Source organism: Hemiscyllium ocellatum, chromosome 35 (genome assembly GCF_020745735.1).
Source record: "Hemiscyllium ocellatum isolate sHemOce1 chromosome 35, sHemOce1.pat.X.cur, whole genome shotgun sequence".
Lineage (NCBI taxonomy): Eukaryota > Metazoa > Chordata > Chondrichthyes > Orectolobiformes > Hemiscylliidae > Hemiscyllium > Hemiscyllium ocellatum.
The window spans coordinates 26731921-26804009 of NC_083435.1; the positions used below are offsets into that span (position 1 = coordinate 26731921).

The 72089-nt window shown below is 41.8% G+C and overlaps 2 protein-coding genes across 4 annotated transcripts; both read right to left on the bottom strand.

The window, feature by feature from the left end:
• Positions 1-8265: 8265 nt before the first annotated feature.
• On the bottom strand, positions 8266-20142 carry LOC132832461 (H-2 class I histocompatibility antigen, Q9 alpha chain-like). 2 transcript variants are annotated; one of them, XM_060850485.1, is made up of 7 exons: positions 19976-20142; positions 14954-15172; positions 13710-13982; positions 13329-13592; positions 11461-11565; positions 10855-10887; positions 8266-10517 (listed from the first exon to the last, which is right to left on the bottom strand). In XM_060850485.1, the coding sequence occupies exons 1-7, from the start codon at positions 20022-20024 to the stop codon at positions 10477-10479; spliced, it is 984 nt and encodes a 327-aa protein (XP_060706468.1). In that variant the 5' UTR covers positions 20025-20142; the 3' UTR covers positions 8266-10476. The 2 variants fall into 2 exon arrangements, with proteins under 2 accessions (XP_060706468.1, XP_060706467.1); XM_060850484.1 differs by having other exon boundaries at positions 14954-15214.
• An 18773-nt stretch (positions 20143-38915) lies between these two features.
• On the bottom strand, positions 38916-50165 carry LOC132832511 (class I histocompatibility antigen, F10 alpha chain-like). Of its 2 annotated transcripts, XM_060850582.1 has the most exons (7): positions 49978-50165; positions 48479-48583; positions 46579-46839; positions 46094-46366; positions 45700-45963; positions 41986-42090; positions 38916-40507 (listed from the first exon to the last, which is right to left on the bottom strand). In XM_060850582.1, the coding sequence occupies exons 3-7, from the start codon at positions 46694-46696 to the stop codon at positions 40464-40466; spliced, it is 804 nt and encodes a 267-aa protein (XP_060706565.1). In that variant the 5' UTR covers positions 46697-46839; positions 48479-48583; positions 49978-50165; the 3' UTR covers positions 38916-40463. The 2 variants fall into 2 exon arrangements, with proteins under 2 accessions (XP_060706565.1, XP_060706564.1); XM_060850581.1 differs by lacking the exon at positions 48479-48583.
• Between the last annotated feature and the right edge of the window lie 21924 nt (positions 50166-72089).

Here is a 72089-nt window from a genome sequence, read left to right on the forward strand (position 1 = left end):
TCAGCATTTAATGCTCATTCCTAATTGTTAGTTAAATTGTATGTTGGCCATTCCTCCAGGTAAGAGTCAACCACATTGCTGTGCATCAGGAGTCGCATGCAGGTCACACAAGATAAGTATGACAGTTTCCTTCCCTAAAGGACATTAGTGAACCAAATGTGTTTTCCCAACAATTGACAATGGAATGATTCATGGTCCTCATTAGATTTTTAATTCTGGATTTTTTAAAAATCTAATTCAAATTCCACCATTTGCCATAGCAGGTTTTGAATTCAGGTGGCCAGAACATTCACATGTTTGGATTAACAGTTGAACGATAATATCACTAAGCTGTTACCTCCCTTTCTTGAAGTCTTATCTTCCCATTAAGAATACCCACCACTGTTGTGTGGCACTCCCATTTTATTGAAAAGGTTAGATTTCAAACAGGTGGAGAAAAATGAAATAGCCACTACTGAGGCTCTCTTTGCCATCAGTGGTAGAATGGTGTTCCAGAGAGGGTCTTGGGTCCACTGTTGTTTGTCATTTTTATAGATATATATGATTTGGATGAGAATAAAGGAAATATGGTTAGTAAGTTTGCGGATGTTACCAAAGTTGGTGTTATAATGGACAGTGAAGGTTATCTAAGAATACAATGGTATCCAAATCAGTTGGGCCAATGAGTGGCAGATGGAGTTTAAATCAATACAATATGAGGTTTTGCTTTTTGATGCGACAAACAAGGGCAGGATTTACCCATGGTTAATGATAATACCCTGCAGAATGCTGTAATACAGAGAGAAAAAGGGGTTTAGGTACATAGTTCCTTGAAAATGGTGTCACAGGTAGACAAAGTGGTGAAAAGGGAGTTTAGCATGCATACTTCATTGGTCAAAGCATTGAGTGTAGGAGTTGAGACCTCATGTTATAGCTGCACAGGACAATGATGAGGCTTCTTTTGGATTTCCGTGCACAGTTCTGGTTGCCTTGCTCGAGGAAGGCAATTATTAAATTGAAGAGGGTGTAGAAAAGATTTACAAGATTGTTACGAGGACTGGAGGGTTTGAGTTATGAGGAGCAGCAGGATAGAGTCAGAGATGCACAGCAATATGCTGGAATGTTTTTGGTTGGAGCCTAGGAGGCTGAGAAGTAACCTTATAAAGGTTTATAAAATCATGAGGGGCATAGATAAAGTGAATAGCAAAAGGTCTTTTCCCTCAGGTAGGGGAGTTTAAAATTCGAGGACATAATTTTACAGTGAGAAGGGAAAAATTTAAAAGGGATCTAAGGGGCACTATTTCACACAGGGAGTAGTTTGCATGTGGAATGAACTGTCAGAAGAAGTAGTAAAAGCAGGTACAGTTACAACATTTAAGACACATTTGGCAGGTACACTGATTAGAGGAATATGGTTTATAGAGATATGGGCCAAACATAAGCAAATGGGATTAGTTTAGTTTGAGAAACCTGGTTGGCATTTGAGTTGAACCGAACTGTCTGTTTCCATACTGAATCTCCTATATTTAATTACCTTTTTTTAAAAAAAAAGATTTTATGTAATAAAGATCTGTTCTGATCAATAAAATCTGCAGTCTCAAGTAAATAGGTAACAATTACAACACTTAAAATGCATCTGGATGGGTATATGTATAGGAAGGGTTTAGAGGGATATGTACCATGTGGTGGCAAATGGGACCAGATTAGGTTAGGATATCTAGTTAGCATGGACGAGTTGAACTGAAGTGTTTGTTTCCGTGCTGTACATCTCATAACTCTTATGCAGGAACTGTGGAGCATAATTTGGGAACAGAAATGTGGAGGTTGTTTTGGGAGCACTTGCTGGATAGGCTTGTCTCGCTGAGACAACGGATGGATGGTGGAGAAAAGGAACCTTGAATGACAAAATGCGGAACATCTAGTCAACAGGAAGAAGGAAGCTTACTTAAGGTTGAGGTAGCAAGGATCAGACAAAGCCCTACAGGGTTACAAGGTAGCCAGGAAGAACCTGAAGAATGGACTTAGAGCTAGAAGGGAGCATGAAAACACTTGGCGGGTAGGTTTAAGGAAAACCCCAAGGTGTTCCACACATATGAGGAACAACAGGCTAGGGCCAATCATGAAAAGCGGAGGGAACCTATGCCTGGAGTCAGAGGAGATAGGGGAAGTCCTTAACGAATACTTTGCTTCAGTATTCCTTATGAGAGAGACCTTGTCGTTTGAGAGGACAGTGTGAAGCAGGCTGATATGCTCAAACAGGTTGATGTTCAGGAGGAAGATGTGCTGGAAATTTGGAAACACATGAGTTTAGTTAAGTGCCCTGGACCAGATGAGAGATAGGAGAAAGTGAGGACTGCAGATGCTGGAAAAATGTGGTGCTGGAAAAACACAACAGGCCAGGCAGCATTCGAGGAGCAGGAGAATCGACATTTCGGGCATAAGCCCTTTTTCAGGAACCTCTTCCCACACCTCCGCCCTTGAACTCCACCCCTCCAATCGCCACGAGGACAGAACCCCACTGGTCCTCACCTTCCATCCCACCAACCTCCAGATACATCGTATCATCCTCCATCATTTCTGCCACCTCCAGACAGACCCCACCACCAGGGATATATTTCCCTCTCCACCCCTATCAGCATTCAGGAAAGACCACTCTCTCCGCGACTCCCTCGTTACTTCCTGAAAAAGGGCTTATGCCCGAAACATCGATTCTCCTGCTCCTCGGATGTTGCCTGGCCTGCTGTGTTTTTCCAGCACATTTTTCAATGCAGATGGGAGATACCCAAGGTTACTATGGGAAACAATTGCTGTGCCTTTGGCGATGATCATTGCGTCCCCACTGTTCATTGGAGTAGTACCAGATGATTGGAGGATGGGAAAGTAAATAGGCATAACCCTGGGAATTACAACCCAGTCAGTCTTATGCTGATGGTGGGCAAACTATTGGAGAATATTGAGAGGCAGGATTTATGACGATTTGAAAAGCATAGTTTGATTAGAGATAGTCAGCATAGCGTTGTGAGAGGCAGGCCATGTCTCACAAGCCTTATTGAATTCTTTGAGGATGTGACAAAACACAATGATGAAGGTGGAGCAATAGATGGATTTTAGCAAGACTCTTGATAAGGTTCCTCATGGTAGGCTCATTCAGAAAGCAAGGAGGCATGGGAAATCTGGCTGTCTGGATACAGAATTGGCAGGCCCGCGGAAGATAGAAGGTTGTAGTAGATGCAAAGTATTCAGCCTGGAGCTCAGTGACCAGTGGTGTTCTGCAGGGATCTGTTCTAGGACCTCTGTTCCTTGCGACTTTTTATAAATAACTTAGGTGAGGAAGTTAGGGGTGGCACGGTAGCTCAGTGGTTAGCACTACTGCCTCACAGTGCCAGTGATCCGGGTTCAATTCCAGCCTTGGGCGACTGTCTGTCTGTGTGGAGTTTACACGTTCTCCTGGTGTCTGTGGGGGTTTCCTCCGGGTGCTCCGGTTTCCTCCCACAATCCAAAGATGTGCAGATCAGATGAATTGGCCATACTAAATTACCCATAGTGTTAGGTGAATTAGTCAGGGGTAAATGTGGTGAATGGGTCTGGGTGAGTTACTCTTCGGAGGGTTGGTGTGGACTTGTTGGGCTAAGAGGTCTGCATCTGTACTGTAGGGAATCTAATCTAATCTAAGCAGAAGGTTGGTTTAGTAAGTTTGCCAATAACTGGAAGGTTGATGGAGTTGTGGTAAGTGTGGAGAGCTGCTGTAGGTTGCAACAGGACATTGACAGGACGCAGAGCTGGGCTGAGAACTGGCAGATGGAGTTCAATTTGAAAAGTGTGACGTGATTCATTTTGAAGGTGGAATTTTAATGCAGGTTAGAGTTCAAGACAGGATTCTTGGCAATGTTGGGGTCCACATCCATAGATCCCTCAAAGTTGCCATCCAATTTGCTAGCGAAAATAGGTGAACTGTCTTCTGGAAAACATCTGTCTGCATTGTCGGGACTCTATCATTCTATGAAACATAATTTCTGAAACATTTCCTGTGTTAGTTGCAAACTGTTTTCAATTTACCATGTTCAGTTATGAAAGGAACCAGACTGTGGAAATGGTTGCATGGGACTTTGAGGTATTACTATCAGCAATCCTGGCACTACCGGAATGAATTCCTAGTACAAGATGACATATTGTTCAAAGGAAATAGAAGCATTATCCCCAAGGAGTTGAGGAGAAATTCTGAAGCACATTAATGCAAGCCATTATGATATTACTCTATATCTGAGCAGAATTGAAAGTCCAAAGGGAAAGATGAGAGAGCGAAGACAGATAAGAAAAGTGAGTTGGTTATGAAATTGAAAAGACAGGAAATGAGACCTAGTATTAGAAGTGTAAGAGAAAGATAAAAAGGAGACATATAAGTTGAAAATGTACAGTTGAAGCAGGGATCTGTTATACTGATGCAGGCCCTGGTGAGAAGAATTCAACATAAATGTGACTTTGATGACAAGACTTGCACCTCTCACCTGACCGCTGGACTTCAGCTCTTTTTGTCTATGTCACTGGCAGAGTACTCAGAGGATGCTCTGATGTTCTGACAGATGTTCTCCCAGACATCTTCAACATCTCCCTGAGCTGCATCATAGTTCCAACACACTTTCAGGGCGATACCATTGTCCCTGTGCTGAAGACACCTTCAGCTTCCTGTCTCAACAACTCCCACCTTGTTGCGCTTTACACCCACCACCAGGAGACATTTTCAGATGTATCTTTCAGATAAGGGAAGATGGCTATATAGTGGTGATGTCACTGGGTTTTTAGTCACAACCTAATGATCTGGGGACATAGAATCACAACCCTCATGACAGATAGAGAAGTTCAAATTCAACAAAAATCTGGAACTAAAAGCCAGTTTAATAGGGTCATTCTCAATTGTTGAAGAAAAACAACTCATTATTGTCCTTTCAAGGGATGAAACCTACAACCTTTCCTGGTCTGGGTGTACATGTAACTCCAGACCCACAGCAGTGGGCCCAAAGGACAATTATTGCCAGCCTAATTCACAATGTCTGCATTACTTTATTTTTTTTAAAAATGGTGTGGAAAAATGCTCCTAAACTCTGCCAAATATTTGGCAACAGCTGAAACCACAAAATACACAGCAAAGGTTCTCCTAACATACTCACAGAATTGTTGAAGACGTTTTTGCTTCAAAACTTGTCATGTCCCTAATCAAACTGTACGAGTACAGCTATCTCAGCCATAAACAGCACTGCAGGAATGCCTCAGGGTACTGTCCCAGGTCCAAACATGTAACCTGCTTCATCAATAACCTTCCCTCCATCATAAAGTCAGACGAAGGGATGTTCATCGATGATTGCACATTTTTCAGTACCATTTGTGTCACCTCAGACACTGAAACAGTCCATGTATTTACATAGCAAGACACGGGTACAACAGAAAGCCTGTGTTGGCAGGTGGGAAGTTAGATTTGTGCAAAACAAGTACCAGGCCATGGCAACCTTCAACAAGACAGAATCACAAGGTCTTCCATTCGTGTCTCCATTTCGAAATTCAAAGGCAATACTATCACTGAATCTCCCACCATCAATACTGAAATGAATTCCACTGCCCAGAAATGTGTCATTGCAGGGCTTTACAACTAAGTCAGAGGGTAGGGATTCTGTGGCGAGTACCTCATCTCCTGGCTTGTTCACCATCAACGTGTTGTACGATGGAATCTTGCCACTGCTCACAATGTTGTGTGTGCTTAATTGACTCTTGGTCACTAGAATCAGAATTTGCTGCCTCCTTTCTTCTTTTCAATTGGGATTCACCAATCTACTTTGTCATAGTGGTGACCATGAACCATCTCACCCAATATCTTATCATTACATCATATTGGGTGAAGATTAATTTATTATTCTACATGAACCTTTTCTGAGAATCAAACATCTTCGACTTCATAATGCACAGGAATGTACTATCGTGCACTCCATTATCTGGAATACAGGTGCAGGTCTGATAAGACTTTGCCACAGAACGAGTGGAGGTCTCTTGGATGTGACAGTCTTAAAAGTGGTGACAAGGGAGGAGATATCGGAGATCCTGGCAAATCCTCTCTGGCTACAGGTGAGATGCTAAGGGCTGCTAATGTTGACTCATGATTAAAAGAGGGAGGAGGGATTGACCAGGAATTGACAGGTGAGTCAGCCCAACCTCAGTGGTAGAGGAACTATTAGAGGGAATATAATGGCACGTGGAGAGAAATGGATTAATCAATGTTAATCAGCATGGGTTTATTAACGGGAAGGTTGTGTTTGACAAATTTGATCAAATTGTTTCAGGAGGAACTAGGATTATGGATATGGGTAATGCATTTGATGTGATCTGTACGGATTTTCGAAAAGCCTTTGATCACTTTTTCATGCGACCGATGACAAAAGAAAAGAGCCCACGGGTTCCAAGGCAAAAAAAAAAGAGCTGGAAGGTAATATGCAGGCAGTGATGGTAGAGGGCTGTTTCTGTGACTAGAAGCCTGTTTACTGTGGGCTTCTTTAGGGCCCAGTGCTACAGTAATAATTTGAACTTTAATGTAAGGAGTATGATCATGAAGTTTGTAGGTGACACAAGCATTGTCAATAGTGAGTATGATAGTCATAAACTGTAGAGGATAATAATAGTCTGGTCAGCTGGTAAGACCATAAGACATAGGAGTGGAGGTAAGGCCATTTGGCCCATCGAGTCCACTCTGCCATTCAATCATGGCTGATGGGCATTTCAACTCCACTTACCCATATTCTCCCCGGAGCCCTTATTTCCTTGTGACATCAAGAATTTATCAATCTCTGGCTTGAAGACATTTAGCGTTCCAGCCTCCACTGCACTCCACGGCAATGAATTCCACAGGCCCACCACACTCTGGCTGAAGAAATGTCTCTGCACTTCTGTTCTGAGTTTACCTCCTCTAATTCTAAGGCTGTGTCTACGGGTCCTAGTCTCCTCGCCTAATGGAAACAATTTCCTAGCGTCCACCCTTTCCAAGCCATGTATTATCTTGTAAGTTTCTATTAGATCTCCCCTTAATCTTCTAAACTCCAATTAATACAATCCCAGGATCCTCAGCCGTTCCTCGTATATTAGACCTACCATTCCAGGGATCATCCCTGTGAATCTCCGCTGGACACGCTCCAGTGCCAGTATGTCCTTCCTGAGGTGTGGGGACCAAAACTGGACACACCAGTCCAAATGGGGCCTAACCAGAGGCTTCATAAAGTCTCAGTAGCACAACAGTGCTTTTATATTCCAACCCTCGAGATAAATGACAACATTGCATTTGCTTTCTTAAATCACGGACTCAACCTGCATGTTTACCTTTAGAGAATCCTCGACTAGCACTCCCAGATCCCTTTGTACTTTGGCTTTATGAATTTTCTCACCGCTTAAAAAGTAGTCCATGCTTGTATTCTTTTTTCCAAAGTGCAAGACCTCACATTTGCTCACATTGAATTCCATCAGCCATTTCCTGGACCACTCTCCCAAATTGTCTAGATCCTTCTACAGCTTCCCCACTTCCTCAGTACTACCTGCCAGTCCACGTAACTTCGTATCATCGGCAAACTTTGGGAGAATGCCCCCAGTCCCTTCATCCTTCTAAACTTAGAAAAAAGTGTGAGCTAATGCATTTGGAAGGTTAACAAAGCTAGCTATTTCAGTAGCAAGGGAGGTCTAGGATTTCAACCCAGCATCAGTTTCGTCCACAAATATTGAAAACGTCACAAGCCTCAAAAGAGAGATCATTAACAAAGATCAGGAAACACAAGGGTATTAATGTCAAATCTTGGGGAACTCCTCTACCGACTTTCCTCCAGCTCAAAAATATCTATTGAATATTACTCTTTGCCCTAATGTTCAGACCACTTTGTTTCCACATTGATACTGCCTGACTGACTCATCTCTCTCACTTTTCTTTGCGAAGGAAGCATTCCTGTTAATTTCTCAGAACTACTTTCACAATAACTCTGTTTAGTTACAAAGTACAAGTCATTTCCCCAATTTTTTAATCTTACATTAAACACACAGCAGAATTATCTGATCATTTTGACTTGCTTAAGCACTTCCTCTCTACAGATCACCTTTTCTTAAAATAATGCTTCTTCTTTTGATGGAGTGCTGTTTATTGACAGCCTAGAAATTAAGAAAGAAGTTTAATTAAAGCAAAATATTCAGGAGCTGTGGTGAGTACTTTTTATACCTTGTAAAAACTGTAACAAACACTACATTGGACAATAGGCAGAAAATTAGCCTCAGGATACATGAACATTTGTAAGCCACAAAAAGACATGACCCACTCTCACTAGTATCTTTACATACGGATGAGGAAGGACACCACTTCAACTGGGACAACACATTTATCCTAGGACAAGCCAAACAGAGACATGCATGAGAATTTCTAGAAGCATGGCATTCCAACTGGAAGTCTATCAGCAAACACATAGACTTGGACCCCATTTACCACTCCTTCAGAAAATGAACAGGAATTGACATCAACCACCCAAGGAAACCGAAACATATAAATAGAAAGCGTGCTAGTTCACTGAAGGTGTTACCTAGTATGGTGACAAAACGTCTGAAAATGAACCTTCCAGGTCAGCGAGAAAACTTACATCCAGAACCTCAACCTGAGCTACAAATCTTCTCAAAACCCGCTATTCATATAGATTTGTATCATTTATAGTCACAGGTGAAGTGCTGGAAGACTGGAAGTTGGCTAACATGGTGCCACTATTTAAGAAAGGTGGTGAGGAAAAGGCAGAGAACAATAGACCAGTGAGCCTTACATTGGTGGGCAAGTTGTTGGAGGCAACCCTGAGGAACAGGATTTACATGCAATTGGAATAGCATGGACTGATTAGGGGTAGTCAGCATGGCTTTGTGCAAGGGAAATAATTTCTCACAAACTTGACTGTGTTTTTTGAAGGAGTAATGAAAATGATTGAGAGAAGTGTGGTGGACGAGATCTATATGGACTTCAGCAAGGCATTCGCCAAGGTTCCTCCTGGTAGACTAGTTATTAAGGTTAGATCTCAAAATACAGGGAGACCTAGCCATTTGTATACAGAACTGGCTTGAAGGTAGAAGACAGCATGGTGGTGATGGAGGGTTGCTTTTGAGACTGGAGGTCTGTGACCAGTGGTGTGCTACAAGACTTGGTGCTGGGTCCACTGCTTTTTGTCATCTATATGAACAGCAGGTTTCGAGAAGATTTGTAGCTCAGGCTGAGACTGTTACAGTTCAGGAATGGAGTGAGTCAAACAGTCAGGTCATGCAGGGACAAAGCAGAGAACAAGGTAGGATGATAAATTAAACTTTATTTATTTCAATGCAAGAGGCCAAACAGGAAAGGTGGCTTGGGAACCAGGTAGTCTTCAGGACTCAAAAAGGAGTTCAAACATTTTAGAACCTGAGCACTTTCTATGTCCTTTTCCTACTCACATAATCCAGCCTGTCACAGCATGGTCTGCTTTCAGCACAGCTAACCCATTTTCACCTACTTATATTCCCCACAACCAGCAATTTTTCTTTCTCTCTTGCATGTGATCATTCATTTCTTGGTCAATCTAATGGTCATTCTCTCTCTGCATCTCCATCCATCACTCCTATCCCTGTATGCAGCACATACAACATCTTTTCCAAGCTACTTGCATCCACAAACTTTCACTCCTTCCACCACCAGATGTACAGTAGCAGTGTACGATCTATGCAAGATGACCTGCAGAGGTTTGCCAACCATTCTTTGACAATACCTTTCCAACATATGACCACTTCCATCTGGAAGGACAAGGGCAGCATATACATGGGAACACCATCATCTGCAAGTTTCCCTCCAAGCCACTCATCACCCCAACTTGGAAATATTTTACCGTTCCTTCAGTGATGCTGGAACAGAGTTCTGGAAGTCTTTTTCTAAGGACATTGTGGGTTTACCTATAGCAGATGGATTGCAACAATTCAAGAAGGTAAATTGCTGCCACCTTCAAGGGTAACTAGGACAGCAAGAAATGCTGGCCCAGCAGCAATGACCACATCATGAGTGAATTTTAAAAAACCTTCAGTTCCCAAGAAGGGTCACTGGACCCAAAACGTTAACTCTGCTCTCTCTCCACATTTGCTACCTGACCTGTGGAGTTTTACCAGCAATGTCTGCTTCCTTTTGATTCCAGATTTCCAGCATCTGCAGTTTTTTAAAATTTTATCTTATCCACAATGAGTAGTTTCCAGATTTTTCTTTCTGCCAAACCCCACCTCTAATACATCTTAAAGCTCAGGCCCATACTGTAGCAACTATTTCCAGAAGGTAAGTCTTAAAGGTCAGTGTTGAACTGTATGAGTGGTCTTTTTTTGACAGCAGGGAGACAGTCACGGAGCTCAAAGTTCTCCCTTCGGATTGCAGTTAACACCAGCTCCAATATCCCAGATACAACATTCTTCTCACTTTTGACCAACACTAGTAGTATCTTAGGTATTGGCAGAACCGTCTGAGGGTGTCCTATCATCAGCTGTAATGGAAAGAGAGGCATTAAAAACTGTTCATTATCCGAGACACTGACAGAACACAAGACAAACAGAAGGTGTGTGTGATGGGGAAACAGACAGAGGGGAAAAAGAAATATGTGATAAATATTCACAGACAGAAGTGGATAGATATACCCAGACCAGAGATACAATGGAAGCAGGTACAGAGACCAAGACAGACAGAAAAGAAAGAAAGAAAGATGTAGAGAGACATTGTATAACACACAGACATAGAAACAAGCCATTATGTGCATCTAACACAAAAAGAAGAGTTAGTCTCACAATAATAGAGATCCAGAAATGTCCAAAATATCAGCTTACTGTTTGTGGGATCGTAGCTATTCTTCACTTCCTCTGCAAAAACAAGGAATGTTTAGTGATTAACAAAAAAAGAATTGAGTCACAGAACAGAGAAAGGTGGAAACGCCAAAAGAAAGTGAGCGAAAGACATGAAGTCTCTTGAGACCCCTATTCCCAATGAGACACCTACCCAAGGCTCTCACCCTGACCAGTACCCAAGACCCACGCTCCTATCCAGGCTCAGTCCTTCATTATTAAATTTGCCCTGAGCCACTAATATCCAACACCAAACTGAGAGCCATCCGCAATTTGAAGTGATTTTACACTCACATGTACCCTGAGAACCTACATGTACTCCTACCTACCCGAAGGAACAGGGTTCCATCTCCTACCTTGCTTCACAAACTGAGGCCTTCTCCCCACAGCCAGAGCTCCTGTAAACCTTGAGACCAACCTCCAAACACAGAGGTTCTTCCCCCATCTGGAGCGCACATGCATGCGCATACACACACACACACACGCGTGCACACACCCTGGGCCCTGAACTCTACTGTGGGAAACCCCTCTTCAGGCTCTCCATCCCCTGAATTCCCAGTGAGGAGCTGCCACTTTTTCATAAACTCCTACCTTTCTTCTTGTAGATGAAGACAGCCGCAACAGCAAGAGCAACGATCCCAACGACCCCAAGTAGAATCCAGACAGTCATGGGAACCTGGGAGCGAGATGTCGGGACTGACAGAGAGAGAGAGAGACAGACAGACAGAGGTATTTATTCTCCATTAGGAGGTTACTCCCAGTATTCCTCAACTAAATCTCTCTGTTTCCCTCTATTTCCTTCTACTTTCCTTTTTCACTTCCTGTGGATGCAAGTTCCACATTCCCACCACTCTTTACCCGAAGAAGCTTCTTCTCAATTTGCTACTACCTACTGTTACAGTCTGTTAGGTCACTCTTCAGTCTCCATTATTCAAGAGAGAAGATATCCAGCATGTCAATCCTTTCCTGATATGTATACTCTCACATACATATCATCATTGACAATCTTCTCTGCATCCTCTCCTACGTCTCAATATCTTTTCTATATGGTGATCACAACTATCTGCAGTACTCCATATGTGGTCTCAATCACACTTCAAGATTAATTTAGCATCACCTACCAACTAGATCCCTCTCTAGATAATTATGTTGCATGCTTTTGATTTGTGACCTTGCTAACCAGTTACAAAATGTTTTTCCACAGGTGTATATTTTTGTTCAAGATCGTGGGCGGCACGGTGGCACAGTGGTTAGCACTGCTGCCTCACTGCGCCCGAGACCCGGGTTCAATTCCTGACTCAGGCGACTGACTGTGTGGAGTTTGCACGTTCTCCCCGTGTCTGCGTGGGTTTCCTCCGGGTGCTCCGGTTTCCTCCCACAGTCCAAAGATGTGTGGGTCAGGTGAATTAGCCATGCTAAATTGCCCGTAGTGTTAGGTAATGGGGTAAATGTAGGGGTATGGGTGGGTCGCGCTTCGGCGGGTCGATGTGGACTTGTTGGGCCGTAGGGCCTGTCTCCAATCTAAATCTAAATCTCTGTTCCTCCAGTTCATTTGCCAATAACTTGTTAATTTTAACATTTAGTAATTTTTCTTGTAACTTGTTACATATCTCACGAGTTTGGTCTATCCCCCAATGTGGTGTCATCTGCAAATTCAGGAATTGTATTTTGATCAGCAGAATCACTGACTGATTAGATTATTCCAGTGTAACATTCAGCAGTCCGGTCAAGTGTGCATGTGCCTCCTCTGAGATTTTGGTTCTGCTGTCTCCTATTCCATTTATAAAAGAAGATTTTAAATTCTATTGGAAAGAGACAGTAAATGATGCTGAATCATTAATTTCAGAATCATTTCAGAAATCCAGTGAAGACGCAGGGGGCAATCTGGGATTTCATGATTCCAAAGTCCAGGTCATTCTTGGAAATTGTGATCAGCAATGTTTCTAGCACTTGTCCTTGTGGAATATTAATTCCTGCATCTTGAAGCTCTAACAATCCATTTCCAGATCTGTTTCTTGTCTTGAAACCGCCCAACAATCAATTTCACGACATTTCCACTCTTGCCACATTCTCTGAATTGAATTTATTCTTTTGTTATGGAAGTATTTAATATGTTTTTTAAAAACCTGCATAAATTACATACATAATATTACTGCTACGAGCCTGATACCACATGAAAAACTTCAGTGAAGTTGGTCAAACATAATATTTCCTCTCAGTCTATGCTGACTTTTTTTGATTTCATTTAAATCAAAAATAGAAGGTCCTATCATTCTGTTATATCCCAGAATATAACAGCAGGTTAACAGCACCTGAGTAACAGAAAACTGCCTCAATTACTGTTTTCTAAAAAGAAATGATGTGAGCCCCTGTCCTGATGAGGCAGGTCGGCACTGATTCCCCCTCCTGTAATCCTGGTTTATGTTTGGCTCCTCTCTGACAGTGAGAAATAGTCTTACCATAAATTACCACCAGCGTCTCCTCCAGCCCACTGTGCTCCACCTGACAGGAATACTCGGCCTGATCCTCTGGATTAAACCCCACCCATTTCCGGATCTGATAAGTCCTGTTGTGATTGGGTAAGATCCCTGTGGACAGGGTCTCATCGATCAACACTTCGTCCCTCCACAGAGTCACCTCGATGGCTTGTGGGTAAAACCCAGTGACGAGACAGGACAGCCAGTTAGAATCACCCAGACTGGTAAAGGACACGTCAGGGGGAACTAAGGGAGACAGAAACAGGCATCAGTGCAGGAATGTCAAGATACACTGCCAGGGTACCATACCCTTCAAAGACTCTCTCTCCCTCCTCACTACCTACTGGCTCCCCCCATGCTCACCGACTTTCAGTTGTCGCTGTCCATACTCCAAGTATCTCTTCAGCCAATCAATACATTCCACATCGAGGTAATGCTTCCACCGCTGATTGTCCACCACATCCTGGTCCCACCTGTTCTTGATACTTTCTCCCCAGGAGACTGGGGTCACCCACACCATATGATTTTTATCCAAGCTGAGGATGTCTTGTCCATCCCATCCATATTGGTTGAATCCACTTGTCATCCCATCAGCACTCAGGTCACAGCCGGTCATCATTTGATACGTATGGATCCCTGTCAATCAGAAACACAAGCTGCCAATCAAATTGAATTGAATTAGCTTCTTGTCACATGCATTCGAATGAATGCAGTGAAAAGTTTGCAATGTCGCCACTTTTGGCACTATGTTAGGTACAAAATACCTATAGACACTTAATATTTAGGTACAAAATTGAAACAATAATAAATATCCAGGTAGGCGGCACGGCGGATAGCACTGCTGCCTCACAGCACTAGAGGTTCAATTCCGCCTCAGGCAACTGTCTGTGTGGAGTTTGCACGTTCTCACTGTGTCTCTGTGGGGTTCCTCCGCGTGCTCTGGTTTCCTCCCACATTCCAAAATTGTGCAGATTAGGTGAATTGGCCTTGCTAAATTGCCAGTAGTGTTAGGTGAAGGGGTAAATGTAAGGGAAAGAGTCTGTGTGGGTTACTTTTCGGAGGGTCGGTGTGGACTTGTTGGACCGAAAGGCCTGTTTCCACACTAAGTAATCGAAAAAAAACAAATCTAAGATTATAAACGCTATTTACAATCCTTTCACCCCAGTCTTTGCCAACACCGAGCCCACAGGCTGCTTAGGGCAAAGTCTCCAAACAGCACCAAGCTTCAAAACTCAAGGCCTCACTGCCAGTCTGCAAGGTCCTCTCCTCCTCACACTGGCCTCCCGTCCGGGAGTTGTCTCCTTTATTCCCCTCTGAGCAAGTCTTTAAAAAAAAAGTGTTTAAAAAAAAAGTGAAGAAAAGAAAAAAGACAGAACAGAGGAAATCTGTCTGAAGCATCCTACTCAGCCATTTTTCTGTAGAAAATCAGAGACAGTCATCCCTGTCAATCAGAAATAAAAGCTGCCAGATACCATGTCAGTAGGAGATGCCAACTACAGAGAATCAGGCTCTGATTAGAGATTCTGATCCACTCTTGGTTTCTTTCTATTCTCATCGACTCCTGATCACACAGGAAGATGTCAAGCTTTTGGAGAGGGAGGACTCACCATCTGTTTGGTTGTTCCGTGACTTCAAGCTCAGAACAGCGTTTTTGAAATTCCTTTCCTGCTCCCGAGCAAGAGATAGTTTCCGTTTCCAGGCCTCAGGCCCCTCGCTCACCACCATCCACTGTTCCCGGGGGATCAAATTCTTCTGATCACTGTCATATGTAACAAACTGGACTCCATCCACATAACCAACAATCACAAACTGCGGGAAAGCAGGATCTGGAGTCATAGCAGTGAAGAAGTACCGGAGAGAGTGAGTGTCTGAAATGAAGAGAGAGAGAGCGAGAGCAAGATATCAGGACATGAATCCCTAAACACCAATCACAAAAGCTCCAACTAAACATGGAGGGAAACTTCTATGTACTCTGCACCTGTGTTTATTAAGCCCAAGTTCCCACTGGTGACATTAACCACCTTCTGAACTTGTCCCCCAGTCCCAAATCTTCCAATGACTTTTACAATTCCTGGTCTGTTCCTGCACAGGATTTAAAAATTAATGGTTTATTTTGTTTTTCTTCCTTCTTCCTGCTAAAATGTATAACTCTGCACTTCTCTGTACTCACATTCATCAGTCACTTAATGGCCATTTCCACTAACATTGTATGTGTGTTCTATCAGTTCACCTGAAGGTCAGAGACCAAGCAACTTAAGTCAGGAATTCTAAGAGTTCCTTCCAGGTTAGTGAGCAGGCAGCAGGACGAAAATGGCAGTTTCTCACAATTTTGTAAGTAGAGGAACAGTTTGTTTTTCAAATTAATTCCAGATTCTTCAGAAGAAAAAAGGTTGAGGCTCTAACTTTCAGGCAGTTCTAGTTGTTAACCCAGACAGTCTGTTATTTTCTTGGCCGGTGGGAACAGACTGATTCAGAAGTTCAGAATGTGATATTAAAGGTCTCCAAAAATCAAAGATGCATCTCTGTCAAATGAAACTGGCCAACAACAGGACAAAGGGTTGAGAGCATGGTGCTGGAAAAGCACAGCCGGTCAGGGAACATCTAAGGGAGCAGGAGAATCGATGTTTTGGGCATAAACACTTCATCAGGAATGAGGGGCTTATGTCCGAAACATCGATTCTCCTGCTCCTCGGATGCTGCCTGACTGGCTGTGCTTTTCCAACACCACTCTCAAATCTGATCTCCAGCACTCACTTTCTCCCATCAACAGAACAAAGGATAGTCCAAAACAAACTGTTCACAATCACAAAGGAGGTTATACATCCTCAGTCAAATCCATGGAACAAGTCTTTGCTGATTGATAGTTTTAGCACCTTTGTCATCACAACACATTCCAATGTGTGTCTGTTTTGTTGCTGAGTCAGATTCAGAGACCAGGGTCTGAGCTCTTCTTGTTTCGAGGTTGTTTTCCATATTTCCACACAATGATAGATGAGAAACTGTCTCCCTCAATTCCCTCTGCAATCCACTGTGAAGATTGGCCATCTTATAAGTCATGCAATCTGTGACAAATACTTTAACATGGAGCGAAGTCATCTTTTTGAACAGAAAGGGGTGTACCATGTTTGCACTTGGTAATGTTCCAGGGACATGATAACATTTCAAGCTGAGTTTTTGATCTGCATGAACATCAAAATTTATGGATAACAGGCAGATGATGTCAGATATTAGAGGTAGAGAAGGCTATGACTATGGAGAATGCACCCAATAATATAGATTAATAACTTAAAGCTTAGATGTGAATTGTCAATCAAGTCAGGTTAATTCTCATAGGCCAATGACCTATGCCTTGACCAAAGAAATGTATGAGCAAATTATATATTAAAAAAGATTTATCTATTAAAAATGTGGGCGGCACAGTGGTTAGCACTGCTGCCTCACAGCGCCAGAGACCCGGGTTCAATTCCCGCCTCAGGCGACTGATGTGTGGAGTTTGCACGTTCTCCCCGTGTCTGCGTGGGTTTCCTCCGGGTGCTCTGGCTTCCTTCCACAGTCACAAAGATGTGCGGGTCAGATGAACTGGCCATGCTAAATTGCCCATAGTGTTAGATAAGGGGTAAATGTAGGGGTATGGGTGGGTTACGCTTCGGTGGGTCGGTGTGGACTTGTTGGGCAAGGGTCTGTTTCCACACTAAGTAATCTAATCTAATCAAATTCGGTTGAATTGAAATTTTTGTTTTTTTTTAAACAAACAGTACTTCAATTCTGTACCATGAAGCAGTGACATTTATTTCTTATATATACACATATTCTTATTTGGAGTTGGAGAGTGAAACAAAACCTTTAAAACCTTGAGTTTCTATCTTCACATTAAGAACACCCACCACTCTGTTGTGATACAACTACTTTGTTTGAAATCTAAACCATTCAGCAAAAAAGGAAAACAAAATATCCAATGAGGCACTGCAATGCCTTCAGAAGCAGAACAGTGATCCTCAGGAATTGGGGATGAGAACATAGGCAGCATGGTTACTCAGTTTGCAGATGACACCAAAATCGATGGTTTAATGAACAGTGAAGACGGTTATCTAACAGTACAATGGGACTTTGATCACCTGGGCCAGTGGGCTGAAGTTTAGCAGATGGAGTTTAAGTCAGATAGATGTCAGGCAAGACATTTTGGTAAGGCAAACAAGGGCAGGATTTACACCATTAATAGTGAGCCCTGGGAGTGTTCTTGAGTAGAGTGACCTAGGAATGCAGTTACATAGTTCATTGAAAGTAGCATCACAGATAGACAGGGTAGTGAAGAAGACACTGTCTAAGTATTGAGTATGGGAATTGGGCATCATGTTATGGCGATACAGGATTTTGGTTAGGCCACTTTTGGCACACTGTATGCAGTTCTGGTTGCCCTACTAGAGGAAGGATATAAACTAAATTGGAGAGAGTGTGCAAAAAAGATTTACAAAGGATGTTGCTGGGACTAGAGGTCTAAGGAAAGGCTGGAACTCTTGTCTGGAACAGAGTTTTATAAAATCATGATGCAAAGAGCAAATGTCTTTTCCCTCTGGTAGGGGAATTCAAAACTTGAGGATAAATTTTAAGCTGAGACAAGAAAGATTTGAAAGGGACCTGAGGGGCTACTTTTTCCACAGAAGGTGATTCACATGTGGAATGAACTGCCAGATAAAGCAGGAGAATCAGGTATAGTTACAACATTTAAAAGACATTTGGACAGGGACATGAATAGAAAAGGTTCGAAGGATATGGGCCAAATGCAAGCAAATGGCACTATTTTAGTTTGGAAAACCTGATTGGCATTTTTGAGTTGGACTGAAGTGTCGGTTTCCATGTTGTATGACTCCAAGTACTTAAAACTATAAGCTGAAACATCTATAAACCTCATGGCTTATCATATCAACCACTTTACCAATCTAAGGGTCAAGGAGAAAGTGAGGACTGCAGATGCTGGAGATCAGAGCTGAAAATGTGTTGCTGGAAAAGCGCAGCAGGTCAGGCAGTATCCAAGGACCAGGGGAGTCAGAAGGGCTCATGCCCAAAACGTCGACAATCTAAGGGTCAACCCTGGTATGATGAAAGGTACAGTTTGTATATATTGTATTCATAACAGTTTTGGTGTTCAGATTTCAAAATAGAGGTACATGAGTGTTGTTAACTTGAGGGCTTTGGAAATGAAAGGTCAGCAAGTCTTCTGGAATAGTGATTTAATCCATTGTCATAGACCAGGTTGATGTTAGGAAAGATAAAGAAGCTTTGGAAAGGGTGCAAAGAAGGTTTACCAGGATGCTGCCTGGACTGGAGGGCCTGTTTTATGAAGAGAGGATGACAAAGCTCAGACTTTTCTCTCTTGGAGAGAAGGAGGAAGAGAGGTGACCTGATCAAGGTATACAAGATAATGAGAGGAATGGATAGAGTCAATAGCCAGAGACTTTTCCCCTGGGCAGGATTCACTGGCATGAGGGGTCATAGTTTTAAGACATTAGGAGAAAGGTATAGAGGGGACATCAGAGGAAGGTTCTTTACGCGGAAAGTTGTGAATACATGGAATGCTAGAGCCATAAGGGACATTTAATCGACTGCTGGAGTTGCACATGGATAGCAGGGAATTGAGGGGTGCATAGGTTAAGTTATTTTTATTTTACATTAGCAGTCTGGTTGTTTTCATAAGTGAAGATGACAAGAATAATCCAGTTTGCGATTAACACAGGAGACATTCCAGAAATCACTTTCTGCACATTTGATAGAATCAGAGTCGCTACACTGTAGGAAGAGTCCATTTGGCCCATGAAATCTGCACTGACCCTCCAAATAGCAATCCACCCAGACCCATCCATCCATCACGATATTCCCACAATCCCACATTTTCTATGCCTATCCATTTAGCCTGCACATCTCTGGACACTTAAGGGCCAATCAACGTAACCTGCAGACCTACCAGAGTAAGTGGGAGGCCATTACAATTACTACACAAAAAGAAACATTTCAGCAAGTACATTGTTAGGAAAGATTTAGAGAGATCTGGGCCAACCATAGGCAAGTGGGATGAGCTCAGTTCAGGACACCTGGTCGGCACGGTCGAGTGGGCCGAAGGGTCTGTGCCCGGGATGCTGCCTGACCTGCTGTACTTTTCCAGCACCACACGTTTTGACTCTGATCTGCAGTCCTCACTTTCCTTTTGTAACCTATAAACTTGGTAAATAGGGTGAAGAATGGGGTATTGTTGAAATATTCTACGACAATCAGCTTTGGAAATATTCTGTTGAGTCCTGATTTATTAGATACGCTCGCAAACTTGAATAACAGTTTCCTTTATCACAAACGAATCACCATTCATAGAGGCCTATAGCACACGAACAGATCCCGTGGCCTATCCAGTATAAATCGGACAATTCGATGAGTTTTGGTACCAGTTAGGCTGAATGGAGATTTTTAAAACATGAGATCATGATATAAAGAGAAGCTTTCTAGAAGGCATTTTGTTAACCAATTTTCGGGGGAAGGAGAAATTTCACGTTTCGGTTCAGCTTCATCTGCGGAAGTTGTCAAGGTCTGTACCCAGCTTGGCACCACCACCACCACCACCCCCACCATATCCCATTGCTTACCGGCACAAAGCTTTCCACACAGAAGACCCAGCACTAACAGTCCAATCATTGCGATTTCAGTTGCAGTTCAGGAGGAGAAATTGGTGAGGAATCATACTCTAGCGGACTTTCTTGGCCTGTGAAACAGTGTCCGAGACTGATATTAAACCCTGTATCTGCGCGCTCAGCCGCTTTCATACTGATTGGGTCAATAATATTTTGGGACCAATCAGAATGAAAATACTCAGTGAGTCATCCGGTGGAACAGACGCCCACTGGACGTTGAAAGTTAAAAAATCACACAATGCCAGGTTATAGTCCAAAAGGTTTAATTGGAAGCTTTCGGAGCGTCGCTCTACCATCTGAGGAAGGAGTGGCACTCCGAAAGCTACTGTGCTTCCAATTAAACCTGTTGGACTATAACCTGGTGTTGTGTGATTTTTAATTTTGTACACCCCAATCCAACACCGGCATTTCCAAATCATGACTGATGTTGAAAAGCTCCTCCCAGAATCGGACCCTTGCCAATCTGACAAACAGTCCCACTCTCACTCCCAGTTGCTCCGAGAATGAGCTGAGTTACATGTTGCTTTCTTCAGAACCATTCTGGAAAGGAGGAGGCAATTCAAACTGTTATATCATCAAATTAGACCCATGACTGATCTTAACTCCAGTTTCATTTCCTTCAATCGCCAAAAAAAATCACCATCTTACACCCCAAAGCTCCAATTATGCCAATATTCACGAACTATTAGGAGCAGACATTTTTAAGTGTATCCTTCTATAAGAGATGGTGACTTAGTGGTGATGTCACAGAGTTCCTCATGGCAGGCGAATGATGCGGGACAAAATAGAAGTTGCTGGAAAAGCCCAACAGGTCTGGCAGCATTTGGGCAGAGAAATCAGAGTTAACGTTTCAGTTCACAGATGCTGCCAGACCTGCTGAGCTTTTCCAGGAACTTCTGTTTTGTTTCAGATTTACAGCATCTACAATTCTTTCAGTTTTTAATGATCTGGAGACATGGGTTTGCACTTCCTAATGACAGCAAAGTTTGAATTCAAAATAAATCTGGAATTAAAATCCAGTTTAAATTAGATTACTTACAGAGTGGAAACAGGCCCTTCGGCCCAACAAGTCCACACTGACCCTCCGAAGAGCAACCTACCCAGACCCATTCCCCTACATTTACCCCTTTGCCTAACACTATGGGCAATTTAGCATGGCCAATTCACCTAACCTGCACATCCTTGGACTGTGGGAGGAAACCAGAGCACCTGGAGGAAACCCACGCAGACACAGGGAGAATGTACAAACTCCACACAGACAGTTGTCCGAGGCTGGAATTGAACCTGGGTCTCTGGCACTGTGAGGCAGCAGTGCTAACCACTGTGCCACTGTACTGCCCCTTAGTAGGGGTTTAGTAGGGTCATTCTCAGTTATTATGATACAAAAACAACTAAACCACCAATGACTTTTAAGGGATGAATGTTCCTAACTTTTCTGGCCTGAGCCGACATATAAATCCAGACGCACAGAAATTGCTGGACATCAGTTGCTGACCCAGCTCAAAATGACCACATGACTTAAATAGATGAAAAGATTTTGTGTCCAAGGAAGCTTCCAAACCCCTGCCACATGTGATATTAGGAAACAGATGAAGCTACAGATTACACAGCAAAGGCTGTGGATTCTGACAATATCCTGGCACTAATGTTGAAGACTTTTGCTTCAAAACTCGTCATGTCTGTCATCAAACTGTATGAGTACAGCTATCTCAGCCACTAACACCACTGCAGGAGTTCCTCAGACAACTGTCCTCAACACAAACATCTTTAAAATGCTTCATCAATGACCTTCTCTCCAACTTAATGTCAGAAGTAGGGACATTTTTAGTACCAATTGTTACACCTCAGACACTGAAACAGTCCATGTATTTGTACATCAAGAAACAGGTACGACATGAAAGTTTGGGCTGGCACGTGGGAAGTTAAACTCATGTGAAGCAAGTTTCTCTCAGTCTGAACTGTATCTTATATTGACACTGTCCCTCTAAGTGAGGGAGCTTTGTCCTGTACTGACACTGTCCCTCTCAGTCTATGCACTGTGTCTTGTACAATACTGTCTCTGTCAGTCTGTGAGCTGTATCATGTACTGACACGCTCCCTCTCAAGTCTGTGAGCTGTGTCCTGTACCACAGAATTTCCCATGGGATCCCTGCAGTGTGGAAACAGGCCCTTCAGCCCAGCAAGTCCACACTAACACTCTGAAGAGTATCCCACCCAAACCCGTTCTACATTACTCTACAATTACCCCTGATGAATGCACCTGACTTACACATCCCTGAACACTGTGGGCAATTCACCTAACCTGCACATGTTTGGATTGTGAGAGGAAACCAATGCAAACACAGGGAATAGAATGCGCAAACTCTACACAGATAGTTACCCAAGGCTGAAATTGAACCCAGGTCCCTGGCACTGTGAGGCAGCAGTGCTAACCACTGAGCCACCATGCTGCCCCTCTGTCTCTCTCAGTCTGTGAGCTGTGTCCTGTACTGACACTGCCTATCACAGTCTGTGAGCTGCAACTTGTCTCCCTCTCTCAGTCTATAAACTGTCTATTGTACTGCCACTATCCTTCACAGTCTGTGTGCTGTCCCTACACTGACACTGTCCCTTTCAGTCTGAGCTGTGTCCTTTACTGATACTATTCCTCTTGAGTCTGTGAGCTGTGTCCAGTATTGATCCTGTCCCTTTCAGTCTGTGAGTTGTGTCCTTTACCAATACTGTCTCTCTCAGTCTTTGAGCTGTATCCCTGTACTGACAACGTCCCTCTCAGTCTGTGAGCTGTGTCCTGTATTATCACTCTCCCTTTCAGTCTGTGAGCTGTATCATGTACTGAGACAGTCTCTTTCAATCTGTGAGCTGTGTCCTGTGCTGACATTGTCCCTCTCAGTCTGTGACCTGTGTCCTGAATTCTCACTGTCCCTCTCAGTCTGTGAGCTGTGTCGTGTTGCTATACTGTCTGTTTCAGTCTGTGAGCTGCGTCCTGTACTGACACTCTCCCTCTCAGTGTCCTTTACTGACACTGTCTCTTTCAGACTATAAACTGCATCCTTGAAGGCAATGACTGTTTTCTCTGTACAATATGTCATGTTAGCTATGAATTCATTTCTATGATCCCAATATTGCTAGTAATTCTAAAACACTAATAGTTTAAGTATTATTTTATGATTTCTACAGTTTTGTTGTTATAGTAAGTTAACATGGTAAGAAGAAGCCAGGATGAGACTAACACAGGAGACTTTTTAAATCAGTTTCTACAAGATTGGAAACCAGCCAGGAATGATTTTGAGCCTCAACTGTGAGGTAATTAGAGAATAAGGAATTAATTAATAGATATTGGTGAAGACTGAATGCATAACCTACAACAGCATGTCTGTGATGTTTAATAAGATTATAACATTTTAAGTGTATATTGTTACATTTTGCTGCATAAAATGGTGATTTTTCAAACACAGAGATAAGCAATGTTGAGAAAATGAAACCTTCATAACTGACCTTTTGGTTATTTTAACCAGTTTGTTCAGAAATGTACAACATTAGTCCAGGCAATATTAGATAATAATCAGATAGAGAAACATTCTGATATGTTCTGAGTCATTACTGTAGGAGAAAGTGTTCACAAGTTTGGGAAAATTTAGAAATCAATCATAAATAAACTGACAACTAAGTTAATCAATGAGTGTTTGATAGTTAGGCTGATTAGAGATAACTTAAAAAAAAAAGTTAAATATATGAAGTTGAACTTTAGAGAAGACACTTTCTTAACCCATTACATAGCCTTGGGGAAATAAGAGAATTTCACAATTCACTTCAGCCCCAACAACTGAAGTCATCAATGTCTGCCTCATTCTAAAACTAGTGACTTTTCTCTTTTTACTTCTACTTAAAAATTAATCTTCAATCATTTTGACTTCTGTACCTTTTACTGTTAGTCAATCTTTAAATTTATCAATGAAGATGTTTGCTCTTGCCTTATGTTTTGTTTCAAATTAACATACATGTTTTATTTTTGTGGGTTCAGTGAAGGTTAAAATATGAAGTCAGATAAACTGTACCATATAAACCATTACAATAGTAACATGACATGTGTAAAAGTCCCATTACCTAGCCTGTCATTACCCTTCACTCCTCATTACCCATTGACTCAGTTTGGATACCCTAGTACCAACCTGGCACTGTCCCACCCCCATCACCTGCAGAGAGCTCTTCCCACAGAAATCCCAGCACTATCGGGCCAATCATTTGACTTCAGTTGACAGCCTGTGGGGAGAAATTGGTGGGAAATTATTTCCCACCAGATTGTCTCAGTCTGTGAGCTGTGTCCTGGACTGATATAAACTATGTTTCAGTTCACTCAGTTACTTTCATACTGATTGATCCCAAAATATCATTGACAAAACAAAAAGACTTTAAGAGTCATCAGTATCCAAAAAAATACACTCAAAAAACATACCCAAATATTTTGAATGACTGTCTCACAGCATCAGGAATCCGGACTTGATTCCACCCTTGGGCAAGTCTCTGTGGAGTTTGCACATTCTCCCCAAGTTTGCATGGGTTTACTCCGGGTACACCCATTTCCTCTAACTGTCCGAAGATGTGCAGGTTAGGTAAATAGAGTATGGGGGTGTGTCTGGATGGGATGGTCTTCGGAATGGATGGGCAGAATGCATGTAGGGATTGTATGATTTCACATTCTAGGGATTCCATGATTTTATTCTATGATTCCAGGAATCAGTCTATCGAAGCTGCTACTCATCCAATGAGATCATTGCTGATCTTTAACTCCTGTTTCATATTCTTCAAAAATAAAAGATCAATCTTAGACTCCCCGCTCAAACTGTCCTAACAATCACAGACCTTGAGAGGAAACATTATTCGGTGAACATGTCATGTAAAGGAAAATAGTGACATAGTGGTGATGTCACTGTGCTTGACATCTCAGGGTAATGATTTGGGGACATGGGTTCACATTCCCTTGTGGCAGATAGTGAAGTGTGAATTCAGTAAAATACTGGAATTAAAAGTTGGTCTATTGCTGATGATATCAATATGGTTAGTTTCAATCTCACTCACTGATGAAACCTTCTAGTCTTTCCTGGTCTGGGTCTACATATGACTTCAGGTGCACAGTAACTGTCTGATGGACAATAGATGTTGACCAAGCCAATGATATCCAGTCTCCATCAATAAAATGGAATATTTTGAGTGGAAATGTGCTTCCTGCCAAGCATGATTTCAGGATCCATTGAGGCAAAGGAATGCCCAGGAAAGGAATAAGGGGGAAAGTGAGGAGCTGATGCTTCCTGATGAAGAATTTATGCTTGGAACGTCAACTCTTCTGCACCTTGGATGCTACCTGATGGGCTGTGTTTTCCAGCACCACACTTTTTGACAGCAGAAAAATGAGCCCTGACAACATCCTGGTAGTAATGCTGAAGTCTTGGGCTCCAGACATTGTTGTGTTCCTCATCAAGCTGATCAGTACGGCTATTCCAACCACAGTACTGAACTGCTGAAGTTCCTCAGAGTAGTGTTGTAATGTCCCAGCATTTTCAGCTGCTTAATCAAGGGCATTCCCCTCATCATAAAGTCCAAACTAGGGGTACTTGTTGATGGATCTTCAGACCTCAGACATTCACATATTCCATGCATTTAGACAGCTAGAGATGGTACTGCAAGAAGCTCTGGGCTGGCAGGTGGGAAGTTACATTCATGTCGAACATGTACCAGACAAAGCCCATCTTCAACAAGGCAGAATCTCAACATATTTCATTCACCTCACCATCTTACATTCACAGGAATTGCTATTTCTGAATATTTCACTGCCAGTATTAAGGGAGGACCAGAAACTAAACAAAACCAGCCACTGTGGCTTTAAGAGTAGTTCAGAGGGTGGGAATTCTGCAGTGAGTAACTCACCTCCTGGCTCACCAAGGTCTGTCCATCATCAACAAGATGTTGTATGATGGAACGTTGTCACTGCTCACCATGTTCTATGAGGACAATGGACTCTTGGTCAGTAGAATCTGGATTTGCTGCCTCAATTCTCCTTTTCAGTCAGGATCTACAAGGCCTCGTCTGTTGACTGTGGTGACTATGAATCATCTCACTGACCTCCTGGCAGCTGGGGAAGAAGTCAAGTGGCAAGCTGAACTCCACAGTAACAGGATTTGAGTACAGGAGCAGGGATTGTTGCAATTGTGTGGGGCCTTGGTGAGACTACACCTGCAGTATTGTGTGCAGTGAAGGTCTCCTGATCTGCAGAAGGATGTTCTAGCTCTGGCGGGTGTTGTGTAAATTACCACAAGCTACATGTAATGCTGCTACTTATTGAGAAATCTCACAATACTGAAACAATTATTTAAATTTTATTGACTATAGCTACCAAAATAAGACACCGCAACTAAGCAAGTTACATCTCACAACACAAGTTTACTGTTACCTAATTAATAGTGGAATTTAGCTACAATTCCAATCAACGGTTTCTATCTCTCAATGTGTCCAGGGTTCAATCCTAGTGCATGTTATTCTCCAGAATTCTGCTGCCAAGGAATTCTGGAAATGAATTCTTATATAACTTTCCATCCATCAATTTTGTGGTGTGACATTTGTGATGATCCTTTGATTCTTTCATTCCCAGTATTGCATGTCTGCAGACTGCCTTCTTTTCAGAAGTTGCTTCCCTGTTCCTTTGCTACATTTGGCATTGACTGTGTGTCACCCTGCCTACCTATAATAGGCCCACACAGAACATAGGAAAGTAAACTTGACCAAACTATACCAAAACACTCAGAATGCCATAGCAGGGATCAAGCAGGCTGTCAAGTGAAACCAGACAGCACTCGCAGACAAGGGAGTAGACTTCCTAAAACCCACTAACAATACGAGATCAACCACAGCTGTCCCAAAGCTCCGAGGTATCAAATCTACACAAAAGAAAGGTCAGACAGCGAGGCACCAAAGGACCCTGCTCCCAGGACAGGAACAATGGAAGCACCTTACTTACCTAGAAGACTGGAATCTCCTGACCCATTAATACTGTCAGGATGTTGTAGTGTATTGAGAATCAGGGCATTCATCTGATAACTGTTTTCCAATTAGCATCATTGTAACTAGATCGCTCCATTCTCAGATGCATTTTATCTTTCCCCATTTCTAATTAACCTTTTGGTACAAGATTATTCTAAAATCTGGTTTTTTCCTCAGCTGGAGAAGAGAACCCTTGATCTAACCGCACAAACTGTCAGCTCTGTGTCAGCCTATTCTGTGTCAGTCAATTTCTCTTCTAGCCATGTGGCTTGTAATAAACAGCTTGTCAATTTCACCCCATCTGGTTTGTGTGGTCTCTGCTTTATTGGGCTAAATTCTCCAACACTGTGTTTGAAGACACAGCTTTCCCAAAGTTAACTCCTTAAGTTCTTCTGCAGGGCAGTAAGTTGTCCTTGTGGCATAAGGCAGCCATTTATCAAGCAGTTGTTAAAACAGTTTTGTTCATATATCTTTGACTCCTTTACCCAGTCATGGCTAATTTTGCTGTCAATTCCCACATAACTATTGATCCTTGTCCCTTAATACTTTATTGTGGACGGAATTGTTGCTGCCTCTTTCAATCTATGCACAGTTATTAAATGTCTGAACTTTAAACTATGACAAGGGAGAACAACAAAAGTTCATTAGACTGATGCAGGAAAGATAGTTCCAAAGACTGAGGTGTCCAAAATCTCACGTTCTAAGGATACAGGATAGGTCTTTTACAACTGGGAGGAGGAGACGTTTCTTCATTCAGAGAGTGGTGAGCCTGTGGAGTTCTCTGCCACTAAAAGAGGTGGAAGTCAAAGCATTGAATGTTTTCAACAAGAAGCTAAATATTTTTCTTAAGGCTGGAGTAATCAAAGCGTAAGGAGCGAAAGCAGGAACAACAGAGTTGGATGACAAGCCATGATCACACTGGTTAGTAGAGTAGGCTTGAAGGGTTAGATGACAATTCCCGCTCCTGTTTTCTATGTTTCCATGGCTTCTAATGACATCACCACATTGAGTCAAGCTGAATGCACTTCTCAGCAATAACACTTTTAGATCTAAACACTTTATATGTTGTAGTGCACAAGTCAGAAGTGTGATGAAATACTCCCCATTATCTGGATTGAATTTCATAGAGCATAGAACATAGAAATGTACAGCACAGAACAGACCAATCAGCCCACGATGTTGTGCCAAGAATTATTCCTAATCTAAAATAAAAATAACCGAACCTACGCACCCCTCAATTTACTGCTGTCCATGTGCATGTCCAGCAGTCGCTTAAATGTCCCTAATGACTCTTCTCCCACTGGCAACGTATTCCATGCATTCACAGCTCTCTGCATAAAGAGCCTACCTCTGACATCTTCTCTATACCATCCTCCTAATATCTTAAAACTATAAACCCTCGTGCCAGTCAATCCTGCCCTGGGGAAAAGTCGCTGGCTATTGATTTTATCCATTCCTCTCATTACCTTGTATACCTTGATCAGTCACTTCTCTTCCTCCTTCTCTCAGAGAGAAAAGTCTGAGCTTAGTCAACCTCCCTCCGTAAGACAAGCCCTCCAGTCCGGCAGCATCCTGGTAAACCTTCTTTGCACCCTCACCAAAGCCTCTGTATCTTTCCTATAATAGGGTGACCAGAACTGGACAGAGTATGCCAAGTGTGGTCTCACTGGGTCTTGTAGAACTGCAGCAAACCCTCGCGGCTCTTAAACCTGATCACCCTGTTAATGAAAGCCAAAACACCATATGCTTTCTGAACAACTCTATCCACTTGGGTGGTAACTTTGAAGGATCTATGTACTTGCACATCCAGATCCCTCTGTTCCTCCACACTGCCAACAATCCTGTCTTTAATCTTATATTCAGCATTCAAGTGCAACCTTCCAAAATGCATCACTTTTCATTTATCCAGGTTGAACTCCATCTGCCATTTCTCAGCCCAGCTCTGCATCTTGTCTATGTCGTACTGCAGTCTGCAATAGCTCTCGATACGATCAACGGCACCTCCAATCTTTGTATCATTGGAAAATTTACTAACCTACCCATCAATCTCCTCATCCAAGTCTTTTATAAAAACTACAAAGAGCAGAGGCCCAAGAACAGAGCCATGCAAGATACCACTCACCACTGACCTCCAGGCTGAATAGTTTCCATCTACAACCAATCTCTGCCCTCTGTCAGCCAGCCAATTTTGAATTCAGACAGCCAAATCCTGTATCCCATTCCTCATGACTTTATGAATGAGCCTACCATGGGGAACCTTTTCAAATGCCTTGCTGAAATCCATATACACCACATCCACTGCTCAACCTTCATCGACCTTTCTCGTCATCTCATCAAAGAATTCAATAAGGTTTGTGAGGCATGACCTGCCCCTCACTAAGCCATGCTGACTGCCTTTAATCACACCATGCATTTCCAAATAGTCATAAATCCTATCCCTCAGAATTCTTTCCAGAACCTTGCTGATCACAGATGTAAGACTGACGGGTCTGTAATTGCCAGGGATTTCCCTGTTCCTCTGCTTGAATAGAGGAACAACATTCACCTCCCTCTAATCCTCTGGTATGACTCCCATGGAAAGTGAGGAAATAAAGTGGCATAGCAACCTCCTTTCTTGCTTCCTGGAGCAACCTAAGTCTGGTCTATCATTCTTAACGTTGACCAAAATTTCCAGCACATCAACTTCATCAATCTTGATCTGTTCAAACCTGTTTCCCAGCTCATCAAAGTTCTCATTCACAACAAGGTCCCTTTCCTTAGTGAAACCAAAGCAAAAAACTCACTCAGGACTTCATCTATCTGCTCAGACCCTACGCATAAGTTCCCTACACTATCCCTGGCCAGCCCTTCCTTCTCCATGATCAAACTCTTATTCCTCATGTATGAGTAAAATGCCTTTGGGCTCTTCCTAATCCTTTCTGCCAAGCCTTTTTCGTGCACCTTCTTGGCTCTCCTCAATCCATTTCTGAGCTTTCTCATAAGCCTGTAATCCTCTAAAGCTGTGCTCGATCCTTGCTTCCTCCACTTTATGTAAGCTGCCTTCTTCCGCTTCTGTTCTCGTCATCCAAGGCTCCTTAACCTTACCCTTTCTTGCCTGCCCCAGAAAATAAATTTGTGCATCACTATCAACAACCACTCCTTAACCAGTCTCCACATGTCTGTTGTACCATTTCTGTGGAACAATTGCACCCAATCTGTACTTTCCAACTCCTGTCTGGTAGCGTCATAATTTCCTTTTCCCCAGTTAAATATATTCCCTTGGTAACTGCTCCTTTCCCTCTCCAAGGCTGTGGTAAATGTGAGGCAGTTGTGGTCACTGTCACCAAAGTGTTCTCCCCCCACGAGATCTGACACCTGTCCTGGCTCATTGCTGAGCACCAAATCCAAAATGGCCTCTCCCCTCGTCGGCCCTGTCTACATACTGAGTATGGAAACCCACCTGAACATACCTGACAAAAACGGCTCCATCCAAACCATCTGCACTAAGGAGGTTCCAGTCGATATTGGGAAAGTTGAAGTCACCCATAGCAACAACCCTGCCACCTCTGCATTGTTCTAAACTCTGCTGGCCTATGTGTTCTCCCTACTGCTATTAGGGAGTCTGTAGAAAACCTCCAATGAGTTGGCTGCACCCTTGCTGTTCCTAACTTCCACCTATACTGACTCAGTAGACAAACCTTCCTCAATAACCTGCATTTCTGTAGCTGTGATGCACCCTCTGATTAGCAATGCTGCACCCCTCCTCTTTTTCTACCTTCCCTGTTCTTTTTAAACGTTCTAAACCCTGGAACAGCTAGCAACCATTTCTACCCCTGTGAAATCCACATCTCCATTATGGCCACACCATCATAGTCCCAAGTACTGATCCATGCTCTAAGTTCACCACTCTTATTTCTGACACTCCTTGTGTTAAAGCAGACACACTTTAACCGATCCCTTTGTTTTATCGTGTGAAAAACCTTCCTGATAGATTCACTCCATCATGTCACTGTCCTATCTACAACTATCCCCCCCTCAGATATGTAGCTCTGGTTCCCAAAGTAGTTTAAACCGTCCCAACCACTCAAACAAATCTCCCACCCAGGAAATTTGTGCCCTTCCAGTTCAGGTGCAACCTGTCCTTCTTGAACAGGTCCCACCTTCCCCTGAAGGCAAAGGTCTAAATACCTTAACATGTGGCTGCTTTGCACCAAACTCGCAGCCACATGTTAAGCTGAACTCGCTGACTGTTCCTCACCTCACTCTCTCTTGGCACCTGTAGCAAACCTGAGATCACTACTTTATTCATCCTGCTCTTCAGCTTCCAACCTAGCTCTCTGTAGTCGCTTTTCAGATCTTCAAACCCTTTCCTGGCTATATCATTGGTGCCAATACACTGTACCACGATTTCTGGCTGCTCACCCTCCCTCTTCAGAATCCTGTAAACCCAATCGGCAGCATCCCGGATCCTGGCACCAGAGAAGCAACATACCTTCCGGGGATCCTGTTCCTAACTGGGACTGCCGTTTCACAGTATAGCAATGCATTGTACTGCTGACTGATGATTTCCCCGTGCTCCTGTGGTGAAAATGGAGGATTCCCATTTTCTATTGTCAAATGGAGAATTTGCAGCTTCTTTGTCTATGGTTGGGTTATGCGGTCTACTACAGCTTAATAAACGTTTTGCATTCTCTTTACCATCCTTACTGATTAAAACTGCTGCCTGTGATTTTAAGACTGAGGGTCAGGTTTCCCTTGAGGAATTATGGCAATGCATCTTGTATATGATACAGTTTCCACTGGGTACCAGTGGTGAAAGGAGTGAACGTTGAAGATTGTGAATTGGGTGCTAGTTAAGTGGACTGCTTACTCCTGGATGGTGTCAACATTCTTGAGTGATGAATATTATAGAAACTGCATTCACCCAAGCAAGTATTCCATCTCACTTGTACCTTGAAAACAGTGGACAAGCCTAAGGGAGACAAAAGGTGAGTTTTGTTTCCATAGAATTCCTAGCCTCTCACCTATTCTTGTAGCTATGGAATTTATATGGCTGGTTCAGATCAGCTTCTGGTCAATGGTTACTCCCAGGATATTCAAAATGGTGATATTCACACTGTATGACTTATACACAGACAAATATAACAAAGTTCATATATATAAATTTATATTCTATGCAACAAGTCCTCTTCAATTATAAATTTAAATATAACATTACTTCTTTATTAAAAGAAAACGAAAGAACCGTAGATGCTGGAAATAAGAAGCAGAAACAGAAATTGCTAGACAAGCTAGCAGATCTGGAAGTATCTGTGGATGGGATCAGAATTAATGTTTTGGGTCCAGGAAAGGTCACTTGTCCCAAAATGTTAACTTTGATTTCTCTCCACAGATAATGATTTTATTAACTAGTTAGATTTTATTTTGGTAATTATAGGACCATTCCTGTTCAATTTTCCATCTGAAGTGAAAAGAGCTCCTTTTATAAAAGTTGTAATTGTTCAATGCAATAATTGAGAACCGGGAAATCACTGATCCACGGTCATGCTGGTCAAATATTTCCCTCGTTTAGAGGCTGGCATTTTATGAGGTGACATGATATGATTGTGAAAGATTTTCTATCTTCTTGTGCTTTTCAGAATGGTTTTAAAAATGCACAGTGAGTATTTTCATTTGGAGCTCTTTCTCAGATTACTGTGAAGTGGTTTTGCTTCAACTCAGCTTTGTGAGTTCTTTCTAACTTTATTTTTTGACAAACAAAATGATACTTTCAGGTTGTAGGTAAATAACTCCAATCATTTCATTTTTCTGCATTACAGGGAAATGACTCCAATCAATTTGCACTTATGCAATATGGAGATGTGTCTTTGTCCTGTTTCATTCCACAATCCTGTGATTCCTGGTGTCATTTGGTTGATGTAAGTTTGGTAATAAATATTCATTCGTATTGATCCACCTTGTGGTTCATTCAAATGTCACAACATCAGTCCATTTTACATTATTTCAGTCTGTCTCACCATTATCATCTTCATTGCCTTCATGTGAATCCCCCTGTAGAATGTGATATGGCATTTTATAAATATTTTTTCTGTTATTTTAGAATTTTTTTTGTCATGCTGTTTTTCAAACAGCTGTGCATGTCTGGAATCCATTCTTTAGTGCTGTTCTGCAGATTAATTACTGCACATTTGACATTAACACACTCACACAATACTCCAATATCACACACACTCACTTTAAAATAATGGGTCTGAGTGGGTTACTCTTCAGAGGGTCGGTTTGGACTTGTTGGGCAGAAGGGCCTGTTTCCACACTATAGGGAATCTAATCTAATCTAATCTAATCTCATCAAAAGTTCAATGTGGGTTAATGTTTGAAGATTTTCATTTATCCTCCATTGTGAGATGCTGATGTCTCAAATGTTGTCTCGACAATCACATTGAGTTTGCTTCAATATTCATAAACAAGGACATAAATATCTACAAAACAAACCTAATCAACTTGCTAGCCTCACTTGTAGTTGTCTTTCACCAGAACAGACACCAATGTCAACTTGATATTTTGCATCAAACTACATCAGAATGGAATAATTCTAATTCCCATCTGACTGTGCTTTTCCCTGAAACTCTATCTTTTTCTGTTAATCACTTCCTCATACTCAGAGCCATTTCTTGACTTCAAATTGCTGAAGACTAACATCTGTAATGCTGGGATTTGCAGATTTAAGCCAGGATGGTTCATCCACTCGGTACGCTGGCTAAAGGTAATTGCTTGCAAGTGCTGGTTTGCTTTAATATACTGAGTTTCTGCATCATTGAGGTTAGGAATATTTGTGGAGCCTCCTCTTCCAATTAGTTGTACAAGTGGCCACCAGCATCCACGACTGGACGTCACAGGATTGTATACATAGGTTTCTGATCATGTCCCACTCTAAAATGGCAGGATTTCTGTCATCCCTACTGCTCCAAGTGAACAGATTGACTCACCTCTCCATGGATAGTTTCAGAGTGTTTCTGGGAGTTTCAAGTATATATTTTGACATTAGCTGAATCCCAAGACACTACACGTATCTCCCACCTTCCGTCCTCCTCTAACCAAAACAAAGGACTCTTGTGTGTTGCTAAGGTAAGGTATTTCAAGTGATATTTCTTGTGTATCGTGTGATTGAGTAAAAGTTTACTATTAGTTGGATAATTGAATAAGATGATACAGAAGTATAGAAATTATTTAATTCATAAATTTGTATAAACTAATTAAATAAGTAGAGGTGACTGGACAGGTGATGTGCTGTAGCTGTATGATGTGGGAGCTGGCTGATCCAATTGTAAACAGCAGTGACCACATCTGCAGCAAGCATTGGTTGCTGAAATAAACTCCGGATAAGAATTGATGATCTGGAATCTGATCTTCAAACTGCAGCACATTCGGAAAGGGGAATAGTTACCTGGACACTTTGTTTCAGGAGGCAGTCGCACCAAACAAATTCAGTTAGTGATCAGGAACAACAGAGTGTGACTGTAAGTGAGGCAGGTAGGGGGATCCCGAGTTCAGGAGTGGACAAACCTCAGCCCTTAACCTTGTCCAACAGATATGAGATTTTTGCTCCCTGTATGGATGAGGAAAAGGGCTGTGGATAGGATGTGCCAGCTAACCATGGCACCATGGTGCCGAAGGCCATCTAAGAGGGGGGAGCAAAAAGCCAATAGTTGTTATGGGGGATAGTATCCTTTGCGAGCCAGATCGTGTGTCCTGCATGGTGTGTTGCCTGCCCGGTGCCAGGGTGCAGGACATCTCCGACCAGGTCGAAACGATATTGGAGTGGGAGGGAGAGGATCTAGTTGTTGTGGTCTACATTGGCACAAACAACGTAGGCAAGGCTTGGAAGGAGGGCCAGTTTGGGAGGTATCAAGCATTAGGAAGGAAATTGAAGAACAGGTCCTTGAGAGTCACAGTCTCTGGATTACTGCCCGAACTGTCTGCTAATTGGCAGAGGGATAAGAAAATTAGGGAAGTGAACATGTGACTAATAGACTGGTGTGGGAAAGAGAGATTTCATTTCATGGGACATTGGCATCAGTTTTGGAACCGGGGAGACTTGTACCAATGGGACAGTCTCCACCTGAACCGATCTGGAATCAGTGTTCTGGTGAAAACGATAAATTTGGTGGTCACTAGGACTTCAAACTTGCGAGTTGGGGAAAAAGGGAAAAGGAAAGCAACAGGGAGTATGGAGTCAAGTAGAAAGATAAGCAGCAGGTTAGCATGTGTGCGGGCTTTAAATTCGAGGCAGACTAGGAATGGTGCAAAAAGGAAGGATAATTTAGGATATACTACTAGAGGTGATGGAAATCATGAGGATAAGACAATTAGCATTAAGGTGCTTTACCTGAATGCTCATAGTATTCGTAACAAAGTAGATGAATTAACAGCACAAATCATCGTGAATGATTATGAGGTGGTAGGCATCACAGAGATGTGGTTGCAGGGGGTTCAGCATTGGCAGTCTGTGGGTGGAGGAACCACAAAGGCAAAAAAAAAATGGGAGTTATGCAAGTCCTCCCAGCAGTGGTCAGGACCAGGAGCACAAGATGTACCAGGAAATAGATAGGGCATGTCAGAAAGGCAAGGTCGTGGTGATCATGGTATGCAAATTGACTGGCTGAATAATGTTGCCGGTAGATCCAAAAGAAGGGAATTCGTGGAATGCTTACAGGACGGATTTTTGGAACATTTTGTGATGGAGCCCATAAGGGAGCAGGCTATTCTGGACTTAGTGTTATGTAATGAGTTAGACTTTATAAAAGATCTTAAAGTAAGGGAACACTGAGGAGGCAGTGATCATGATATGGTAGTGTTCACTCTGCAGTTTGAAAGAGAGCAGGCAAACTCGGATGTAATGGTGTTACAATTAAATAAACGTAATTACAAGGGCATGAGAGAGGAACTGATGAAAATTGACTGGAAGCAGAGCCTAGTGGGGAAGACAGTAGAGCAACAGTGGCAGGAGTTTCTGGGTGTAATTGAGGATACAGTACAGAGGTTCATCCCAAAGAAATGAAAGATTATCTATTGTGGGGGTGGGGGTGAAATCAGACAGCCATGGAAGTCAGGAAATGTATCATTGAAAAAGAGAGAGCCTATAAAGTTACTAAGAGCATTGGGAAATCGGAAGATTAGGAAGACTACAAAAACAAACAGAGGATAACAAAGCGAGAAATAAGGAAGAAGATGATCAAATATGAAGGTAAGCTAGCCAGTAATATTAGAAATGATAGTAGAAGTTTCTTTCAATACATAAAAAACAAATGAAAGGCAAAAGTAGAAATTGGGCTGCTCCAAATTGATGCAGGAAGGCTTGTGATGGGCGATAATGGAAGATAAAACTTAATAAATACTTTGTACCAGTCTTCACAGTGGAAGACATGAGTAATATCCCAACAATTAAGGAGAGTCAAGGGGCAGAGTTGAGTATGGTAGCCAATACAAAAGAGAAAGTGCTAGAAAATCTAAAAGTTCTAAAAATTGATCAAGTTCCTGGCCCTGATGGGCTACATCCAAGAGTTCTGAGGGAGTGGCTGAAGAAATAGTGGAGGCATTGGTTGTAATCTTTCAAAAATCACTGGAGTCAGAAAAAGTCCCAAATGATTGGAAAATTGCTGTTGTAACTCCCTTGTTCAAAAAAGGATCAAGACAAAAGATGGAAAATTATAGGCTGATTAGCCTAACCTTGTTTGTAGGTAAAATTCTACATTCCATCATTAAGGATGCGATTACTAAATTCTTGCAAGTGCAGGGTCAGATTAGAATAAGTCAGCATGAATTTAGTAAGGGGAGGTCATGTCTGACAAACCTGTTAAAATTCTTTGAAGAGGTAACAAGTAGGTTAGACCAGGGAAATGCGATGGATGTTATCTACCAAGACTTCCAAAAGGCCTTTGATAAGGTGCCTCACGGGAGGCTGCTGAGTAAGGTGAGGGCCCATGGTGTTCAGGGTGAGCTAATGGCATAGATTGAGGATTGGCTGTCTGACAGAAGGCAGAGAGTTGGGATAAAAGGTTCTTTTTTGGAATGGCAGCCGGTGACAAGCGTTGCCCCACAGGGTTCAGTGTTGGTGCCGCAGCTGTTCACTTTATATATTAATGACCTGGATGAAGGGACTGGGGGCATGCTGGCGAAGTTCGCTGATGATATGAAGTTAGGCGGAAGTGAGGTAGTTCTGAGGAGGTGGGGAGGCTGCAGAAAGATTTTGACAGTTTAGGAGAGTGGTCCAAGAAATGGCTGATTAAATTCAATGTGAGCAAATTTAGAAAAAAGAATACAGGGACTATTTTCTAAATGGTGAGAAAATTCCGAAAGCCAAGGTACAAAGGTATCTGGGAGTGCTAGTCCAAGATTCTGTAAAGGGGTGGCACGGTGGCTCAGTGGTTAGCACCGCTGCCTCATAGCACCAGGGTCCCAGGTTTGATTCCAGCCGCGGGCTGTGTGGAGTTTGCACATTCTCCCCATGTCTGCATGAGTTTCCTCTCACAGTCTAAAGACATGCAGGTCAGGTGAATTGGTCATGCCAATTTGCCCATAGTGTTCGGTGCATGAGTCAGAGGGAAATGGGTCTGGGTGGCTTACTCTTCAGAGGGTCGGTGTGGACTGGTTGGGCTGAAGGGCCTGTTTCCATACTGTAGGGAATCTAATGTAAAGGTTGAGTCTGTGGTGAAGAAAGCAAATTTAATGTTCTCATTTATCTCAAGAGAGTTGAAATGTAAAAGCAGCAATGTGCTACTGAGACTTTGTAAAGCTCTGGTTAGGCCCCATTTAGAATACTGCGCCCAGTTTTGGGCCCCACACCTCAGGAAGAACATCCTGGCACTGGAGCATGTCCATCAGAGATTTACACAGACGATCCCTGAAATGGTAGGCCTAACATATGATGAACAGCTGAGGATCCTGGGATTGTATTCATGAGAGTTTTGAAGGTTGAGGGGAGATCTAATAGAAACTGACAAGATAATGCATTGCTTAGAAAGGGTGGATGGTGGAAATTTGTTTCTGTCAGGCAGGGATGCTAGGACTCGTTGGCATAGTCTTAGAATTAGAGGGGGTAAATTTAAAATGGAAATGAGGAGACATTTCTTCAGCCAGAGAGTGGTGGGCCTGTGGAATTCATTTCCACGGAGTTCAGTGGAGGCCGAGATGTTAAATGTCTTCAAGGCAGAGGTTGATAATTATTTGTGAGATCAGGAATTTAAGGGATGTGGGGAGAGTGCGGGTTAGTGGCGTTGAACTGTCCATCGGCCATGATTGAATGGCAAAGTGGACTCGATGAGCTGAATGGTCTTATTTCCACTCCTATGTCTTATAGTCTTGAGATAGATTGGAAATACTTAAGGAGGTGGAACTGGAGAGGCTCATGAAGGTCACTTTTCATTAACTCTCTGCAATCCAGGTCCTAATCTGGAATGAGGGGCTGGAATGCTACAGGATATCATCTTCCAGTTAAGGCTTTTTCGTTTGAATAGAGATGCAAATCTTAAATTTATCTTATCAATAATCATCTATATGTTGACTTGACAAAAGGTTTTCCTAACATCGAAGTGCTCAATATCTACCATATTTCCTCATCAACTTATCTCTTCACTCTTTGGCAAGCAGTGTTATCCCTTTTGAAATCCATGCTAGCTGCTGATTTATTCATATTACATCATCTTAACCCTTTCATCTTTAAGAGACTCAATATGTTCCTCACAATATGATTAGCCTTGAACTAAGGACTGAAGACAAAGACAGGAAATAAGAAAATAAATTAATTTGTTGTTGAATTTACAAGGAAGACAAAGTTACTGGAACAATTGTTTTTTATTTGTAAAGAAACAAACAAATATCCATCTACAGTAAAACATTATTCCACAAGTTTCATCTGTTCAAATCCTAGACAATCCCTTCATTGGAATTTTGAATACAAATTAATTTAACTGTATATAGTGGAGTCGCAGGTAGAAAGGATAGTGAAAAAGACATTTAGTTTGCTATCCTTTATTGGTCAGATCATTGACTATAGGAATTGGGAGGTTATACTGCAAATGTACAGGGCATTGGTTAGGCCACTTTTGGAAAATTGTGTACAATTACGGTCTTCCTCCTATAGGAAGAATGGTGTGAAGTGGTGGAGGCTGGTACTATTACAACATTTAAAATTACAGCATCTGGATATGTACATGAATAGGAAGGGTTTAGAGGGATATGGGCCAATTGCTGGCAAATGGGACTAGATTAGGTTAGGATATCTGGTCAACATGGACGAGTTAGTTCAAAGGGTCTGTTTCCATACTGTACAACTGTGGCTCTCAATCGGTCCGATTTTAATTACACAGATTAGTCCGAGACTCCCAACTAGTGGAAAAGTTTCTATCCACTTACTACATCCATTTCTCTTAATATATTGCAATTCCCCACCAAATCAGTCCTTAAACGTTTACATTTCACAGAAGACAGTTTATTTAATCTCTCCTCATAATTTGACTCTCAAAGTCCAGGTTTCATTCAAGTCTGTCTACACTGCATTCTCTCCAAGATGGTAAATCCACTCACAATCTGGTCTTCTGAACTGCTCTAAGTTCTCTGTCAGAATCAGACTCCACTCACTACACAGCATTTCACAAAAACCCAGTAAATCAGAAACCCAGGAGAACAATGCTAAAATCCAATATGAGTGAGAACTCTTGGAATATCAACTCCCTTGAGGACAAGAGGCCACAGCCAGGGTGAGATGTTTCTGGATGTTTCTATAGCTCAAATCTCAAGGCTTGAAGTTATCTCAAGATTCAGACCTGTACAGAGATAGCCATCCCCTGACGGTATGGAAGTTAATTTGGCAGTTATGTAGCTAACTTAGTATTGTAATGCATGCACAGGTTCATATTACAGAACTCCAATAACAGATAATGGTATTGCACTGTGATAAGCTAGTTAAATCGCTGATAGACGAACTATTACAGAAGAGGATGATGATGTAATATGATTGGTTCACTACATTGCACTTAACCTATGAGGCAGAAGATGATTAGGTTACGAAGAGAAAGCAAGCCACTTTGATTGGGTATGTTAATATTATCATAAGCGAGGGGACCTAAGATTGTATAAACTGTAGAGAAACGAAGGTCTCGTGGGCAGGCAGGGAAGACATTTTCTTTGATGTTGCAAGATTAAAGTTTAATTTTGTGAAGGATTTTCTGCATCTCCTTGTAACTTTTTTTTTATACAGAATATTGAATGATTCTTCCACAATAAAGGCCAGTCCAAAAACTTGGTGTTGAACAGTGTGAGCTGATATCCAATGAACTCACACAGAGTCCACCCTTCAGATTTGTACAGTTAACATCAGTTCCAGTCTTCCAGCTTGAATGAGGTGTTCCCAGTAATGGTCAATAGTATTCATAAATCAGATTCGAGCAAATGTGGCTGTGGACTTTTTTCCATCAGAAGCTGTTCATGGAAAGAGAAGCATTTAAAATCTGTTGGGGGGGGGGGGGGGGTGGTGGGTGAGGAGAGGAGTGAGTGAGTGAGTGAGTGAGAGAGAGAGATGTAAACATTAGAGACAACAGATAGACAGAAGAGCAAGGAGAAATTCATTGAGAGCATCAAAGACAGGGAGAGACATAAAAGAGGACAGAAACAAACTATTGTATGTATCCGACCCAGAAAGAAGACTCAGAGTCACAGTACTATAGAGATCCAGAGATGTCTGAGTCATTCTTCATTCCCCGTAAAACAAGGAATGTTTTCAGCAATTGACAAGAAACTGAGTCAGAGTTGAGGTGGGAACAACAAAAGAAAGGGAGAGATTGACATGAACCCACTTGAGGCCCACACTTCTGTCAATGACCCGTGATCCTGACTCCCACACATTTCATGACCCCTACTCCCATACAGACTATGCCCATCATTCTCAAGTTGCACTGAGCTGTTGATGCCCAACGCTGAACTGAGATCCAGCCACTGTCTGAACCGTCTGACTTTTCACTCAAAACATCAGAACCTGAACCCGGAGACCCTCCACCTTACCCTGAGGAATAGGCACCACCTCAGACCCTCCTGCACAAACTGAGGCCGTCTTCCACAGCCTGAGCCATTGCTAACGGTGAGAAACGAAAGTCACTCGCTTCAATAATTCCAGTCCGAGACAAGATCTGAAGCAATCAGTATGTTTATTATACGTTTGCAAACGTGGTGCCTAAAATAGACACTCCGAGTTTAGCAAGTACATATTTTATATAGGATTCACCACTCCAAACCCGGTGCCCATTACTATTGTTTATCTCCTACCTTATCCGGCTTTGTGCATAACAAAGTACTAGTTTTACTTGGCCATTTCACCATATCCTGCTGTGGTCCATTGTTAGGTATATCCTCCTTCACTGCCATCTATTTCCCCTACTTGTGACATTTCCTCCCATTCCTCAACCGTATTGAACCTTATGACCTTTTAATTGGAGCTTGTTTTTTTGTTTTTGCAGAAGTGGGAAACAGGTGCTTATAACTACTGTTTGTACAAGCATATCTGGCTTAACCTACATCCTCACAGTACCTTATCTAATTGTCTGTAACATCTACCACTGTTAGCAGGCACTTTTCATTCTTGTATGCACATCTTAGCTGATACAAAAACAATTATATATTTCCTTCACAGTTTTCATTCTTATTGACTCAGCTCTTGGTTGAAACAATTTTACACTGGTGTGAGTTCATTTACCTTGCATAATAATTATGACTGCAGAAGTAACACTACTTTACCTTTATCCCACACTAACCCTGAGATCGACTCCCAAAGATGAAGGTTACTCCCTCACCCGCAGAACATCCACACACCCTGGGCCCTGAACCCCACCATGGGAACCGCTCCTCAGATTCTCCAATTCCCTGAACCGCTAGTGAGGAGATACCATTTTCTCACAAACTCTTACCTTTCTTCTTGTGAAAGATGATACCCACAACAGAGAGAGAGATGATCCCGAGGACTCCAAATACAATCCCGACAGTAGCAAGAACCTGGAAGTGAGACTTTGGGACTGTCAGAGAGATTGAGAGAGAGAGAGAACGAGAGAGTTAGACAGAGAGTGAGCCTGATAGCGAGAGAGTAAGAGAGAGAGAGAGCACAGTTGAAAGCAGACTGCATTAGTGTTTATTCTCCATGTAAAACTCCTCCCAGCCTTTCTCATCAAAAAATCTCTCATTGTCGCCATCTATTTCCTGTGACTGTCCTCTAAATGCACATCTACCATGGCCTGTGGCTGTGAGTTACACATTTATCACTCTTCACCCAAATAGGTTTCTTTGAAATTTAATATTCGATTCTCCAGTGACTGTTTTATACTGATAGCTTCTAGTTATGATCTTCCATACTAGACAAATCATCCTGCTTCTTTTCAGTCTTTCAAAACATTGCAAATTTACCTGGGTCTCTAGAAGTATACTCCTCAGGCTCCGTTGCTGAAGAGAGAAGAGACTCAGCCTGATGATGCTTTCCTGGTACATACTCATTTTTGATATTGTCATCGTAAATCCTCTTTGCATCCTTTCCAGTGCCTCAATAAGCACTATAGCACATTATGACCTTAACTGTGGTCTCATCACATTTCAAGAGATTCAGTGTCACCTACAAAATCTTTAATTCTCTCCCTAACAGAGAAGTTAACCGTTTGTTTTGATCACTGGCCTTGCTAAACTGTGCAAAAGCATTTAGTAAACAGTGTGTTTGCACTTCAAGATCCTTTTGTTCCTCCAGTTTATTTGCAAGGAACTAGTTCATTCTAATATTTATTCATATTTTCTGGTAATTTTGTTGCAGTTATTCTGAGCTTTGTCCAGCTCCCAATTTGGTGTGATCTGCACATTTAGGAATTGTGTTTTACTCACCAGAATCACTGACTGATTAGGAGAATCGACGTTTCGGGCATAAGCCCTTCTTCAGGAATGATGTCTGTGCCAGATTCCTGAAGAAGGGCTTATGCCCGAAACGTCGATTCTCCTGCTCCTTGGATGCTGCCTGACCTGCTGAGCTTTTCCAGCAACATGTTTTTCAGCTCTGATCGCCAGCATCTGCAGTCCTCACTTTCTCCTCATTGACTGATTAGATTATTTCACTATGCAGACTTGACCAGACTGTTTAGTGTATGTGCCTCCTCTGAGATTTTTCAATCTCCTGTCTCCTCTACCCAACGGCTGTCTTAGAATATCTGAAACTTCCTGTCTTGACTTCTTGAGACTGCCTGGTGTTGCTGTTTACAATAAAAAAAAAGGAAATTTAATTCTAAACTCCATTTCCAAAGAAAAAATATTCAAGTTGATTGTCATTCTACTGACTTTTCCCAGTGAGTTATTAGTGTTCTTTCAGAGAGCCAGTGAAGACACAGGGGGCTAAAGAACCTCCTGTGCACCATAACCATCATGGGATTTCATGATTCAAAAGTCCACATCATTCTTGTAAATTGTGACTGGCAGTGTGTCTATCACGAGTCCTTCTAGAATATTAATTCCTGCATTTTGACATCCAGCTATCCTTTATTCCCTATTCTGCTTCTTAACTTGAAGCCACCTAACAAATCAATTTTACTATATTTCCCCTCTCTCTAAACTTCATAATTCCTTCATGACCTGGATACATTAAAATTAAGATATATTAATAATGGCTGATGGAAAAAACTCAAAGGAGGCACAGACATCAAACTGTCTGGTTAAGTGTGCTGCAGTGGAGTAGTCTAATCAGTCAGCGATTTTGGCGAACAGAGCACAATTCCTGAATATATTACATTCTATTAAAGATAAATTATATCAAAATTAGGGTGATCAGATTTAGGATTAGGTAAAGAAGTTCTTCTTCAATTCAAAGGGTCATGAATCTATGGAATTCCCTGCCCAGTGAAGTAGTTCAGGCTTCCTCAGTAAAAACTTTTAAAGCTAAAATAGACAATTTTTTGAACAGCAAAGGAATGAAGGGTTACTTTGAGAGGTGGGTAAGTGGAGCTGGGGCCACAGAAAAACCAGCAATGATCATATCGAATGGCGCAGCAGAGCCAGATGGCCTACTCCTGCTCTTAGTTCTTATGTTCTATATCTACAATACTGCCACAGTGAACTCTGGTACTTCATAATGAACTCAACAAAGTGGAGAGTGTGGTGCTGGAAAGACACAGCAGGTCAGGCAGCATCCTAGGATCAGGAGAATCGAAGTTGCGGGCATAAGCCCTTCATTAGGAATGAGGCTTGTGTGCCAGGGCCGGGGCAGGGGCATGGGGGAGGCTTGGCTAAGAGATAAATGCGAGAAGGTGGTGAGGTTGGGGGGCGGATGGTAGTGGAGAATCACCCCCTCCTTCAACGAAGTTGGTCAACCAAGATAATCCCTCTCAAAATCTATGCTGAATGTTCCTTATTGCGCATTGAAATCAGAAACAGAAAAACATTTTGAAACAACATTAAATAGACCGGGCAATCAATCCATGATACACTGGACATAGCCATATAGTAATATGTTAGGATACGTGAGGTCCTGTTGGACATGAATATCCTAGGATTCAATGCACTGTCTCTAACAAACTATCTTAGGATATTTTTCTTTATTTTTTATAATTCATTCATGCGGTGTGGTCATTACTGACTGGGTCAGCATTTATTGCTCATGCCCAGTTGCCACTGAGAAGGTGGTGGTGCTCTACCTTCTGGAACTACTGCAGGTAGACCTATAACTTTCTCGCAAAGGGAGTTTTTTTGACCCAGCGACACTGAATGAATGACGATATATTTGCAAGGCAGGACGGTGAACAGCTTGGAAGAGAACTTACAGGGAATTCCTTCTCTCTGATAGGTGGAAGTGGTTACAGGTTTGGAAGGGTCTGTCCAAGGAGCTTTGATGAATGTGGTGAAGAGAGGATACAACAGGTTCTATCACACCATAATTATTTTGGCCCATCACATCTACACTTTATCTTTGAAGCGCATCCTATCCTCACCTATCCTAACCCCATAGTGCCACAACCCCATATTAACCATGGCTAATCCAACTAGCTTGCATATTTGTGGACACGAGATGGCAATTTAGCATGGTCAATCCTTCTAACTTGCACATCATTGGACTGTGGGAGGAAAGTGGAGCACCATGCAGAAACGCATGCAGACATGGGTTTCTGAGCTCCACAAACAGTCACCCAAGGGCAGAATCGAACATGGGTTCTTGGCACCGTGAGTCAGTGGTGCTAACCACTTTGTGACTGTCACTCAAAAGTGACATACAATGTACCATATACTCTAATACGGTAATATTCCTAGATATGCCAGGTGCTGGAATGGCATTTGTTTCAGGATACATTGGGTGTCATGATACTGTATATCCCCAGATACAGTGAGTGACTGCAGCACATCAGATCCTATCATTCTGTTATATCCCAGCATATATACAATGCTTTTGAACTCTAATATACCAAGGTACACTGATACATGTTGTACTGTACTTCCCAGGAACGATTGCCTTGATTACTGTTTCCTATAAATGATGTGAGCTTCTTTCTATATATTGTTACTGTTTCTAACCTGGGCTGTTCTGGTAAAAAAGCTCAGCACTCACCTTCCCTCCTAAGATCCTGGTCTGAGTCTGATTTCTCTCTGACAGTGAGAAATAGTCTTACCATAAATCACCACCAGCGTCTCTTCCAGCCCGCTGTGCTCCACCTGACAAGAATACTCGGCGTGATCTTCTGGATCAAACTCCACCCACTTCCGGATCTGGTAGGTCCCGTTGTGATTAGGTAAGATCCCAGTGGACAGGGTCTCATCGATCAACATTCCATCCCTCCGCAGAGTCACCTCAATGGCTTGTGGGTAAAACCCAGTGACGAGACAGGACAGCCGGTTGGAATCACTCAGACGGATAAAGGACACGATGGGAGCAACTGCGGGAAAAGGGAAGACGAATCAGTGCAGGAACCACAATGTACAAAGTCCCAGGCACCACACCTTCCACCAATTCTCACTCCCTTCTCACACACCAACCCCCACTGCATAGGCTTCCCCCACACTCACCCATTGTCAGTTCTCTCTGTCCATACTCTAGGTATTTCCTCAGCCATTCAATACACTCCACTTCCAGGTAATGCTTCCATCGCTGATTGTCCACTACATCTTGATCCCAACTGTTTTTGATGCTTTCTGCCCAGGGGACCGGAGTCACCCACACCATAAGATCCTTATCAAAGCTGATATAATCTCGTCCATCCCATCCATATTGGTTGAACCCACTCACAGTTTCATCATTCCTCAGGTCACAGCCAGTCATCATCTGGTGTGTGTGGACTCCTGCCAATCAGAAACACAAGCTGTAAGTCAGAAACGGTCATCCTTGTCAATCAGAAGCATACGTTGCCATAAAGTGTCAGTGGGAGGTCCCACCAACCAGAGCTAATCAGGGCTGGTGACAGATCCTGATCCACTCCTGGTTTCTCCAGATTTCCACTGACATTTCCTGATCACACAAGATGATGTTGAGCTGGTGGAGAGGGAAAACTCACCGTCTGTTTGGTTGGTCTTTACTTTTAAGTTATGAATAACATGTTTGAAGGCCAGCTCCTGCTCCCGAGCAAGGAATAGCTTCCGCTTCCAGGCCTCAGGTCCCTCGCTCTCCACCATCCACTGTTCCCGGGGGATCAACTTCTTCTGATCGCTGTCGTACTTAACAAACTGGATGCCATCAACATAACCAACAATCAAAAACTCTGGGAAACTGTTTACCGGAGTCAAGCCAGTGATAACATACCGGAGAGAGTGAATGTCTGAAAGAGAGACAGAGAGAGAAAAAAAAACATCAGAACATGAATCGCTAAACACCAATTACAAAACTCCAATTGAACACTTAGGTTGACTTCTTCTAACACTCAACATCTGTGTTTGTAAAGCCCAGGATCCCATCTGCCACTTTAAGCACTCTCTGAATTTGTCCTCACTCCCCAACCTGCAATGATGTTTACAGTCCCAATGTCTACTCCTGCATGGGGTTTAAACCCCATTTCACCCCGCCCCCCCCTCACTCTTTCTGCCAAAATATATACCTTTGCATGTTTCCAAACTCCATCAACTCCGTACTGGCCTTTTCTACCAACATTTCTGTGTATGCTCTTTCAGCTCACCTGAAGGTCAGAGGCCAAGCCACGAGAGTCATGAATTTGAAAAGTTCCTTCCATGTTGAACAGAAGGCAACAAGATAGAACATAGAAGTATACAGTACAGGAACAGGCCCTTCGGCCCACAATGTTGGACCAAACCCAATGCCAAATTAAACTAATTTCTTCTACCTGCCATTGGTTGATGTTCTTGCATATTTACATGGTTACCTAAAAGTCTCTTAAATGCCCCTATTATATCTGCTTCCACCACCACCCATGGTAGTGCATTCCAGACACCTACCATTCTCTGTGTTTAAAAAAAACTGCCCCTCAGTTTTTACAATGGATAGTGTTGGGAAACAAGTTAAAAATATTTGTTTACTGTGTGTTTAGAGATCTATTTGTCTTCTATCTTGAGATATTGTTTCGTAGTTAAGTGTTGTTAAAGAAGAGTCATAGCCTCTGTGAATTCGTCTCAGTGATAATCATTGCATTAACTGCATAAGACCAGGAGACAATGAGCTACCATGCCAAATTTCATTCTGAGATTTGACGTGTCAGTAGTACATTAATTTAGGATCACGATAACGGTTTCATGAGTGAGGTAGAGAGAGAGCGTGTGCGCAGGAGAGGAGAGCATCAATCAAACCCACAACAAATGGATCAGATTGAAGCTCTGTAACCTGGTTTCATCCAGTTGTGGCAGTTGACAATTAAACAGCAATCAAGAGGATGAGGCTGCATTAATACCTCCATGGTCATTGTTGGAAACAGCCAGCACAAAGACAAATCTTGAGCGTGTGCAATTTCTTTCAGCCGGAACGGTCAAGCAAATGATCTGTCACAGCCTGTTGCTATGGTCCCCAACATTACAGATTCGAATCTTCAGCCAATTCCATCCAATCCACGTGATATAAACAAATGGCTGAAGACACTGGATGCTCCAAAGGCTATGGACTCTGACAACATTCCAGCATTTGTACTAAAGACTTGTGCTCCTGAATTAACTGCATCCTTATCAATTTGCCCTCATACAACAACAACAACACTTGCACCTACCCAGTAATGTGAAAAATTGCTCAGATAAGTTCTGTGCACAAAAATGTCAGTTTGTATTTTGCCAGTACCACTTAGCTCCTCATCTCATTACAGCTTTAGTTCAAATATAGGGACAAAATTCTGGAGGTGAAGTGAAACTGATGGCTGTTGATGTCAAGGCTACATTTAACTGAGTGTGGCATCAAGGAGCCCAGGTAATATTAGAGACAATTGGACTCAGGGAAAATCTCTTCACTGGTTGGGGTCATACCTCATTCAAAAAGAAGGTGGCAGTAGTTACTGGAGGTTAATCGCCTCAGTTCCAGGACATTACTGCAGTGGTTCCTCATTTTCCAGACCGAGCCATCTTCAGTTGCTTCAACAAAAGGCCAGTTGTGAGGATGTTGTCTGATGATTGTACAAGGGTCAAGCCCATTCACAACTCCCCAGATACTGAGGTCTTGCTGCATTTGTACATAGACTGCATATGTAACATTCAGGTTTGGGCAGATAAGTGGCAAATAACATTTAGACTGCATATTCACCAGCATCTATAACCTTGTGAAATATTGTATTATAGGTTATCTTTATTAAGTCACTCACCAACTTGCAATATTCATTAATACCAGGTTTTTGTTCATTCATTATGCTTTATTCACCCATTATTTACTATAACACGATTTCATTCATTCATAAACCCATAGTTCTGCAGTATATTTTAACAAGATCAACCAAATTAAAACAACCCTTTCTAATTAGAACAGCCCTTTCAAGTATTTCTGTTTCTTTACACTTTCAATTCTTATCAGCATTTGCTGCAAGTAGTGTTTAGACTTATTTAACTCCGAATAAACATCAAAGACTACTACTCAGAACAATATCATCCTTGCCCTACCTGAAACTATGTAAAGATTATAAAACTGTCTCTCAGACCTGAACAGATTGCAGAACACTAAACATTTTCCCCAATTAGTATGTACTTGTTGAATACCTTTCATCAGAGCCACCATATCTTAACTGAGAGAAAACATTGTGCTTCCATGAAATTACATGAATAAACAAAACTCAGTAAGTATAGTAAACAAATCTCACAACCCAGCCGCAGTAATCAGTTTAATATCTATTCTTTTACTAAATGCACGTACAATTTCTAACTTATTTAGAGCATATAGGCCTTGTATTTGTTCTTAACATTTACTAACTTAAAAGACAAAAAGACTAACACTTAATTATTCAAGCAGACCAGACAGACACACTTGATCTTATTAGGAGTGAGAGCCAGCATTTAGCACATGTTTTAGCTCATCTTCTGCCTCCCGGGATAGAAGCCACTCAAACCTTTGTCTACTATAGATAAAACAATCTATAGCATAAGAAAAATGATGTAATGGAAGTTTGAGGAGACATTTTCAAACATATTATTCCAGCGCTAGCAAAACAAAAGGCAAGCTAACATTTCGAGATGACTTTCTCTCCATGGGTACTGCCCGACCTCCTGTGATCTCCAGCATTTGTTGTTTTCAACACAGATTCCAGCTCCTTCAAAGTCTCTTTAGAATGCAAGTTCACAATTGTTCTCTTTTTAAAATCAAAAACATGTTAAAAGATGAAGTCAGATACCAAGTAAACCATTCCAACAGTAACAGGTTCCAGGGTTAAGGCTCAGTACCTAGCCTAGCAGTGCCCCCCACCCCCATTACACATTGCCTGACTAATGCCCCAGTATCCAACCCGCCCGGTACCGCCTCCCTCATACCCCGCACTACTCACCTGCAGAGAGCTCTCCCCACAGAAGTCCCAGCACTATTAATCCAATCATCGTGACTTCAGTTGACAGTCTGGGAGGAAAAATGAATGAGAAACCATTTTCCAGTGGACTGTCTCAGTTTGTTCGTTGTGTCCTGGACTTCTGTGTTTTGTTCCTGTTCACCCAGCTACGTTCACACTGATTGGAAGCAAATATCATTCACCCAATCAGAATAAAAAGACTCCGAAAGTCATCAGGCTCCGGTAGGATTGGCTTCACACAGGTTTAAAAAAACCCTTCCAAGTTTCGGAAGCTTGCCAATCAGATAAACACTTTCACTTTCAACTCATTTCCTGTAAATCGAACTGAACTCCAAGTCATATAATTGAAAAGCCTAAGGCAAAAGAGGAGACCATTCAACCCTCCAGAAGTTGCTACATCATTCATCGAGACAATGCTGATCTTAACTCCAGTTTCATCTCCTTCAAAAGCCAAAATTAATAAATCGGTCTTCGACTCCAAAATTTCAATTGGTCAAGATTCACCGACATTTTGAGGAGACTATTATCAGTGTATCTTACATTTCATGTGGAAATGAGCTTTGGGACTGTCTGCAAACTACTAACAATCTCACTCTAGTATTAAGTATCTTCTTCTCTGCTTTCCTTGATTCATTTGTCGTCGGCTTTGGTTTCTGGGTTCACTCCAGGGTAATATGGAGAAACAGCTAAAGCCACCGGATACTGCAGCAAAAGCTATGGGTCCTGACAACAGCCTGGCAATAATGTTGAAGACTTTTGCTGCAGAAATTGCTGTGCCCCTAGTCAAACAGCAATTACACTGTATTTACCCAGGAGTATAGAAAAAAGAATGGTTCCCAGCCAGATTATACTCTCTTCCACCACTTTCCATTTGGCAGAAGTTACAAAAGTTTGAAAGATGTAGCAACAGATTTAACAACAAACTCCACCGTTCTGTTATCAAACTTTTGAGTGGACCTCTCATGTATTAGAACTGATTTTCTTTTCTGCATGTTACCTGTAGCTGTAACGCTATGTTGTGCATTTAGACCAGATATCTTTCCATTAAAAACATCAATTTATAGAGATGATCTAGCATCAATTGCCATCTGTTCTTTTATCCTACATTTACTTATGTAAGATATGATTTGTCTGGTTTGCAAACAGAGCAATATTTTTCATTGTATCTTGGTACTTATGACAATAATACTAAATAAAATCATAATCAGATACTCAAAATCAAGTATGTCCTATCCTCAAAGTCAGGCCAATTCTTATGCAGCCAGTCACCACCAGATCAGTCGGCTCACAACTATCAGAAAATGATGGAAGGTATAATTAGCAGAGCATTTAGTGACATTTACAAGGCTTAACTTGGGTTTCATCATGGCCTCTCAGCTCCTGACCACTTTACAGCCATGGTCTAACTATGAACACAAAATCTGAATACTTCCAGTGAAGGTAGAGAGATTGTCCTTGACACCAAGATGGTGCTTAACAACAAAGAGCATCAATGAGGCCTATAAAGAAACAAGTTGAGGTGGAGTGAGCACAAAGATTGCAGTTGTTGGAAGTCAATCATCTGAGCTCCAGCTATACTCTGCAGGAGCTCCTCAGGGTCCAACCATCTCAGCAGCTTCACCATTACCTTCCTTCTAATATAGGGTCAGAAATGGTGACGGTCATTGACAACTGCGCATTTATTATCACAAGTCATGACTCCTCAGACATTGAAACAATCCATGCACCAAACATGGTACAGTATCAATGTTTGGATTGGCTGTTAGTGAGTGAGATTCATGCCAAACAAATGTCAGGCAATGCCTCTTTTCAATCAGACAGAATCTCAATATTATTCATTCACTTCACCATCTTGAGATTTAAAGCAACTGGAATATGGGAGCATGAGTAGGCTATTCAGCCCCATGAGCCTGTTCTTCCATTCAGTGGGGTCATGGCTGATCTGTGACCTAACTCCATATACCTGCCTTTGGCTCATATTCCTTGAGACTGTTTATTCCCACCATGAGAATGCTTTTAAAATTTAGGATTTCAAAGTTTATTAAAGTGGTGTTGTCCTCCTTATGTCCCTCCTCCTCTCGCATCTTAGCATAATACTCATGAGTATCTTTATGAACACATTTGGATTTCAGTGGGGACCTGTTTGATGCTGATGAGGATGTGTGAAAATCAACATTCTTTGCCCTTGGGCTCTGCATGCTTCAGCCTCTATCTACTGACAGGTCTGTATAAAATCACTGTGTTTGTTAACTTTATTTTTACAGCTTATTGACCCATTCCCTTAATTCCTTGTTCTTTTTACTCGGCTGTAAAGTATGTACTACATGCCAACTTATTCCAGCAATTTTCAAATTTAATGTTGCCTTTTCGAGCTTCTTCAGAGAAGCTGTCAAAACTCCCTTGTAATCTCCAAAACACACTTCTACACTCCTCAAGACAAATCTTGCTGTAGGAATGCTTGTTTTGCATTTGACAATGCTACAGCAACCATTGGTTTCACTTAAGAAACTAAACCACCCATCTACATCCTGAAATTGTTGCTTCTCAAATTTGATGCCAATGCGATCTCAATGTGGATCCCGTTGCTGACACTAATCTGTTTGCTTTATTGGTTTCACTAGCTACTAATACCTAAGATAGGGCGTCAAATATTTGTAAGCAATTTTAAGACAATATGTGTTCAGAATTAGCATGAATTAGTGAAATAGATCAATGAACTACATGGCCCATGAGAGTGGAGAATGGTTCACATACCACAAAAGATTAATGAACAACTGGACTGCAGTGCAATGATCTCTGTAGGTTGGCGATATTCTGCTTCATGGACACTGTGTGAGGGAACACTTCCCGAAGCTTTACTTCATTTCCCACGGAACATTTTCCTTCTGTCCAACTGACAAGAAAATCTGCTGTCTGTAAGCACTAATTAATGTACTTAAATGCAAACAGCAGGTTAGTTTGCCCTATGTCTGCCACTATCTGACCATTTCTACCCAATGCATATGCACAGGTAACCGGGATGTCAAGATAGTTACTCAGTCCCTGTCCATTACTTCACGTCAAGATTACTTGTCAGTTCACAGTGTGGTTCATTGTTAAAAAAGGGTACACAGGTTGCCAGAGGTCACTGCGTGATCAGTTCGGGAACATCTGTAGAAGCTAGTGACCTCAGTACAAGGAATTCAAGTTTTATCTTCAACATTGTTGTACTCCCCTAAATACTCAGCAATGTTTATGTTTTTCTAGAGGGAAAGCGAGAGATTCAGTGCTATGTCTTCTAATTCCTCAAGACTTCTACACTATTCTAAAAACTATCAATTATTAAAAGCACTCAATTCATTGATTCCTAGAAGTGTTCGGCTAAAGTAGGAGGCTATTCTGCCCATTGTACCTACACAGCCTCATTAAATAAGCATCATGACTTAGTACCATTCTCCTGTCCTTTCCACATGCCTTGACATGTGGTTTCTATCTATTCATGTAATGCCTCTTGAATACCTCAGTTGAAAGTGCTTCCACCATACATCTAGGCTGTGCATTGCTATACTTCGCAAATCACTTTATATCTGTGTCATTTTTGATCCATTTATCTGTGGAAACATTTTCTCCCTATTTACTTTTTTCGACTCCTCATTATTTTGAAAAGATCACTTCCTAACCTTCTTCACTCCAAATGGAATACTACCAACTTCTTCAGATTTATTATCGCAGCTGAGGTTTCTCATCCCATGATCCACTCTTGTAAACATCTTTTGCATTCTCTAGCACATTTACATCCTTCCTATAGTGTGGTGCCCATGATTGTACACAATGTTCTGTCTGACATGTAACAAGTGTCTTATACATGTTCAGCATCACCTCCATGCTCTTGCACTCCATGTCTCTATTAATAACACAGTAGAAAATCTATATTTTATTAACTGTTCTCTCTACCTGTCCTGCTACCTCCAATACTCTGTGAACACATATTCCAGGTCATTCAGCCCTTGCATCTTATTTGAAATTCTATCCCCTATTTTATGTTGTCCATCCTTGATCTTCTACTCTAAGTCCATTCATCACTTAGAGTCATAGATTCATAGAGATGTACAGTATGGAAACAGACCCTTCAGTCCAACCTGTCCATGACAACCAGATATCCCAACCCAATCTAGTCCCACCTGCCAGCACCCGGCCCATATCCCTCCAAACCCTTCCTATTCATATACCCATCAAAATGCCTCTTAAATGTTGCAATTGTACCAGCCTCCATCACATGCTCTGGCAGCTCATTGCATGCACTTACCACTCTCTGTGTGAAAACGTTGCCCCTTAGGTCTCTTTTATATCTTTCCCCTCTCACCCTAAACCTATGCCCTTAGTTCTGGACTCCCCGACCCCAGGGAAAAGACTTTGTCTGTTTATTCTATCCATGCCCCTCATAATTTTGTAAACCTCTATAAGGTCACCCCTCAGCCTCCGACGCTCCAGGGAAAACAACTCCAGCCTGTTCAGCCTCTCCCTGTAGCTCAGATCCTCCAACCCTGGCAACATCCTTGTAAATCATTTCTGAACCCCTTCAAGTTTCACAACATCTTTCTGATGGGAAGGAGACCAGAACTGCATGCAGTATTCCTATAGTGGTCTAACCAATGTCCTGTACAGCTACAACATGACCTCCCAACTCCTGTACTCAATACTCTGACCAATAAAGGAAAGCATACCAAACACCCTCTTCACTATTCTATCAACCTGCAACTCCACTTTCAAGGAATTATGAACCTGCACACCAAGTTCTCTTTGTTCAGCAACACTCCCTAGGACCTTACCATTAAGTGTATAGGTCCTGCTAAGATTTGCTTTCCCAAAATGCAGCACCTCGCATTTATCTGAATTAAACTCCATCTGCCACTTCTCAGCCCATTGGCCCATCTGGTCCAGATCCTGTTGTAATCTGAGGTAACCCTCTTCGCTGTCCACTACACCTCCAATTTTGGTGTCATCTGCAAACTAATTAACTGTACTTCTTATGCTCGCATTCAAATCATTGATGTAAATGACAAAAAGTAGAGGACCTAGCACTGATCCTTGTGGCATTCCACTGGTCACAGTCCTCCAGTCTGAAAAACAACCCTCACCACCACCCACTGTCTTCTACCTTTGAGCCAGTTTAGTATACAAATGGCTAGTTCTCCCTGTATTCCATGAGATCTAACCTTGCTAATCAGTCTCCTATGGGGAGCCTTGTTGAACGCCTTACTGAAGTCCATATAGATCACATCTACTGTTCTGCCCTCATCAATCATCACTTTCTGCACTAAACTTCATCTGCCACCCATGCTTCTCTTTCACAAATTTATCCACATCCATTTGAAATTCAAAACTATCTTCCTCACAATTTGTTGTTCTCCCAGGTTTTGGGTCATCTGTAAACTTTGAAATTGTCTCTTGCTGGCGATAATCTAGATCATTAAAATATATCAGGGAAAGCTCATGTTCTGGTGTTGACCCTTGAGAAACACCAGAAGAAACTTTCCTTTACCTCTCAAAAAATTAATTGGCCACTGTACTTTGTTTTCTTTTTCTCAGGCAACTGCATTCCTACATCGCTACTGTGTTAATTCCATGTTCAATACCTGTTCTCATATTTCTTTGTGAAGGAAACATTCTTGCTAATTTCTCAAAATCAATTTTTAGTGACTTGTTATTTCTAAAATAGGAATTTCCCTACTTTCATAATCATAACACAAACACTTAGCAAAACTCCCAGAATTATCTGTTCACTATTGGCCTTTCCCACACTGCCTCTCTACAGATAATTTAATTCAATAATTTCATAATATTTGTAACATTTCTTCTTTGCTTGCCATTGTGGCATTAGTTTCCAAGCTATCAACATTGAAGTATACTTAATCAGAGCAAGATTATTCAGGAACTGAAATGATTTTCAAGTTGTCCCTTCACAGGTATCCATCATATGGTTCATGCTTATTGTGCATTATTTCTTCCTTCATGTGCCCCAACATCAGTCTATTTCATTCCCTCTCACCATTACCATTGTCATTGTCTTCATGTCAGTTCCTCTGCTAAGCATGTGACTTGGTGTTTTATAAATGCTTTCCTGTTGTGTCGATCACATTAGACATCTTATATCATGCTCTTTGTCAGGTTGCTGGGCATGTCTGGAACCCAATCGTCAGCATATTTCTGAATGTTAGTTACTTCACAGATGACATTGATGTGTTTACACAATTAGTCAATATCAGACTATACTTTCTGAACTTTCAAATAATCTTGTCAAAAGTTCAAAGGGGTTCACTGTCTCGTCTTTACTTATCCTCTCCTTCTTGCTGCTGATGTCTGAGGTGGTGACCAGGCTGTCACATTTAGTTCTCATAAAAGTTCATAGGCATGTATCCAAATATGTCCAAGGTAAATCTATCAATCTATTAGCCTCATCTGCAATTTCCTTTCATTAGAATGTGTATCATTACCAATGTGATATATTTCACTGAACTACAAGTTGAGTTGAGTTGATTATTCCATTTCCTGTGGGGTGCTGGGTCTTTTTTCATCAACTCTATCTCTGATCTTCAATCATTTCCTCATGCTGACAGCCATATCTTGATATTGAGTTGCTGAAGGCTGGCACAAGATGAGGTCAAGATAAAACATCTACACAGCTTCTGGCTGAGGATGGAGGAAATATTGTCTTTTGCTCTGAAGTGATTGACTCTCCTTTCATTTAAAGTGAGGCTGTGTATGGAGAGTTTTCCTCTTGTTAATTATTTAATTATCCATCACTATTCACAAATGGATATGGAAGAACTGTGTAAAAGCTAGACTCCTCTGTTGGTGCCCCAAACTATGATGGTAACATTTATATGATAAAATATGGGTCCTCATTCACTAGTCACTGAAAATAACCATGCAGGTGCAATAAGAAGACAAAAGGCAATTGGCCTTCATGCCTTCAAGTGTCATAGAGTCATAGAGGTTTACAGAATGGAAACAGTCCCTTTGGCCAAATTTGCTCTTGCTGCCCAGGTTTCACAGTTTAAACTAGTCCCATTTGCCTGTATTTGGTCCATGTCCCTCCACACCTATCCCATCTTTGTACCTGTCTAAATGTTTCTTAAATGATAAAAATCATACTTGCTTCCACCATGACCTATGGCATCCCATTCCAAACACTCTTCGCCCTCTGTATGAAAGAAATTGCCCATCTTTTGTATCTCTCCCCTCTCACCTCAAATCCATGCCCACTAGTTTTAGATGCCCCAACCCCAGGGAAAAGCTGTTGGCTATCTACCCTTTCCATTTCTCTCATGCTTTTACACGCCTCTGTAAGATCAGCCCTTAGTCTCCTGCCTATCTAATCTCTCTATAACGCAAACCCCCCAGTCTGGATAGCTTCCTAGTAAATCTTTTCTGCATTCTTTCCAATTTAATAATATCCTTTCTATAGTAGGTAACATACCTGCACGCAACATTTCATATATGGCCTCAACAATATCTTGTACAGATCTAACAAGGTGGCCCAACTCTTGTACTCGGTGCTCTGACTACTGAATACAAGCGTGTTGAAAGCCTTCTTCACCACCCTGTTTACCTGGCTCCATTTTCAAGGAGCTATGAAGCTGTACCCCTGGTTGTCATGTTTTGAAACACTGCCGAAGGACCTACCATGGATGGTGTAAGTCATCTTCTAGTTTGCCTTACCAAAAATGCAACACCTTGCAATTATCTAAATTAAACTTCACCTTCAATAACTCAATCTTCTTTACTGTCTGCTTTACCACCATCTTGGTATCATCTGCAAATTCACTAACCATACCTCTTAAATTTTCATCCAAATCATTTATATAAATAATGAATAGAAGTGGATCCAACGCCGATCACTGTGACACACTTTAGATCACATGCCTCAGTCTGAAAAACAATCCTCTACCACCACTCTGTCTTCTACCATCAAGCCAGGTTTGTATGCAAGTGGTTAGCTCTCCCTGGATCCTGTGAGAATTTATCTTACTTAACAAACTACCACGTGATAACTCATCAAAAGCCTTGTTAAAGTCCATGTAGACAACATCTACTTTCTTTGTCACCTCTTCAAATAAGCCAATGAAGTTCATGAATCATGATTTTCCAGGTACAAAGTCATGATGATTTTACCAAATGAGTCTTCACCTCTCCAAATGCCTCTAGATTCTGTCTCTCAGAATCCCCTCTAACAATGTACCCACCACAGACATTAAACTCACCAGTCTATAGTTCCCAGGCATTTCCTTGCAGCCTTTTTTTAGATAATGGAACAACATTTGTCACCCTCCAATCTTTGGGCACTTCATCTGTGGATTTTAATGATACAAATATTTCTGCTGGTGGTCCCATAGTTTCTTCCCCAAAATCCCACAAAGTCTTGTGATTAATCACATCCCAGAGAATTATCTACCGTAATGCATTTTAAGATTTTCAGCACCTCCACTTCTGTAAAGTGAATTCTTTTGAAGACGTCACTATTTATGTCCACAAGAGTGCAGGAACAGGGATGTCCTGCTGCAATTGTACAGTGCCTTAATGATACCATACTGAGAGCATTGTATGCAGTTTTATTCTCCTTATCTGAGGGAGAATACTCTCTCTATAGAGAGAGTGCAGCAAAGGCCCACCTAATTGACTCTTGGGATGGCAGGACTGATGTGTGAGGAGAGATGAGGAGTATGTTCGGATTTTATTCACTGGAGCTTCGAACAATGAGTGAGCATTCAATAGAAACCTACAAAATTATAACAGGACTAGTCAGAATAAGGGTGGGAAGGATGTCCCAATGGTAGGGTGTTCAGAACAATAGGGCATAGTTCAAGAATAAGGGCTCTATCCTTTCCTGAAGACTGAGTTGAGAGAAACTTCTTTTGCTACAGAGTGATGAGCCTCTGGAATTCACTACCAGAGAAAGTGGTTGAGGCCAAATCATTATTTGTTTTCAAGAAAGAGGGATATGAGGGGAAGGCAGGATGAGGGTATTGAGCTCGATGATGAGCCATGATCAGATTGTATGTCAGGACAAGTTTGATGGGTTGAATGCCCACGGCTGCTACTATCTACTACCTTTCTATTCACCCAGTCCAAGTAACCAGGGAGACCTGCTTCTCCATGAACGTACTGGAAATGTCAAAGATGGCAACCACTGGTTTGTGGGGGTAGCGGGTGCAGAGCTGGACAGAGTCCTGAAGGTTGCATGCCATTAGCTATCTACATTCTTGTTCTGAATTCATGATGAGGGGCTGGAATGTCCAAGGACATCATGTTCCAGTTAAGTTTCTCTTGTTTGAAAGCAAATGCAAATTTCTTATATTATCATCTCTGATAATTATCTATGTGGTAACTTGTTCAAGGTTTTCTTGAAGACCATGTACTCCACATTCACTATATTTCCCAGTCACCTGCTCAAAGAATGCTAGCAGTTTTGAAAAGCTATCTCTACCCTTTTGAAATCTGAGCTGTCTGGAAGAGTCTCAAAATATTCTCTATAGCAAGAGGACGTGTCTTGAACAAAGGACTGAGGACAGAGACAACGAAACGGTGAAATAAAGTATTTTATTGCTGATGTTTCAGGGAAGTCAAAATTGCTGTAACACATTCCACATTGAAAAAGACAAACGAAATATCAATCTCCAGCAATGACATATTATTGCACAGTCTTCACCAGTTAGAATCCTGGGAAAATCTTTTGTTGGAATTTCTTGCTCATTCGAAAGAACTAAATCAAATACTGTGAGTGACTCAAAACCTTTCTTATTTTATTGCATCTGACCACACCTTCTTTGAACTTTTGAAATGACTTGAAGGACTTTAAAAATCAGATTTTTAACTGATTGCCAAATGAAAACAGCTCATGTGAATCTTCTTCTGAATTCTACGTTTTATTCAACCTTGTGATCAGCCCTGTGTAGAAGCAACAGAGAGGTAGGATGAAGGGAATCTGGGGTTTGGGTCTCCATTGACCAAAGGTCTTTTTGACCCAGGAATTTTGAAAGGTACTAAATGGTCATAAAGTACAAACTTTAGCAGGATTTGGGGCTGACTGTGAAAGCCCAGAGAGGGAACCAGAAAACAGTGGAGTGTTGGACAGGCAAAAGTGAGGACTGCAGATGCTGGAAACCAGAGTTTAGATCAGATTTAGATGGGTGCTGGAAAAGCACAGCAGGTCAGGCAGCATCCGAGGAGCAGGAAACTCGACATTTCTGGAAAAAGCTCTTCATCAGGAATAGAGGCAGGAAGTCTTCGGGGTGGAGAGATAAATTGTGGTGGGGGCGGTGGGGCTGGGGAGAAGGTAGCAAAGAGTACAATAGGTGAATGGGGGTGGGGATGAAGGTTAGACAGGAGAGCTGCTTTAATGAAAGTTTGCCCAAGGAAGTTTATAAATTGATAGCAGCCTTAACATGGGAAACATTCTTGAAGACAGAGAGTCTGAGACTGTGGCATGACCTGGGTGGGAGATGGATTCATGATGTATATCACAGTTAGACAGTTTATACCAAAGTAAGGCAATGATTAGCTTCAATCAGTCTCCAGGGAAACTGCTGTGTCACTAGGGCTTTAAAAAAGGCTTCACTCAGGGTTCGGGATATTCGAACTGAGGCCTTGGACCACACTGATAAATGTCTGGCAAATGGATCAGATGCCTAATTAACAGACACAATAGTCTCATTCCTGATCAAGGGCTTTTGTCCGAAACTGCGATCCTCCTGCTCCTCGGATGCTGTCTGACTGGCTGTGCTTTTCCAGCATCACACTCTCGACAACAGTGCGGCAAGGGCATTGGGTGTTACCAGGTGAGAGAGGAGTTTCTACCCAGGAATAATAATGTTATTGTGACACTTATATAAAAAAAATACAGGAAGTGGCCACCCAAGAGAGCAGTTAGAAGTTAACCACAACTACAGTTAAACATAGACCAGACCAGGTAAGGAGGGCGGATTTCCTCCACCAAAGTACATTGGTGAATCAAATGGGTATATTTTATAACAATTAACAATGGTTACATCTCACTATCTGCTCCAGTGTGATTTGAACCCATGGACCTGGAACATTAACTTGAGGTCTTCAATTATTGGTGAAATGACATTGCCAATAAAAACCCACCTTCTCTTTAATATGACTTGATTGTTAATGTGCCAGACAAGGTTTCAAGAATCAAAACTGAAAGAAATGTAAGCAGTTCACTAATCGAGATCATCGATTTGAATAGCTCCAAACTTGTGGTAGAATGAGTTAACAGTCAATTGGAGTAATGGAACTCTGGATTTCCAGTGAGGATATAAGAGGCCACTGGGGAAGAGAAAGAAACACATGGTGCCAGAGCACAGAAAACCCCAGCAGATCCTGGAGAATTAATCTAAGCAACAGCAGCAAAACACAAAAACCCGAACATCAGTAAAACCCCTCAGACAAATTGCCAGAAGATCAGCAAAACCCACAGTGACACAGAAACATAGTGAGAACAGTTAACCCCTCAATCCTATTCAATAACATCACAGTCTGTCGTCTCAATCCATTTATCCATCTTCTACCTGCTCCTTAATTTGGAAATTTATAGTTTTCCATTCACCAAAATTCTTAATAGTCGATTTTGCAAACTGCTATTTGAGGAAGAGAGTTCCAACCATTTCCTGTCATGTGAATGAGGAAGTGTTTTCTAGTTTCACAATCAATGGGTTTAGGCTTTATTTATATTGACCTTTCCCTGATCCAAGGCTAGCCCAACCAGTAGAAATAGTTCCCCTCTATCTATTATATCCTCATCTCTTAATAAATTGAAAATCTCCATCAAACCAGCCCTTAACCTTCTGCACTTCAGGGAACACAACTCCAGTTTGTTTAATATCTCTACTTAATTTGACCCTTGAAGTCGGGGTTTCATTCTGGTCCATCTACATTGCACTGCCCCAAGATGATCAATCTCCTCATGCTCTGACTCTTTCATCAGATCCAAACCCCACCCACCACACAGCATTCCATAATAACCCAGTAATTCCAAATCCTGGGAGAGCAAGACTAATCTCTAGGCCTCAACTGAAGTGAAAATTCTTGGAATATTGGAAGTTCAGTAGCTGACAGGAGGCCATAATGCCAGGATGAGATGTTTCCGGCTACTTCTCAAGCCCAAATGGCTCAAAACTATCTCAAAGCTCAGGCCTGCACAGCAGCAGCCAACTCCAGAGGGTCAGTCTGAAAGCTCAGTGTTGATAAACTGTTCATTATCATAGAGCCTGAGCCAGAGCAAGACACAAAGCTATGGAAAGAAAATGAGAGAAAGAGGAAATGAGAGATGAAATTGAAGAGGAAAGATACAGACATACACGAAAAAAAGCAGTGTGATAAACACTCAATGACATGAAAGTGGACAGATATACACAGACAGAGAGGAAAACATAAACAGAAGAGAAAGAGAAATTAACAGAGTAACGGGGAATATCACACAGATACGCAAACAGAGAGACAGAGAGAAATGCAGTGGAAGATATAAACAAGCCATTGGATGTACCCAGTACAGAGGGAACAGTGAGCCTCACAATAACACAGAGAGCTCGAGATATCTGAATTACGAGCTACCATTTATCAGGAATATTCAGTGAGTGACAAGAAACTGACAAAAAAAAATCAGACTTCAGCGAGGTGGGAACTCCAAGAGAAAGGAAGAGATGGATGTGAATCCCTTGAGGTCCTCACTCCCACTGGGTCTCCCAACTAATACCCTCATCCTGACAGTCACCCAAGCCATCACCCTCATTGTGACCTGAGACTCTCATTCTCAAAGAGACTCAACCTGTTGTTCTTTAGTGAACTGAGAGCTGTCCACAATCTGAAATATCTGACTTCAGCCTCACGAGACTCAAACCCTGATACCTTCCACTTTCCCCTGAGGACCAGGGCACAATCTCAGATCCTCCATCTCAAACTGAGGCTCTCTCCCATAGTCTGAGCCACCCCTAACCCTGAGACGGAACACATCTATAGAGATTCCTCCCCCACCCATTGCACCAGCACATATCATGGGCTCTTAACCTCACTATGGGAAATCGCTCCTCTGGCACTCCAACTCCCTGAGCTGCCATTTCCTCACATATTCCTGCCTGTCTTTTTGCAAATGGTGGCAGCCACAACAGTGAGATCCCAAGGGCTCCAAGTATAAGTCCATCAGTAACAAGAATCTGGGAGTGAGACTATGGGACTGTCAAAGAGAGAGAGAGAGAGAGACAGAGAGATAGAGAGACAGAGAGAGAGAGAGAGAAAGTAACCCTAGTGTTTTCTTTGTTGACTTACTTGTGTTGACAAGGCAGGGCAGCTAGTTAGGATCAGCCAAATGGGCAAAGCACATGATGGGGGCATTTGAGGGAGAATGAATGAGGGGTCAGCTCAGGGATGTTGAAATGGAGAGTCAGGGACCTCACTCACTGACTCTAGCACTCTCTGTCTGTACTGAAGGTATTTCCTCAGACATTTGACATATTCCAACTCCAGGAGATGCTTCCATTGTTGATTCTCTGCCACATACTGGTTCTACCTCTTTTTGACAATTTCTGCCCAGGGGACTGGAGTCAGCCATGCCATGCGAGCCTTATTGAAGCTGATCAAATCCCTTCCGTCCTACTCATATTGTGTGAACTCATTCGCAGAATCATCATCCCTCATGTCACAGCCAATGACCATCTGGTATGTGATGATACCTGTCAGTCAGAGACACAAGCTGCCAATTAGTGACAGCCAGCCCTGTCAATGAGAAGCACAAACTGCCAACCAGAGTCAATGATCCGTGTCAATGTCTTGCACTTTGGAAAAAAGAACACAGGCATAGACTATTTTAGAAACAGTGAGAAAATTCATAAAGCTAAAGTACAAAGGGGTGTGGAAGTGCTAGTACAGGATTCTCTTAAGGTTGACTTGAAGATTGAGTCCGTGGTTAGGAAAGCAAATGTAATGTTGTCATTTATCTCAAGAGGGTTGGAATGTAAAAGCAGTGATGTGCTACTGAGACTTTATAAAGCTCTGGTTAGGCCCTATTTCGAATACCATGTCCAGGTTTGGGCCCCATAACCTCAGGAAGGACATACTGGCACTGGAGTGTGTCCAGCGGAGATTCACACGGATGATCCCTGGAATGGTAGGTCTAATATACGATGAATGGCTGAGGATCCTGGGATTGTATTCATTAGAGTTTAGAAGGTTGAGGGGAAATCTAATAGAAACTTACAAGATAATGCATGGCTTAGAAAGGGTGGGCACTGGGAAATTGTTTCCGTCAGGCAAGAATACCAAGACTCGTGGGCATAGCCTTAGAATTAGAGGGGGTCAATTTAGAATGGAAATGAGGAGACATTTCCTCAACCAAAGAGTGGTGGAATTCGTTGCCTGGAGTGCAGTGGAGGTGGGACATTAAATGTCTTCAAGGCAGATATTGATAAATTCTTAATCTCACAAGAATAAAGGGATATGGGGAGAGTGCGGGTAAGTGGCGTTGACATTCCCATCAGCCATGATTGAATGGTGGAGTGGGTTCGATGGGCCAAATGGTCTTATAATGAGAAAGACAAGCTGCCAATCACAGGCAGTGATCTCTGTCAATCAGAAGCATAAGATACCCAACAGAAGCAGTCATTCCTGTCAATCAGAAACATGAAGAGCAGAATGGTGTCTCAGTGGTTAACCGTGCTGTGTCACAGTGCTAGGACCTGGGTTCAATCCCAGCCTTGGGCAACTGTCTGTGTGATGTTTGCAGATTCACCCCATTTCTGCTTGGCTTTCTTCCAGGCAAATGACCTGTTTCCACACTGCAGGGATTATATGATAAACTGCCCATCAGAGACAGTCATCCCTGTCAATCGAAACATAAACGTCCAATGACTGGGATACTTGCCCACCACTCTCACAACCGCATATAATCATTCTCTGGCCTCCGGATCCATTCCCGGTTTTAAGCAGTTTCCTCAGGAAAATTAAAGCAGGAGGAGGGTGGGGGTGTGGGTGGCGGAAGTGCTCACCAGAAATTTTCCCTGTAACTTGCTGAACCCACTGCATGACCATGCAATGGCTTCTAGCTCCAGATAAACTCTCAGAACTTCGGATTATCAAAGCAGGCCATGAAGCCAGGTCACATCAGCTCCACAGGACGGGGCCTGAAGTGAAAGCTGTAGGAACATATTCGGGTCGGGGTCGGGGCGGTGTGGGGGTAGGGAGGGGGGAGGAGAATGGGTTGGGGGGGGGGTTGTCCTGCAGAGTTTACAATGTTCTCAGTAGTACCCAGGAGGATAAGATATGATGTCCGGGAAGCAGAAGACCATTCCAGAAACAAGTAAGATGTGACAAATAGCAAGTTACATTGCTCATTCGTATTTTAGAGCTTTTGTTTTCTTGATAATTTTTCAAAATGTCTACAAGAAAAGCAAATGGGTTTCCAAGCTCCAAAATTTCAAGAGATTATGAAATGAGGGTGGAGTGTACATAACAGAAAAAAGATCAATCTCGAGATGGTGTATGTTCTCAAAATTTGTCATGTGTGAGAAATAAATGTGTCCATGAATTCATGATAATGGTTGAAAGTGTGGAGATTTCTGTGGAAAACAATCTTGGCTTTGTACATCAATCTTTGACAAGAACATGACTCTCATTTCATGATCTTTTCCATTTTTAGAGTGATGCCTACTGTGATTGAGAAACCAATGGAAATTCAGACGACTGAGATATTACAGAAAGTATATCTTGGGATTTTTCCTGACTGTGTGGGAGCCAGGTCACAAAGCCACAGGTTGAAGCAAGAGAAGAAGTCAAAAAATAAAGATCAGAAAGTTGATGTTCAATTTATTAGAGATCATGTTTGATACAATGATTTGAATTAATCAAGAATATACAGGACAAATTTAATATTTTTGTTCAGATAAATAAACTGATTTACAATAGAAATGTGAGAAACTAAAGAAGTTGTATCAAAAAGCATACATAGAAGAATAATCTGAGTATATCCCAAAATGTTACTATCTTAAAAATGACATGTCGACAAGGAAATGGAAACAATCACATATTCAGGTGGATGAGAAATGGGCAGAATTCCATAAACTTTTATTGCTGGTGGGTTATAGAAAATAGGTATTGCAGTTAGCTCATGAATTAACAATATACATTTGTCTGGGAGTAAGGAACATTCAAGCCAAAATACAAAAAAAATCATTTTTTGTTGGCCAGGACTGCATAAGGATGTGGTTAAAATTTGATGGACAAGTCATATGTGTCTAGTAATTGGAAAACCTTAGAACAATGATAAACCCAGCACCCTTAATACCCACTGAGGAACTTTTAGAAGAGTTTTAATTGAGAGCATAGAAGCCTTACTTAAAATCAAACAAAAGAAAAAGGACTGGTTGGCTACCATGGATGTGTCTACTAAATTCCTGGAGTCCATTCCATTGTGCAGCATCATGGCTCAAATGAGCATCATGACCTGGCATCATTTTTGTGTCTTCCTCCTTGCCTCTCAAAATTGTTATTGTTTGAGTAACCAGCCAACGTCCTCTTTAATGACTCTGTTGAACGTACCTCTACGACAATTCCAGGTATTGTGTTCCTGTTCCGAACGACTACTGTTAAAAAGTATGTTCTAACATCCCACATGCATCTTTTGCAAACCATTTGAAACCAGTAGCATCCTGTCCTTGATCCATTAACAAGCGGGAATAGTTGGTACCTAGCTCCTTTTTCCAGCCATTTGATTATTTTGAAACTTACATCAGATGCCCTTTTGGACTTTTCTTTCTCCAAGTGTTTGTGAGATGTAGACGAATGAGAGAGCAAACCTGTTCCTTTTGGTGGGCGATTCTATAACTATAAATTGCAGTCAGAACTTTCAGGGATGAAACTGCGAAAGTGACAAGGGTTTTGATGTGACAAATAATGGTAATCAATTGATCAATTGATGGAGTTTGCTAAATTTCAGCCACCTACAGATAAGAGAGAAAGTTTGCTAAATTGGCTGTAGTAAAATTGAGCAACTGACCACTCTTAATCAACTAGGTGTGAGGGATTACAACAACGAACAAAGAACATTACAACATAGGAACAGGTTCTTCGGCCTTCCAAGCCTAGACTGATCCAGGTCTTCTAACTAAATCTGCTACCCATTTTCTAAGAGTCTGTATCCCTTTCCTCTCTGCCCATTCATGTATCTATCTAGACACATCTTAAATGAAGCTATCATTCCCACTCCATCACCTCCACTGGCAATGCATTCCAGGCACCCACCACCCTCTACATGAAGAACTTTCAACAGATATCTCCACTAAACCTTTGCTCTCTCACTTTGAACCCATGACCCCTAGTAAGTGAATCCTCCACTCTGGGAAAAAAAAACTTCTTGCTATCCACTCTGTCTATACCTCTCATGATTTTGTAGACCTCAGTGAGGTCCCCCTCAACTTCTGTCTTTCTAACAAGAAGAATGCTAATCTACTCAACCTCTCATCATAGCTAGTGCCTTCCATATTGGGCAACACCCTAGTGAACTTCCTATGCACGTTCTCCAAAGCATTCACATCATTTTGGTAATGTGGTGACCAGTACTGCATGCAGTATTCCAACTGGGGCTGAATCAAAGTCTTATATAACTGTAACATGACCTACCAACTCTCGTACTCAATACCCCGTCTGATGAAGGAAAGCATGCTGTATGCCTTCTTGAACACTCTGTTGACCTGCATTACCATGATCAGGGAGCAATGGACCTGAATTCGATCTTCTAAAAAGCATCACCTCGCGTTTGCCCATATTGAACTCCATCTACCATTTCTCTGCCAAACTCTCCAATCTATATGTACTCTGCTGCATTCTTTGACAGTCCCCTTCACTGTCTGCTACTCCACCGATCTTAGTGTCATCTGCAAACTTGCTAATCAGGCAACCTACACTTTCCTCCAGATCATATCTGTATGTCACAAACAACAGTGGACCCCCAATGTATCTCTCTGAAACACCACTGGTCACAGGTCTCCATTATGCGAAACTCCATTCCACTACTGCTCTCTGTCTCCTGTTGCCCATCCTATCACCCATCTAGCTAGAACACCCTGGATCCCAAGTGACTTCACCTTCTCCATCAGCCTACTATGGGAAGCCTTACCAAACACCTTAGCAAAGTCCTTGTATATTACACTGATATCCCTCCCCTCATCAATCCACTCTGTCACCTCCTCAAAGAATTCTATTAGGCTTGTCAGAAATGAGTTCCCTGCACAACACCATGTCACTGATCACTGATAAGTTCATTTTCTTCCATATGGGAATATATCTTCTCCCTCAGTTTCTTTTCTGTCAGTTTCCCTCCCATTGATGTCAAGCTTACAGGTTTGTAATTACCTGGATTATCATTGTTACCCTTCTTAAACAAGGGGACAAAATGAACAATTCTCTAGTCCACCAGGACTTCACCCAGATTCAAGTATGCTGCAAAGATTGGTCAACCTCCTGCTGGTGTGATGTTCCCTGTTCTGCTATTATATGCTCAACCAAACCAACTTTACTCCCTGAACTTAGCTTCTCTTTCATCCCCCTACTGGGCAGTTTCCCTTCCTTACTTCAAAATTTTAGAGGTTTAGCATGACAGGTGCACTTAAAGAAGTGTGAAATTTCACTGTTTCAGCAATCATTTGAGAATTTTAAAATAAAAATTATGAGATATAATAGAGAAGAGAGCTCATGAAAGAATATCAACAGGTAAGAACAATATTATTTTTAGTGGACTCAGAAATATGTTCAAATGAGAATTAGCTCCACAGATTCTGGAGCGGAACTCAATTTTTCACCAGTCCTTAGTGAAGGGATTTCCAGATTCTATTTCATATGCTTGAATCAGCCACTTTCTCTGAGAACATGATGGCAAATGTATTTGTTTTAAAGAACATGTTTTGAGAATATTATTGTGTTTAGCACAGCTATTTTCTTTCAGTGGGTGACACTAAGTTGATATGTTTATTCATCAACAATTAAATTTAAGTTCAACATTATTAATTTTTTTTTAGATTAGATTACTTACAGTGTGGAAACAGGCCCTTCGGCCCAACAAGTCCACACCGACCTGCCGAAGCGCAACCCACCCATACCCCTACATTTACCCCTTACCTAACACTACGGGCAATTTAGCATGGCCAATTCACCTGACCCGCACCTCTTTGGACTGTGGGAGGAAAGCGGAGCACCCGGAGGAAACCCACGCAGACACGGGGAGAACGTGCAAACTCCACACAGTCAGTCGCCTGAGGCGGGAATTGAACCCGGGTCTCTGGCGCTGTGAGGCAACAGTGCTAACCACTGTGCCACCGTGCCGCCCACCAATGCGCACACTAATCTCACAGCTGAGACATTTTGGTGATAGTATGTAATAATTGTTCAACGGAATTTTGTTGAGCTACTGAGGGAGACAGTTCCGTTTTTGCTGCAGAACATTTTCTTAGTCGCTCCGTTTTCCAATAAGAGTAAAATGACATTTCAGTATATTGAACAGCTCCTGTCTAAACCTATTCTGGGTCACTGCATAAATGATAGTGTTTGTGCAGGAGCTCAGAAGCTGCAGCATGATGCCTACCGTTTTGAAAATTTCCAAGAGGCTGAAGATCGGTCTGTAATTAAAATAGCCCTTAATTCGAAAAAGAATGAAACCTGACAATGTTGTTATCCACAGCAGGAGAAAATTGGCAGATATTGCAAAAAGCAAAACAATGGACCTTCTCCGATTGTTCATTTCGAAGTCATCGCCTTTTTCCTCATTGCACTTGTGGATCCGAAGGTTCCTTCGGGCATGACTGGCCACTAAAATGCACCTGACTGTGAGAATGTTAAAGCTTAAAATCAAAAGGAACGGAAGAATTGGTGTTAAAAGCTGTTCTAAATAAGAAAATGCTATCCCTGCAAACTGCATGTAAATTGCTGATGATTCTCTACAACCCCGTGGTATATTGTCAACTATCATATGTGGAACATGAAAGATAGGCCATGGGATGTTTTTTATGCAAAAGAAAAGATTCAATATGATGATAACTCGAGTGGCAGTTTTCTCAGTGCAATATTTTGTTTTCAGCTTTGGCCAACAAATAGCTACAAAACGCTCGAAAGTAAATGCAACCGTGAGCCAGACGGAAATGTCCACAGCAGTTGGGGAAAGAAATAGAATGAGTCTGCACATAGAAGTGTAAATCAGGAAAAAACGGGTGCGATATAGAACAACTATCCTGTGTAGTACAACATTACAAATGATCACCATGAGATCTGCTGTCGCCATAGCCACTAGGTATTGAGTTACACTTTTGGATAGGCCACATTTTCCCTTAGACAGAATCACGATTGTCACCAAATTAGCTGTGGAAAACATGCAAAATGAAAACAGTAAATTAATAGTTTGTATCAATGGTAAGAATTAACTGTGTTAATGCTAGATTTAATGTTCATCACTTGTATTAATTTATCTCATTCTGAAGTTTGTGCTGATGAGCTTCTGATTCACATTCTAATTTTCTTTTTCTGCATGAATGTTTTAGGCATCTGAATTTAAAGATAAAGTTGGATAACAAAAAAGGTTATCAGTTTTAGAAATAGAGGAGGAACAACAAACAAAAGAAGAAAATGATACATAATTGCCAGCTTTTACAGAAGAACATAATAGCCCAGGAGAGAAGAAAATGTGCTTGTAGAAACAGCTATGTATGTAACTGGCAGTCAGAGAGATAACAGTGCACAGGAGAAATATCAGAAGAGAGGCTACATAAAGAGTAAAAGACAGCAAACTTAAAAAAGAACACAATGCACAATCACAAGACAGTTGGCAAATGCCAAGGTCAGAAGTGCTCAGAACAAAAGGACGGACAATTTTGAGACTAAGTGGGAATGAAATGGAGGGAAAGACTAATGAAATTCTTGGAGTGAAGATATTAGGAGCAAGGTTACATTTTGGAGGAGACAAGACACCGTCAATGGAGGACATTGCTCAGTGAGTGCATGGCAAGTTCGACATCAATGCAATGGGATTAGCAGGCAACAGACATGGATATGTGCACAATTTAAAAACATGATTTACACACAGGAATATAACTCACCAGGCACTCCAGCTACTGCCAGGATGGGGTAGTATATGGACACAAGCTGAGTTACTGATCTCGAAACCATTTTCAGTTTGTTTTCAAAATTTGAACGTGGTCGAGGTGATGGATCTCTGAAAGTACTCAGATGAGCAAAAGAAACTTGGATTTTATTTATAGTGAACTCCTAAGTGATACAAAGATGTTCAATCTCTAAGGCTGTTTGTTTTAAGAATTTGAACGCAGATGTAGTAATATTCTCGGGGGTTTCACTAATGAAGTCATAATGCAACATAGAAGAATTATTTACAACGTTGGGAATAAAAAGTGCCAATTTCTAAAAATATCATGATATCTTGTCAACAGAAGCTAAGTTAACAAGAAACATATAATTTCTAACTCTAGACAATCAATCTGAGCAGTTCATTTGAAGTCCAGAGACAATCCTTCATTCCAACCAGTATCCATCCAGCTATTACAATTGCAATATATATAATTATTATTATTACAATCTCACACCCCTACCTTTCATTTTCACAGATATTAACTCTTGGATACTCTGCCAGCCAGTGGAAACATTTTTTTTAGAAGGCAACAATGTCAGTCCTTTTAAATTAAATACAACACCCAATGTGATTAACTCTCATTGTTTTACATGAGGGATAGAAATTTCTTCTTATCTCTTTTCATAGAACATCGCTGACTGTCAATCATTGACAGCGAGCTCTCTGAAAGTTACGGCATTCAGGTGCAAATGGAATGTTTGTATGTTTATAATCAAATTAAAAGAGAATTCCAGTCATCTGTGACCTTCTAGTTGAAATACTTCTCCTCATGTCCCCTATAGTCCTTCAACCAATCACTTCAAATCAGTATGGCATAGAAGTAAGCATCTCTACTAATATAAACATGTCATTCCTGTCGACACATAGAGTCATAGAGATGCCGACCAGATATCCCAACCCAATTTTGCACCACATGCCAGCAAACGGCCCATAT

Excerpts from the sequence above, each read along its gene's own strand:
- LOC132832461 (XM_060850484.1), bottom strand. The coding sequence starts at position 20,024 with ATGATTGGACTGTTAGTGCTGGGTCTTCTGTGTGGAAAGCTTTGTGCC. Across the intron at positions 11,566-13,328 it reads GACGCTGGTGGTAATTTATG|TCCCGACATCTCGCTCCCAG; the intron begins GTAAGACTATTT and ends TCTCTCTGTCAG. Across the intron at positions 10,518-10,854 it reads TAGCTACGATCCCACAAACA|CTGATGATAGGACACCCTCA; the intron begins GTAAGCTGATAT and ends TTTCCATTACAG.
- LOC132832511 (XM_060850581.1), bottom strand. The coding sequence starts at position 50,026 with ATGATTGGATTAATAGTGCTGGGACTTCTGTGGGGAGAGCTCTCTGCA. Across the intron at positions 46,840-49,977 it reads GTGGGGAGAGCTCTCTGCAG|ACATTCACTCTCTCCGGTAT; the intron begins GTGAGTAGTGCG and ends TCTCTCTTTCAG. Across the intron at positions 45,964-46,093 it reads ACAGAGAGAACTGACAATGG|TTGCTCCCATCGTGTCCTTT; the intron begins GTGAGTGTGGGG and ends CTTTTCCCGCAG.